The following is a 71152-nucleotide window of genomic DNA, read 5'->3' as shown; positions in this document are numbered from 1 at the left end:
CATGCTATGTGCTTCTGTTCATGTAAAGCAAGGTCACTCAGATCACATGTCAGGGAGGGTGATGAGCCTCAGACAAGGAGATCAGCCTCAGCTTGGGAGCGACTCCGGTGGTGCTAACACAAACAGTGCTTCAGCCACATCTCAGAGAGAGGCTGAGACTTTGCCACAGAGACAGAGGAGGAAGCTAGAGTGGTGCGCATCCATGCAAGGGCATGAAACTGCGTGGAGTGTTGATGGGAACGAGTGAGAGAGGGGCACTCTACCACGGCGACTGGATGTGTCCAGTTGGTAGTAGGAAGTCCCTGAGGAGACTAGGAAGCAGGAAGTAGGAAGCAGGAGAGCAGTGTGCCCTGGGTTGATGGTTTTCCAGCGAGGTTTGTGGCCACAGAGGAAACAGTAGGTTAAAAGGCATGGAAGCCTAGACAGCTTGAAAAAAGCTTCGTTTCTGTGTTGGTCTGGGTGGGAGAGGGGAAGGGCTAACGGTGGCGAGCTGTGGGAAGGGCAGAAGGACACAGGTCAAACGGGATGCTCTTGTAGGTAGAGAATAAAGTAGGAACAGAGTGTGAAGCAGCCCAGATGGAGGAGATGGTACTGTGCAAATAGAGTTTGCTTTTGCAATTTTCTCCCTTGGAGGAGAAAAAAATAACAGTTGAAGAAAGTGAAGAGAAGAAAAAGAAGGGGGGAAAAACAGGACTGGGCATGGATCTCAAACACGATACATATGTTAGTGTTACGTGGGAACCTAAACCAGCCTACACCTCCGTCTCTTAGGTAAAAATTCATTTCCAATTGGAGCGAACCATTGAAAAACACAGGTGTGAAACAATGGGCGCATGAATCTGTGTTGTCCAAAAGGTCCCAAAGGGATGTTTTCCTCAACGAGCAGCCTTCAGAGTAGCTCAGCCAGCACATTGCTGCTCCAGCAAGAATCTGTACCATTGTGACTATGTGATTTGCAATGAGGAAAAAAAAAAATCCTTGCTTATCTAATTCATGCATCTGAAGCTGCCTGGCCGGCAGGTGCTAAAGAGCGGTGAACAGATGTCTGTTTGATGCGCCAAAAGTCCTGCATGCGCTCTGAAAGCACACATGCACTGGCTCTCTACCAGAAGGGTGGGGAAGTACCCGGGAAGACGGCGAAGGCTTTGCACATGGGCCTTGGGGACATCTCTTCAAGTTTTGAAGCCCGTGTTGGTGACTACCCAGAGACTTGGCGTCCTGAAGGTATCTGCTTTGTCACCTACAAGCAAAATTAGGACCAGCTCAACGAGGGCTATTTTTTTCTCACACCCTTCATGTAGTGTATGGACATGTGGGTGTGGCTGCCCTTATCTATTACCCCCCATGTGGCTGCCATCACCAATGCCCCACCTATGGTGTATGAATGCGTGGTTTGGGGTGCTCCCATCAATACTGGCAGGTGTGGAGGTCAAAGGTTAAAATAGCTATGTCTTACCTCATTTACCTCTCTACTTTAATCTTTCTAGACAAGGTCTTTCACTGAACCCCAAGCTCACTATTTTGGCTGGAGCAGCCATCTACCAACTCCCATGATTGCCCTGTCTCTGCCCCCCACTGCTGGAGGTACAAGTGTGTACCACTGTTCCCATCCTTTATGTGGGCTCTGGAGATGTGAACTCAGATCCTCATGCTTGTATAGCAGTCCTTAACCCACTGAGCCAATTCCCCAGATTTCCCCAAAGGTTTCTTGGGGCTTCTGATGAGCCTGTGTGGCCTTGCTGGTGGATAGCCCTGCCCTTCAGACCCCTTCCCTCCAATCTGCCTCCCTTGGGCACTTCCCTGTTGCCATTTGGACTCCCTCTCAAATCTTTGCTGAACAAGACATGAGCACCATGGTTGACCCCAACACCTGCTGCCTGTCCCTCCAGAGGTGCCCAGATAGCGCTCTCCATTTGATCCATGACAGAGGGAGGAGACAGCCCATTTTGCTCCTGCTCCAAGACACTGGTGTTGATTGGCATGGTGGGTCATCAGTTAGATCATCAGTTAGATGGGATTTAGAATCACCATGGAAACAAACCCCGGGCATGTCTGTGAGGGTGCTTCTACAGTAGGTTCATTGAGGTGGGATGACCCACCTAAATGTGGATGGTACCAATCCCATGAGCTGGGCTCCCTGACTGCACGAAAAGGAGGAAGCTAGCAGAGCAAAAGGACCCATGTCTCTCTGAGTTTTGACTGTGGATACAAAGTACCAGCCACCTCAAGCCCACGCTATCATGCCTTGCCCACAATGCTATACTCAAACTGTATCCCCCCAAACCGTGAACCAAAATAAGCCCTTCCCTTTTTACGCTGTTTTTGTTATATGTTTTGTCCAGTATTTTGTTATCACAATGAGAAGAGTAACTAACACTCAGTTGGGAGTGTCAACAAGTTTACTGGGCCTGAGATTTCACTTTCCCGGGAAGGTGAAAAAGTTCAGTTGCTGACTTTTCTGGATGGTGGAAGAAGACGCCACGTCCTGGTTAGAGACAAAGGACTTCATTACAACCACAGCTTATCTTAGCAGCGAGTTGTCAGAAATCTCGAAGCCCGAGGGAAGAGCTCGCGCCAGGTCGGACGCCGCACGCCGTCAGCATGGGCAAAGGAGACCCCAACAAGCCGCGGGGCAAGATGTCCTCGAACGCCTTCTTCGTGCAGACCTGCCGGGAGGAGCACAAGAAGAAGCACCCCGACTCCTCGGTCAACTTCGCCGAGTTCTCGAAGAAGTGCTCCGAGAGATGGAAGACCATGTCTGCAAAGGAGAAGTCGAAGTTTGAAGATTTGGCCAAGAGCGACAAAGCTCGTTATGACAGGGAGATGAAGAATTACGTTCCTCCCAAAGGGGATAAGAAAGGGAAGAAAAAAGATCCCAATGCTCCGAAAAGACCACCGTCTGCCTTCTTCCTGTTTTGCTCTGAACGTCGCCCAGAGATCAAAAGTGAACACCCGGGCCTGTCTATTGGAGATACTGCAAAGAAGCTGGGTGAGATGTGGTCTGAACAATCTGCCAAAGATAAACAGCCGTATGAGCAGAAGGCGGCTGAACTAAAGGAGAAGTATGAAGAGGATATTGCTGCATACCGCGCCAAGGGTAAAAGTGAAGCAGGAAAGAAGGGTCCTGGTAGGCCAACAGGCTCAAAGAAGAAGAATGAACCAGAAGATGAGGAGGAGGAGGAGGAAGAAGAAGAGGAGGAAGATGAAGAGGAGGAAGATGAGGATGAAGAATAAGTGGCTGTCCTAAAATGTGTGGAGTGTTTGTGCTCAGGCAATTATTTTGCTAAGAATGTGAAATTCAAGTGCAGCTCAACATTAGCTTCAGTATAAAAACTGTACAGATTTTTCTATAGCTGATGAGATTCTTTGTAGAAAAATACTTGTTTTTTTTTTTTTAAAAAAAGGAGTTTGTAGCTTTTTCAGGGGCTACAAAGTACAGTTAGATTTAAAGCTTTTGATGTTGAATGTTCCTAAATATTTAATGGTTTCTTTAATTTCTTATGGTAGCAAAAAAACAAAACTTCATAGGAATTTGTATTACCAGTAAATTTTTTTAGGATGTTGAATTTTTTGTTTTTTTTTTTAAATTTGTAATAAAATAATGTATATTAATTGCAAAAAAAAAAAAAAAAAAAGAAAAGAAAAGAAATCTCGAAGTCCCAGGTTCTACATGGCGATGTGAAAGGGGCCAGTTGTTGCCTGAGAGGCAATAGGTGGCAGCAAAATGAGATAGAGCATCCTTCCAAGTTTAACTAGTCCTGATATCTCTCAGCAGCAACATGGGAAGAGTGTATCTAGTATAATGTGAAGAACAGACAATAACAATGGTGGTGGAGGCACAAACCTAGGATCTCTAAGGCTCTGGATTTAATACTCAATACCCCTCCCAGAAGAAGACAACCCCGAAATATAGCATGGAGACATACTTCAGAAGAATCTTGAAAAACAAATCAACCCCCTCCACCCCGCCTCAGCCTGCCCTTTCTTTCTCAGTTAATCCAAGGCTAGCTCCAAAGTGTAGCTCTGGGGTTTAAAAGCAAGCCACTCTTTGGGCAGTCAACAAGCATTTTCTGAGGGGTTTCCACTGTGTTTGGTACTAGGAGGACAAACCAAATATTTCTGCTTCGGTGTCAGAAAAGCTTAGGACCTAGCTGCTGAGCCATGTGACTCTTAGTTGCCTGAAGAACATGAACCACGCATGCAGTACTCAACTCATCCTTTCAAATGAGAGGTGTTTTCCACTGGGGACACATATGGGCCTTGCTATTGAGAACAGGAGGTAGAAACTGGATAGGAAATAAACAGTCCCTCCGGCCACTGGCTAAAAGCTGGAAATGTCTCTGGCACTGTTGGCGGTTCTGTCCTTGTTGAAGACCAAAGATGTCAGACATATTTAAGCCAAAATGTCTTAGGTTCTGCCCTGAGCAGAGGCCAGGGATTTCAAGAAGGAGGAAAATCCATGTTCTCTTATCTCTATTCCCCTAAATGAACACTCCTGACAGAAAACTACATGAAGAACGTGATTGAAGCAGAGAAGTCACATGGACACCTCATGGTTTGGCCAATGGGACTGACAAGTTTATCCTCCCCATACTTCACCCAAGTTTCTGGGCTGCTTTTATCTGTATTTATTTTTATTCTGTATGCATTTGTGGGTGTCCGATCTTAGAGTTACAGACAGTTGGGAGCTGCCATGTAGGTGCTAAGAATTGAACTCAGGTCGGCTGGCAGAGCAGTCAGTGCTTCTAACCGCTGAGCTCTCTCTCCAGCCCCCTCTGGGATGCTTGTACAACTAGCAGTTTTATGGTGTCCCATTACTGGGAATCCATTCCTGCAATACAGGACTCTGTCTTCTTTCTCTTACTCTCCCATCTATGAACCTTTAATAAAACTTTCTAAGCACATCCTTCTGTTTATGAAGTCCGTTGTTTGAATCTGAGACAAGAACCCAGAGACTTACCGACTCTGTGGAATTTTTAACCGCCACAGAGCTGTGAGCTGTGAACGTCCAACATGCTGAGTTAAATCCCACCCAAGGCAGAAGAGAATTCAGAGAATTCAAAGGCACTCCACTTTTCACAGACCACTATCATTTGTATATAGTTTGTTTCCCAAATCTATGTTATCAGAGATCAGCACCCTGTGTTAGAGTGTTGGGGGGTGGCAAAGTCTTCAAAAGGCAATTAAACCACAGAGCTTTGCTACCCACAGGGGTTACTGTAGCATCCCAAGGAGTGGGCTAGTTACCAGGAGAAGAGCCATTGTTACAGGACAGACCTGGCACCCTCTCACTTTGTTTGTTTGCCTGAAGGTAAGTTCTCCTTCCAGCTGGCTCCTTACTTTCCTGCCTTAGGGGGGGGGGGGGGGAAGCAGGGAAGGCAAGAAGGAGAGAAAGACTGACTTATAAACTACCTAGCCTCAATGTTGGTTATAACAACAGAAAAGTGGCCTAATACATGCCTGAAGACACAGTCTCATTCTAGACTCATGGTATGTGGCATGGAAGGAAGAATTTGCTTCATGGAACTTTTGTCCTCCTCAGAGAGGTGCTTCCAAGATTCGGCCCAGCAGCACTGATGGGTCCTAAAGCCTCCCATCTGGGCTGCAGAGAGCTTTCGTGGTGAAATTGGTTGAACCGTTTGGGTGGCTGTCTCGACCCTGTTGCTGTTCTCCACTGAGCTCTTTGGGAATAGTATGAATGCTTTTGTAGCTCAGAGAGGCATTTCTGCTTGAGCGTTCTTTCTCTTATTGCTCCCCAGATTCCTGGAAGAAGGTTAGAGCTCTTTCCATTGATCTGCTTCCTTGATTCTTTATCTGTAGGGAGGGTCTCACTAAGCTGCTCAGGATGACCTGGAACTTCTGTCCTGGTCCCCAGCTGCTTGTTGCTGGCATCACAGATGTGAGCCACCAAACCCAGCCTAGAGACAGCTTTAATCACTTCTTTCTCTCTCTCTCTCTCTCTCTCTCTCTCTCTCTCTCTCTCTTTTCAGACAGGGTTTCTCTGTAGCCTTGGCTGTCCTAGGCTCACTTTGTAGATCAGGCAGGCCCTGAACTCACAGAGATCCTCCTGCCTGTGCCTTCCTGGGTGCTGGGATCAAAGGTGTGTGTCACTACACCTAGCTTTGCTATAATCACTTCTTACCTGGGGCTGAGGGGACAAGATGACTTGAGACACAGACATGGACCCAAGGAAAATGGAACACTCATACAGATGCAAAGTTGTTTTTTTTTCTTTTTTTTTTAAACTTAGGTGAGATGCCTGGTTGTTCTAATCGTGTCTCAGTAAAATGTCTCCAGTTGGGTTTCTGGCAGCTACTGTGATCATCTCATGAGATTTTTATAAAAGTACACGGAAAGAAAATCTAAGACTATTTTAGAGTGTGTCCCCATCTGCTTTGGTCCCATAACTGTGTGAGAAGGGACAGTCTTTGGAATCTCTCTGAGGTGTGAAGACGCGTCACGATCCCTCTGCTTTTCATGCTTAGAATCTGCCAGCTCAGATGTTTGCTATTGTTCTATGGCCTGCTCCTAGAAATCCCAATTCTGGGACACTGCTTTCAGCGTTCAAGTGAGGAGAGGGTGGGCCTGGGAAGGGTTAGAAGCAGCATTTCTCAAAGGCTTCCCTGTGGCGACAAGTCTGGCTTGGAACTATCAGTGCTATAGCTTGGGTATGTTTTATCTTCTCCAAATTGCATGATAAAATTTAACCCCCGTTAAGAGCCCTGAAAAGGGAGGAGTATATGAAACTTCTAAAGAGGTGAGTGGCTATACTCACCTCATGATAGCTTTTAATTCTGTAAAGTCATAAACTTTAGAGCAGTTTGAGGGTTGCTGTTTTTTGGTTGGTAACTTCGTTGAGTGGTTTGGGAGCTTGGATTTCACAGACGACAAGACTATTGTTGCAATGTCAGAAAGTTGGACACATCTGAAAGCTCTTCAGATAGTGGCGATCTCAAAGCAAAGCCACTTGGACTGAGTCTCTGGGACACCTGTTGTGTTACCCACATAACGTTCTGCACCACCCCAGGACTCTGCTAGCAAAAAGCCATCACTGAATGGAGCTCCTCCTCTGTGGAGCACCGCCCTGAGCTAAAGTAACTCCTCTTTCTCTTTGTAACTGTCCCAAAGCTGAGGTATTGGGTTATAACAGAAAACAGAAGAGAGCCAAACACCTTAGTCTCAGAGCGTGGTTCAGCATTACCTAGGGGCTTGTTGGAAGCTCTAAATCTGCTCTCTTCCCAGAGGCCATGAGGGAGTCTCTCACACACAGAAGCTTGAGAAGCACCCCCGTCATGTCTACAAGCATGGGAAAAGGACTGGAGATAAAAACGGTGATTTTGCTGTCAGGTCAAGCTCCATGGAGAAGTTGGGATCTTAGAGAATGTAGAATTGTAGAGAGCAAACCTTTGCATTTCTCTAACCAAAAAAGAAGCTGAGGGAACAAGGGAAAGCCGGAGGAGTGCAGGGCTGGAGCAATGATAGTGTGCATCCCCCATTTTGCTGAGAGATGAAACACAAATTTGCTTGATTAATGTGCTGCTGTTTTCAGACATGGCTGCCTGCCTGGGTATCGAACAAAGGGCATGTTGGTTCACACTGCTCAAGGTTTTCACTCAACCAGGGAAACAGGCTACCTGGTGCCGAAGAAAGTGTAGCAATACCAGTTGGCTGGGGCTGGATTCAGACCTGGGTACAGTCCTTTTTCTTCCCTGTACTGAATGACTCTGGGAAGGTCAGATGGAGTCGGTGGGCATTTGTTCGCCTCTTCTGTGAAACATCAGAGGCTTTTGTCTCACCAGGTGCCAGTGTCTCACTCTGGAATAGACATTTGAAAATCCTCTCACTTGACCAGACTAGAAATGAAAATCAGAGATCTTAGTGCTACAGGAAGATTTTAAAAAGACTTTTTTTTGGCTCACACCTGTAATTCCAGCACTTGGGAGAGTGAGGCAAGGAGATTGCCTAGAGTTAAAGGTCAGCCTGGGCTACTGGGTAAGTTCCAAGCCAATCTGGAGTACAAAGTAGAACTCTGTTTCAAAATAATAACATAACCACTCTGGTGCCTTACCTGTAATATAGACGGAAAAGTGAAATAATAGTAGATTGTAGTGAAATGATATGCATTTGAATATGTAAACCCGAGCTGTAGAAATGGCTCAGAGGTGAAGAACACCACTGTTGTTCCTAAGGTCCTGAGTGTAATTCCCAGAAACCACATAACCACCTATAGTGAGATCTGGTGCCCTCTTCCGGTGTGTAGGCACACACGCAGGCAGACTGCTGTATAAATAATAAATAACTATAAAACAAACATATGTAAACACTTGGGCAGTTTGTTCGCCATGCCTTCTGTTTCAGTGTGCTAGTGTTTTGAACAACTGGGAACCCGCTGACCCCGGAGGGACCTCCTTGCACGGAGTCTGTCAGTTTCTGGGCATAGTATACCAGCTGCTGAGGAGCTAAGCAAGATTTTTTGTATGCAAAACACTCACACTTCAACCACCCCTAGACCACTCTGCATCTGTCCTGACCATCCAAGACCAGGGACCGTTCATCTGGTGACAGTCCCCCATGCCCCAGAGGCTGTTGACAGTATCCACACTAACAGACCCTGAACCTCTGCATCTTGCCTTTCCTGTTTCTTCCCATAGAAACCAAGTGAAGGTTCTGACCCGAAGTCCTTCCCTCCTTCTGTCTCATGAACTACCCTGTGACGTTGTGCCAACTCCCCCCCCCCTTTTTTTTTTATAGATTTCAGTAAGAAAGGCTCTTCCGATGGTGGTCATCTGATCTGATACCCTTACAGTAATCTCCATTTTTTAGTGTGTTTTATATATTTATTTGTAGTGTGTGTGTGTGTGTGTGTGTGTGTGTGTGTGTGTGTGTGTGTGTATACACACATGCATATATGTCTACATGAAAGTTGGAGGTGACATCAGTATCTCCTCAATTGCTTGCCATCTTGTATCTTTGAAACAGCGTCTCTTGCTGATTGGTCAGCAAAACCCAGGGATCTTCCACTCTCTACCTTCCCAGTGCTGGGGTTAGAGCTATCTCCCTCTGTGCCCACTCCCTGTCCACTCAGCTTTTATGTGGCTTCTGAGGATTGATCTCAGGTCCTCAGGCTTAAAGTGTGCAAACGCTTTACCCACCGACTACTCTTCTCAGCTCTAACGTATGTTTTTTGTTTGTTTTTGTTTTGTTTTGTTTTTAGGCAGGGTCTCACTGTGTAGTCTTGGCTGGCCTGGAACTCACAAAGATCTGCCTGCTAATGTCTCTGTAGTTTTGGGGATAAAGACATGCACATCTACCCAAGGCCCCTAAGATATGTTTAAAAAACAGCCAGAATTAAATCACACTATATAAGAAGATGGTTCTTGAGCCCATTTATAATCAACAACACCAGGGTTAAGAGAATTCAGCTGTTCAGGAGCCGTTTTCTAGGGAAAATGTCATCACTATTCTTGGATGTCAACTTGACTATATCTGGAATTAACTAAAACTCAAAATGGCTGGGCACACCTGTGAGCAACTTTTGCTTAATTAAATCATTTGAAGTGGCAATATCCACTTCTAATCCAGATCTTTGAAGTAGGAAGACACAACTGTAATTTAGATCTTTTTAGGTGGGAATATCCACCTCTAATCTGGGCCATACCTTCTGCTAACAAAGAAGAAGTAAGCTTTTCATCTTTGCCTACTTGCCCTCACCTTACTAGCAAATGCATTCCTTCACTGTCATTAAAACCTACTTCTTCAGGATACCGTGTATACTGAAGACCAGATGAGACAGCCAACGTTTTGGACTAAATAACTACTGGATTCTTGGACCTTCCATTCGTAGGCAGCAGTTGTTGGGTTAGTTGGACCACAGCTTATAAACTATTTTCAGTCCCTTTTCTATTATAGAGAGAAATTAATTCTATAAGTTCTGTTCCTCTAGAGAACCCTAATACAGAGACCAAGACCAAGGAAGTGAATGGACAACTGGGCAGAGGGATAAAACCCAGTATTTAATAACAGAGCCCAATGGTTTACATAAGATTGGGCGAAGAGAAAAATCCTTGAAAGACAAGATGCCAACATGAAAAATAGATTGTAGAAGGAATAAGCAGGTAGAGTGTTCTTGCAAACCAGTCAGGCCTTAAATCGGTGTGGTGTCAAAACTGTTGCTGGTTGTGACATGAGATATCACAGAAGCAGCATCTCTGATGCCATAGTCCCGTCACAGCTTGCCTCAGAGTGTCCTGCAGAAGGTTGGAAACCCTTCAGAACCTGGGTCAGTTCCTGGGTGTGTGATCTTTTTTGGTGTCCTCCAGTGACCTCGCTTCTACCAACACTTCCTCTGAAGAATGTCAAGATGTCCACGTAAATAAAACACTAACCTAGATAATCTGATTCTGAATAGCTAGGCTGCGCTGATGAAGTATCTCACTAGTGTTCTTCAAAGGGACTACCATGGCTGGTCCTGAAGACCACAGCCATGTCCTTTGTGACATGTTGAGGCACAATAGCGTAAGTGTAAGGAGATATGCCAATCAAGAGTGGGTTGCTGTAGTTGGTTGAGTGAGAAATGTCCCTCAATAGCCTTGGGTATTTAAGTACTTGGTCCCCATTTGGTGGTGTCCTTTGGGAGGTTTAGGTAGTACAGGCTTGCTGGAGGAAGTCCAACAGTGGGAGTGGGCTTTGAGATTAAAAGCCTCACACCATTTCCAGTTTGCCTCTCTGTCTACTGCTTGTAATTTAAGGTCTGAGCTCCCAGTCTTTCTGCTTCTGTTTGCTTACTGTCATGATTGCCAACCATGATGGATTCTTTTACAAAATTTCAATTCATTTATTTTTATGGGTGTTTTGCCTGCATTCATGTCTGTGTACCAGGTGCACCCGGGTGACCATGGAGGCCAGAAGAGAGTGTTGGAGCCCCTAGGACTGGAGTTACGAGTTGTAAGCTGCCATGTGGGTGCTAGGAATTGGGGGACTCTTAACCATTGAGCCATCTCTTCCACCCACCTCCTCTATGATGGGTTCATATCCCTTTGGAACTGGAACCCTAAATAAACTCTAATAAACTCTTTTGTCTATAAGTGGCCGTGGTCATGTTTTATGACAGCAGTGAAACACTTGCTTTTGAGAGTAAATTATAATCAACAAGTGAATACTTGAAATTATTTTCATATCTTAATAATACAGTTGAGCAGTCATTATAGTGTGCTGGACATTGGGCTGGAATAGCACCCAGTTTCAAAATAACAACACCAGACCACTCTGATGATTTAAAGTTGAAATATGTGAAAGTATATTTTAGCAAATAATCCATATTTGAATATGTAAATTATTGGACACTAGTTACCCATGTCTGCCAGTTTTTACAATCCTGGGCTTTGACAACTGGGTTCATATTGATCCAGGAGGGGCTGACCTTCACAGGATTGGTCAATTCCTGAGATAGTAAGCCAGCTGTTGATGAGCCTTTCAAGCCCCCTGGCTCTGACGTGGTGAGTGGATGCGAGGCTGGGGGACACCATTGGGATGAAAACATCTTTCAATCTCATCTCTACCACTTGTCAGCTGCACGGCTATGGTCTGTTCACAGTCTGTGCTAGTTTCATGATGAATAACCTTGGATACCAGTTAAAAAGAAGAGAAAATGCCACACGAAGGGCTCACTTAGTTCAATATCTGGCACTTAGTAAATAATGTAATAAATCATTACCAATTTAGACAGTAACTGAGCTGTATATGTTCAGACTTCCCACCAGAGGGTGCCAAACACCAGCCTGGAACATGAAAAGGTTTTTCTTTCTTTCTTTTCTTTTTATTAATTACAGTTTATTCACTTTGTATGCCCCCTGTACCTCCCTCCCTCCTCCCCTCCCAACCCCACCCTCTCTCTTCCCCACCTTTGTCCCTCTCCCTGTCCACTGAAAAGGGAGGTCCTCCTCCCCTTCCCTCTGATCCTAGTCTGTCAGGTCTCATCAGGACTGGCTGTATTGTCTTCTTCTGTGGCCTGGTAAGGCTGCTCCCCCCTTGGGGGGGGGGAGGTGATCAAAGAACAGGCCAATCAGTTCCTGTCAGAGACAGTCCCTGTTCCCATTACTATGGAGGCCACTTGGATACTGAACTGCTATGGGCTACATTTCTTAAACCACAGTTAGCAAAACACAAGCTTAACATCCTGAAGCAGTGATGTGCACAGAGGACTCCGCTGACTTATATCTCAGGCTTCTTCACCCTTATCCCACACCACAGCAAACAAACAAAAATCAGCTTCAAGGCTGCTCATTTAAATTAAAGTAATTCTGGGGTTGGAGAGATGGCTCGGTGTTTAAGAGTGCTCTTCCCAGAACCTCACACCACTCATAATAACTCCAGCTCTAGCTCACTCTACTCCTACTTCTACCTCTGGCATTCATAGGCATCTCTACGCGCAGAGATACACACATATGTGTAAATAAAAATAAATGTGAAGATACTAAAACAATTCTTACAGGTGTGTAGTCAGCAAACATTTGTGCAGTTGGCCATTGCTCTAAAGCAGTGGTGATAAATGACAGAGCTACAGGTACCGCCTCCTCCACAGCAGGCAGCCAAGAATGTCAAACATGGTATTTGGCTGTGGGAAGCCACTTCCCTCTAACAACTGGCACATCTGAGATCTTCTAAACAATGCCAACACTCCATGACAAGTCTTTTGATCTTGAAAGTTCTAAACGATTTCTGCATTTTAGAATTGCACTTAGCTGATATATGAGCTTTAATTTGGCACATTTTCTTGTCTGTTAATTGGCTGCGGTCACTCTGAAAATCAAGAGTAAGAACTGCCAGTTGCTCAGAAGGTCCTACCCCCATGAGCTCAGAGGCACCTGTTTTCTTTCTAGTCCAGGTTCAGGAATAGTTTACATTTGGGGTTTGCTCCCTTATCAAACTGACTCTAGCTTTTGTGTTTAAATAGCAGGTTAGAAATAAGCTGTGATAACACACTGAAGGTAAAGATGAATAAAGAACGTAAAGATGAGATGGCTGGGTGGCAAGGAGAACTTGCTGCTCATTTCTGTTCACAAATGCCATGATCATATGTATAAAGAAGCCTAAAAACCCACTAACAGCAATAGCAAAGTTCTTGCTTACCGCATATGAAACGATACACTAGGACTGTAATCCCAGCACCCGGGGAGGCAGAGGCAGACAGATCTATGTGAGTTCAAGGCCAGCCTGGCCTACAAAGTGAGTCCAGAACAGCCAAGGATACACAGAGAAATCCTGTCTTGAAAAACCAACAAAACAAATATGGATTAGTGCTCTAGAAACACCATACACACACACACACACACACACACACACACACACACAGTTAAGATCACATAAAAGTATATAATGCTATAGTTCTTCATACTAAGTAACACTTTCAAAAGTCTTTTCATTTGCGATTCTTCTTTTCCAAGGAGAAAAATGATCAGACATTTTAGTGTATAGAAGACTTACTACCGTAAGTATTTAGCTATCAGTCCTGGGGTTGAGAGTATAGCTGGGTCACGCTTAACATGTACAAGGCTCTGGGTTTGTCCACCACTACCACCACAACACAAAATAAAATTCCCAGACAGGTATCATTCTATTACAGTTTGCAATTTTGCTCGTTCAGACGAATTCCCTGTTTCATTTCTCTCAGCTGTGGAGTTTTTCAGACGGCAGTGCCGACCGCTTAGCACATTCTGTTTGGCATATATCTCTTAAATCTTTTCTGGTTTTGTGGTGTCTTCAGGATTCTTTGTCTTATTCATTAATGTTCTTTGTAACTTCTAGAAACCATCAAATCAGAAGCTGTACTGAATTTGAAAGACTTTCCGGCTGTGTTTGCTAATTCCCCGGGGAGATCAGATCGCCTGTCTGTTATCTGTGCCTTTCTGGACCATTGCCTCAGTTCTGCCAGGGCTGTAATTAGTCTCCACGTCTGCTATTACATGGGTTGGCTTGTGGTTAGAGGTTTCACAGATTAACACAAACTTTTTTTTTAAGTCAAAGGGTTCTTAATTAGTTTAAAAATAGCTCTCAACTCAGCTCATGAGCAGCGGTTTATGGATTGTACAATGTGTTCTTGTACTAAGGGTGACATTCAGATGGGGAAACGAGGTTGACGAGGGGCCATCTGTGGAAGAGCAACTTGAGAAAAGGAATGGCTGGGTCCATACCTTTTTCTGTTTCTATTGCTAGTGGTATAAGGGGTAGGATTCCCATGGCTTGGGGTCAGGGGAGGAGTGCTAGAGAAGGGGTGGGGAGGAGCAAAAGTTCTGCATATGACTTAAAGCAATCACAGAACATGATGTGTTTTCACACCTTTAGATTCAAGTGCCTTCAAAAAGGCATCATTTTCACAGCATCAAATGTGCCTATGAAGGTCACAACAAGCTTAGGTGAACCACACACTAGTCCCGTATTTCTACTTATATTAAGCATCACTTCTACCATACACGATTGCATAAAAGTTTTCTTTGGCAAAAACGCTTCCATTGAACTAGAATTGGAACTAGGATGCAGCTCAGTTGACGAAGTTCTTGCTGAACATGTATGAAGACCTGGGTTTGTGCTCCAGAAACTGAGTGTGGTGGCATTACAGAAATACTGCCATAGAAGAGTTGTGAAATGGCCCCATCCCTTCTAATTGTTTTTAAATAGTTTGTGAAAAGTTGACATTAATTCTTTCTAAAAATATTAGCTATAATTGAACAAAATCTATCCAGCCCTGGACTTTTAATAATTCCTAATTTAATCTCTTGTGTCAGGTGTATCCAGATTGCTTATTCTGTCTTGGGCCATTTTCAGTAATTTATGTCTCTCTAGGAATTTATTCTTTCCAGCTAACTTGCCTAATTTACCAGTAGAGAGTTGTTCCGAGCTTGAACTCACAGCGTCCTGAGAGCTGGATATCTTTCCTGGCTACATGCTAAGTTTGATACACCTACTCTTAAAATGAAAGTTTTGGAAAATTTTCATGCTACATAAGAGCTGAAGGAGCAGTGCAATAAACATTTTAAGCCTTTTACCAGATCAAATGCCAATAATTTGTTTGCTCCTTTACCATGTAGTTGTTTATATTGCAGACATAAATGTTTGTGTATGCATTTTAAGAAACAGCTAGAAGTAAACCACAGACCCTGAGATGGCTTGTCTTTAACTATTCCACTGGAGAAAAGGGAAAGTATTTCAAGTAATTTGTAACATTATATCTAATGTTAGAAGATCAACTCAGTAATATCATGCGGTATGCAATCTGTGATCATACTTCCCCAAATGTCTCTTGTAGCTATCTTCTATCAATAAATGTAGCTGTATCTGTCTGTTTACCCATCGGTCTGGTCTGTCTGTCCATCCGTCCATCCATACATCCATACATCCGTCTAAGTAGCCCACACTGTCTTCAACCTGCTGTTCCGGCCTCTCCCTCTCCCGAGTATTAGGATTACAGGCATGTACTATGCTTTAGTTGAGCTTCTATTGCTATGATAAAATACCATGACCAACAACAGCTTAGGGAGGAAAAAGTTTATTGGGCTTACATTTCCATATTACAGTCCATCATTGAAGTATATCCGTGTCCAGCTTCAAGGCAGGAATCTGGTGGCAAGAATATAAGCAGAAGCATGGAGGATTGCTGCTTCCTGGCTTGCTCACTTTGCTTTCTTATATACCACAGGACTACCCACACAGTGATGTCACTATCTAGGTGTCACTATCTGGTCTCTTCCACATCAATCATCAATCATGGAAATGGCCCACAGGCTTGCCTGCAGGCCACTCTTACAAAGGCATTTTTCTCAATTAAGATTCCCTCTTCTCTGATAATTCTACCAGGTGTTGACTGGGAAAAAAATCACCCAAATACAAACAAACAAAAAACAGGATATAACTCCACATCCAGAACTTTTTGTAGTGCTTCAAGTTATATGTCTTTAATTCACTTGTTTTTAGATGGTGTCTTTGTACATTGCCTAGGCTAGCCTTGAACACTTACCTTCAAGAAATCCTCCTGCCTCAGCTCCCCAAGTTCTGGCCCTGTAGATGTGAACTGTAACACAGAATTATTCCTTTGCTTTCACTTTTGTTTTCCTCAGTATTGAATTTTTAGTAGAGTCTAAGCTGATCGTTGGAGAATACCCCACCTCATGGAGATACCCAATGGGGTCTTTATGCTTAGATTCTACTTCATCATTTGCCATAGTATCATGTCAAGGGCCCAGGAAGTCTGAGCATTGTCCTGTTATGTGGAGAGATCATCAGGTATGTCCATTTGAAGTTTTATTTCCCTTTATAATATCTTAGTCATAATGAGATGATATTTATAGACCCATCAGGAAAAAGGGCAGATAGAGGAAAGGATGGTGAAGGGGGAGAAAAGCAAGTGAAGGAGAGTTGGCTGCAAGAGGTGGCACGTATGTTAAACACATATGTTGAACACACATATGTGTGTGGGAAGAAGGCAGGTGGAGTAAGGAAGCATTTTTCAGAAAACAGACTGATGTAGTTTCACTAAGACTGGACATTGTCCCTGGTTCAAGTTCAGCGGAAGTATGTGACCCCAACACTAACCATAGAATTAGCATTGTTGACATTCCCACCTAGTTAATTTTCTTACTTTTAAATTAGGCTTTTATTTTAGATGTGTCTATTTATTGTAATTATATCCAATTTAAGTAATTACATATTCTTAGTTCATTGCATTATGGCCACAAGCAGAAAAGGCACTTTGCCAAAATAATGTCTCAACTCTCCTGATGTTTTCCTCACTCTTCTATTTAAATACCAGTGTGTCGGAGGATGTAGGATTTATCTACACACGTTACATGTTACATGTTTCCAACTTGTTACAGGGCTGCAGTGTATGTTCTTAGTCATGGCTCCTATGGACAGATGGTGTATGTCGTCATGAAATTGGGTGGGCTTTTGTGGCCGTATAAAGCAGTGAAGGTATAGTAGTTTAGATGACAGCAATTTGTCATATAATCCCATCTATCTTGGTAACCTGGCCAAGGTAAGTGCAGTTTATTTTTATTCCAACCGTAATTACTAACATTAGCTCTCGTATCATTTAGCACATAGAAAATGTTTACATATCCACATATCTATGGATTACACAATGTATATAAGTTAAAGAGGCTGCAGCAGAGTTCCAGAGGTTTCAGAAGAGGGCTGAGAGAGACTCTTTATTCATAAGACAATGGAACAGACCAGCGCCAGGAGGGAGCTTCTGCAGTCAAGGTTTTTGAGTGAAGTTGCAGGGTTTGACTGTAAAGTAAGGGGCCGAACTGGGGCAAGAGCCTCAAACAGCAGGTCAGGTCCAGGTCCAGATCCAGGTGGGTAAACATGTGGACAGGCAGGCAGTGGATTAGGCCACACCAATAGCAGGGGATGTAACAGAGCCAAAGCTTCAGGGACAGTCATGGAGTCCACTCCTTGCTTGTCTTTGACCCATACCAGGTATCCGATGACAGGTTAGTGTGGGACCATTATAACAGAGTGTTACATGTTATGGGGTCCAGGTGAGGGAGATATACTCTTTCCTTGGTCTGGCGTGTCTAATAAATTCTTGGGCCTGGTTTCTCTGGTACAATTTTAATACACTTATGTGCCCTTTCGGTCCCAATTCATTCCCAATAAACTTATAGTGTTTCTTCGTTTTTATTCCCAGGAACAAGCCACTTGTCAGTCTGTACTGACTGAGGGGGGGAACCTGGCACATGTGCAGTTGCTGGATCCACCCAGAGGCTGAAGTCATCCTTCTCCCTCAAAACGGAGTCAAAAGTTGCTTGTAAAATAAGCTCCCTGGGGCAAGGCACAGTGTAAAAAACCCTTGGAAAACCCAACATGGAGTAGCTCAGAGTGGGGAAAACCTGGTCTCCACATAAGACAGGGGTCATCTCATAGCTGACTACCTCTTAAAGGTCTTTATCTCCACATGTAGTCACATATAGAGGTATAGAAGTATATTAATGATCAGCAGTATATGAATGGGGAAGTATAAAATTCAGCCCATAACACCAGCCTTGTGAAGTAGCAATACATGTAAAACATTTAACATGTTCAGTAATGTGGAGTGTTATTTCCACGTGGTGCTGTAGAGTTCACAGAATGTGGTGCCCTTAGTCACAGGGGAAACAGGAAGACAGTGACATCTGACAAAGGATCCGAAGAATGACAAGTGCTAAGAGGTCAGGAGGACAAGACAGGGGCTGAGGAAATGGTTCAGGGCTTAAGAGCATTTTGTGTTCTTGCAGAGGACCCGGGTTCAGCACCCACATGGCAGCTTTCACTGTTGCTCTACTTTCAGAAGATTTGGTGCCTTCTTCTGAATTCCACAGGCACTGCACACGCATGGTGCACATACATGCATGCAGGTAAAAAACTCAGACAGATAAAAATATATTAAGTAAGTTTTTTTTAAAAAGAGGTCAGGATATTGGGAGATGAGGATATACTTGGCAGAAAGAATACATAGATTTATTAGACATTCACAAATCATTTAGGGGGCTTGTTAACTTAGAGATTCTGATTGAGCTTTGGAACACCTACCGAAGTTTTCAGGGAATATCAGTGATGCTTGTTCATGTGGTTCCTGTCCCTTACATTTAGTAGCAAGGTTCTGGCTAGTGCCAAACCTCGGGGGGAAACTCCAAACTTTCTAAAACTGACAGGTGTGAAAATCGAAGGTCAGTAAGGAATGACCACCTTCTTCTTCTTCTTCTTCTTCTTCTTCTTCTTCTTCTTCTTCTTCTTCTTCTTCTTCTTCTTCTTCTTCTTCTTCTTCGTGTTTTGAGACAGTTTATCTGTGTAGCTCTGGCTGTCCTAGAACTTGCTCTGTGGGGTGTGTACCACCACCGCCTGGCAGAAATGAAGACTTCTTGAAAGGGAATGAGTAGAAGAGAGGAGATCTGATATGCTGACGGGTGCCTAAAGAGCTGTCACAAAGGGACTTGGGTTAAGTGCAGGGAAATATTAATAATAAAACTCTCCTGATTTTCAAAAGCCCAGGTTCAGATGGATTCACTGCTGAATTCTACCAGAGCGTTAAAGAGCCAACACTAATGCTTCTCAAACTGTCCCATGGAATAGAAAAGTGAGGAACAGTACTAGACTCATCATACAAATACAGTACTGCCCTGATAGCAAAACCAGCCAAATACACACACAAAATGAAAATCATAGACTAATCTTTCTGGTGAACATGGATGCAAAAATTCTCAATAAAATACTGGTTAGCTGAATTCAACCTCATATAAAAGCAATCATCCATCGAGATGGCTTCATTCCAAATACATAAGGGTGGTGCAAATTAACAAATGAAGCACATCACATAACCTGATTCAAGGACAGAAATCAATGATGACATCAGCAGATGCAGAAAAGGGCTCTGACAAAGTCTGCCATCCCTTCATGATAAGAACTCTGGGGAAATTACAAATCAACAAAAAATATTTCAATAAATTAAAGGCATATTCTAACATTATAGTGAAACTCAAAGCATTTCCCCTAAAATAGAGAATGAATCAGAGATGGAAGGTGAGGGGGCTGGGTGAGACAAGGGAAACCTATGCAGGCATGGGAGAGGGGATCCTCTGGGACAAGATGGTGACCTGGAACAGGGTAGGATCCTTGGAGGATATGAGGGTAGCTCTAGCTGAGACTCCTAGCCACAGGGGATATGGAGACTGAAGTGGCCACCTCCTATAGCCAGCCAGGACTTCCAGTGGAGGGAGGGGACGCCAACCCACCAACAAAACTTTTGACCCAAATTTACCCTGCCTACAAGATGTATAGGGATAAAGATGGAACAGTGGTTGAGGGATAGCCAACCAATGGCTGGCCCAACCTGAGACTTACCCAATGGGAGAGAGACAACCTCTGACAATATTAATGATACTCTGCTATGCTTCCAGACAGGAGCCTTGCATAACTGTCCTCTGAGAGGCTCCACCCAACAGGGAATGGAAACAGAGGCTGAGACCCATTGCCAAACATTAGGCAGAGCTTGAGGGATTATGTGGAGGAGTGAAAAGAATGATAGGACTCAGAGGGGTCAAGAACTCCACAAGAAGACCTATAGAGTCAACTAACCTAGGCCCATGCAGGCTCACAGAGTCTGAACCACCAACCAAGGAGCATGCATGGACCAGACCTAGGCCCCCTACACATAAGTAACTGGTAGACAGTTTAGTCTTCATGAGGGTTCCCTAGCAAGTAGAGCAGAGGCTGTCACTGACAAGGACTCTGTTGCCTGCTTTTGGATCACTTTCCCCTAGCTAGGCTGCCTTGTCTGGCCTCAGTGGAAGAGGACATGCTTAGTCCTTATATGTCTTGATGTGCTGGGGAGTTTCCTTTTCTGAGGAGAAGGGATGGGGGAAAGATGGGAAGAGGGTAGAAGGATAGGGCTGAGAGGAAAGAATAAAGGGAGTAGGATTGGGATGTAAAGTGAATAAATAAGTAAACAAATAAATAAATAAACAAACAAACAAGAAAAATGAACCAAGGGTTTCTATTTTCTCCACTCTGATTCAACATAGTAATTGAAATCTTAGCTAGAAAACAAGATGGGAGAGAGAAACAAATAGGTTATCAGAAGGGAAGGAGCTATGAAAGTATCTCTATTTATAGATAGTTGATTCTATGTGTAGGAGACCTTAAAGATTCCACAAGAAAAGTCTTAGAACTAATAGGTGTTTCCAGAGAAATAGCAGCACCAAATGCCAAAGTACAAATCTCCGTTGTCTTCCTATATGTCTGTAAGTGAATCCGCCGAGACCAGGAAAGCAAGCTCATGCACAGCAGCTCCAGAAAACTAAATGTAAACCAAATAAATGAAAGTCTCTGTTAAAGTTTGGAAACACTGAAGAATCTGAAGAAGACCCTAGAAGATAGAAAGATCTCCCATGCTCAGGGATAGCCACATGGAGAAAATTAAATTGGATCACTCTGCACAAAAAATCATTTCAAAATAGAACATTGGCCTCTATGTAAGATCTAAAACTGGAAATGCTAGAGGAAGAAAAAGGTACTTGTGAAGATATAGCTGTAGGCAGGTCTTACTGGATTGGACTTTAATAACAAGGAAGTAATCTGAAGAACTGACAACGACAGATGGGATTATGTGAACCTAAAAGGTTTCTTCACAGCAAATGAAACAGCAGCAGCACAGAGAAGAAACAGCTTGCTGAATGGGAGAGAAATCTTTGCTACTATATATCTGGTAGAAGACTAATATATAGAATACAGAACTTAAGAAACAAGCTACCAAACAAACACCCAAGCAATCCAAACAATAAATGGACTAATAAAATGATGAAGAGCAAATGGCCAATAGATATATGCAAATGTGTTAAACATCCTCAGTCATTAGGGAAATGCAAATTAAATAAACATTGAGATTCCATCTCATTGCAGTCAGAATGGCTATCATTAAGAAAACAACAGATGCAGGCTCAGGAGATAGCTCAGTCAGTAAATTGCCTTCCATGAAAGCGTGAGGACCTGAGTTTGATCCCCCCAAACCCATGTAAAAAGACCCTAGTCGATAGAAAGAATGTAGAGCAGGTGAGATAGTTTAGCCAGCAGTAAAGGTGCTGGCATCAAGCTTGATCATCTGAGTTTGATTCCCAGAACCCACCCAAGTAAGAGAACCAACTCCTACAAATTGTTCTCTAATCTCTACATGCACAATTTACATAAACACACACACACACACACAAACAAACAAACCACCTTGGGCACAGCAGCACATACTGAAAGATCCCCGGAGGGTATCTTCCGTCAGAGAGACCCCCTCCCAAGGATCAACGAGGCCATTCGGATGCAAACAGCAAGAGGCTTTTATTTTGATACTCGGGTACCCGGGGCGAAAAGTCATTCGGAAGACTTCCGCGCCCCCTAGATGGGAAGCTGGGGTTTTTATAGGGTTTTAGAGGCAGAAGCACTGGTACAGAAACGAGAGGGCATGGTTACAGGGGGCTGATTGGTACGTTTACACGAGACCACAATTTGCGTCAAAGTTTGGCAGGGGCACCAAGATTTCAGGAACTGGGTGGTCGGGGGGGTAGGATGACCCCTTGACGTGGCCCGCCACCTGTTATTTTGTTTTTCCCTATCTTAGCTGAAACAGTCTCACAGATATCTATGAGAGTGATTAACACAAACTGTTTTTAGTATGACTGGGGCAGCCTGACCACAGATATCCCAAGTGGGTGACACAGCTAGGATTTTTCAGTAATTTTCCAGTTTCTCATCTGGCCTTCAGAGTTTTACAAAACAGTGGTGTCTCACAAAATGGCATTAGCTATGTTTAACTTAGTGTGAGGCTGGGGTCTTTCAATACCTATAATCCCAGTGGTAGGAAGGAAGAGACAGGAGGATCTTGGGGCATGTTAGCCAGCCAGTCTTGTTGAGTTAGTTATCTCCAAGGTGAACCAGATACCTCATCTCAAAAAAAAAAAAAAAAAGGTAGAAATCAAGGAAGACACCCAGTTTTGACCTCTGTCTTCCACATGTAAGTGCGCGCGCACGCACACACACACACACACACTCCAAATGTTTTTGAAGACAGAGAAGAAAAGTCCTTTTACACTGCTGATGTAAATGAAACAAAGCACAATGGAAAACAGTATGAGGGCATCTCAAAAACTAAAAATAAGATCATCAAGATGGTTCAGTAGGTAAGGATTCTTGCTGACAAGGCCTGATGACTTGAGGTCAGTCCCAAGAACTTTCAGTGTGGAAGGAGGAAATCACTGTATAAGTTGTCCTCTAAGCCTCCTGTGTCATGGCACACAACAAATCAATCTAAAAAAATTAACTGAAAAAAAGAAACCCTAACAATAGAATTACCACAGGACCCAACTAAGCCAATCTTGGCTATATACCCAAAGGGCTTTCAATCAACATACCACATCAATGATTATTGTAGCACTGTTCACAGTAGCTGAGTTATGGATCAGCCACAACTGTCTGTCAACAAATGAATGGATAAAAAAATAAATAAAAGTGACACTCAATGCAGTTTTAGTCAGATGTACATAAGAAGTTAATGTTTTCAGGTAAGCAGATGGATTTTTGATCCTGTTAGGGAAACAAATCAGACTCTGAAAGACAAATACTACGGTTTTTTTTTTTTTCAATAGTTCCAAGAATAACCTTTTGCTGAGTACACAGCCATACCGTTTTAATCTCAAGAATAGAGATAGTAATAGCACCTGAAAGGCCATGAAGAAATTAAAAATTTAATTTTATTTAAAAATATTTACTTTAAAAAATTTACTTTATGTGTAAGAGTATCTTACCTGGATGAATGTAGTGCCCTTTGTTTTTGCTCAGTGCCTTCAGATGCCAGAAGAGGGCACTGTATTCTCTGGAACTGGAGTTAAGGATGATTTTAAGCTACCATGTAGGTTCTGAGAACTGAACCTGGATCCTCTGGAACAATAGTGACTACTCTTAATCTCGGATGCATCTCTCCAGTGCCCCTTCACATTTTAATTAATTTTTGTGGTGTGTGTGTGTGTGTGTGTGTGTGTGTGTGTGTGTGTGTGTATTCCGTATGTGTATATGCAGGTGTGTATGACTGTTTTGGCTGTTGGAGTTTGGAGGTCAACATCAGGTGTGTTTCTTGATTCCCTCCACCTTGAGACAGTGTCTTGCATTGGTTGGTCCAGAGTTTGCGTTTTCTGCTGTGTTGGTTGGCCTGTGAAACCCCAGGATCTTCTTGTTTCTGTCCTCCTACCCTGGCACCAGGGTTTTAGACCCAGGTTTCTGATTTTTGTGTGTGTTCTGGGGATTTGAACTTAGGTCTTCAACACTTGCTCTTTACCTGGTGATTTAAATAAGAATGGCCCCGTAGGTTCATATAGTTGAATGTTTAGGGAGTGGCACTATTTGAAAGGATTAGGAGATGCGACCTTGTTGGAGGAAGTATGTCACTGGAGATGGGCTCTGGGGTTTCAAATGCTCAAGTCAGTCCAGTGGCTCTCTTTTCCTGCTGCCTGCAGATCCAGATGTAGAACTCTCAGCTCCTTCTCCAGCACTATGTCTGCCTGCATACTGTTTTGAGCCACCATGCTGATAATGGACTAAACCTCTGAAACTGTAAGCCAGTCCCCATTAAATGCTTTCCTTTATAAGAACTGCTGTGGTCATAGTGTCTCTTCAAAGCAATAGAACACTGACTAAGATACCCATTGAGCTATCTTTATAGTCCTTGAATAAATTCTTTGTATACACAATAAATTCTATTATCTTCTTGGCCTATCAGAATCCTCTGAGACCCTTATTTCTTGGCTGTTTGGACAGTTAATATTTGACTACATCATTGGGCTGTTTTAATAGAATAGACGCATATCCCATTGCCTTTGAATTCTACCGCCACCTACTGCTTATGAAAGGAAGTGCTCTTCACTGTTTTCTCATGCTTTTTTCTTCAACTACCGAATTTTGGTTTTCTCAGTGCTCATGAACTTTCTGTGCTTTGAGCTCAAATCAGTCAACATAATTTCCTAATAGTTTCTAGTATCCCATTATACAACTCAGAAGACACTGAATTTTTTTTTTCTCCTGGGAAAACAATTAATCGAACAACAATAAAACACTTATTTATGGCTTTATAGAGCATGAAACACTTTTTAACTTTGATATAAAGTTTTCATAATTAATTTTCAAGAAAACCAGAAGGACCATAGAATCCCTGGAGATTTTCTATCTTCTAACATATACTAACTTGAACACTAAGTTTGTCCTTGGACACCTTCAATTCAAGGAGCCTTCCTCACCCTTCAAGGCTCCACTTTCATGTTTTCTCTGTAAAACTCTTCGTTATTTTTCAGACTGGAAATAATTCTCCAACCCACAATTGGTGGTTATTGTAATGAGCCACGTAAGGAAGGAACATGAAAAATTCAGCCTGAAAAATAGCTTCACAATACTTTCCCTTAGCCTTCATTGCTGTTTTTTGTTTGTTTGTTTGTTTTTTGTTTTTTGCAAATAAACTGGAATCTCAGGAGTGATTTAAGAAGGGAAGGTTTTAGAAAGGACAAGAACAAAAGCAGGGACTATTGCTGTGCAATCTGGTCAGGTTCACTTTGCTTACTCTGAAGTAAGCTAACTCACTGTTCTTAGACATTGCATTGTGAGAATTTCCAAGGCTAATAAAGTAGAAGCAGGCCAGGACTCAAACATAATTCTGGGTTAAACTGACATTTTATCCCAGAATAAGAATTATGTTTGAGTTCTGGCCTGCTTCTACTAAGTAAGTTCCATAGTAATGGGAACAGGGACTGCCTCTGACATGAACTGATTGCCTGCTCTTTGATCACCTCCCCCTGAGGGGGAAGCAGCCTTACCAGGCCACAGAAGATGACAATGCAGCCACTCCTGATGAGATCTGATAGACTAGGATCAGAAGGAAGGAGAGGAAGACCTCCCTTATCAGTGGACTTGGGGAGGGGCATGCATGGAGAAGGAGAAGGAAAGGTGGGATTAGGAGGGGAGGAGGGCAGGGTTTATGGGGGATACAAAATGAATAAAGTGTAAGTAATAAAAAAAAAAGTCACCTTGTAAGAAAAGTGGCAATTCATCTCAAGATAAACGTCATGAAAACCAAGGCCATTTCTGGTCACAGAAAACTGTCTAGACATAATATAAACTATTTCTTGTTAAAGAAAACAATACTTGGGGCTGGAGAGATGGCTCAGTGGTTAAGAGCGCTGTCTGCTCTTCCAAAGGACCTGGGTTCAATTCCCAGTACCCACATGGCAGCTCACAACTGTCTGCAACGCCAATTTCAAGGGATCTGACACCATCACACTAAATACACATAAAATTTAAAAAAAAAGAAAACAATACTTGTAGCAATTAAAATAGAACATTGTAAAAAATGCATGAATTGGGATTGGGAGTGGAGGAAGGAAAGGTTTATGGGGGGATACAAAGTGAATAAAGTGTAATTAATAAAAATTAAAATAAAATAAAAAAGGAAAAATGTCAGTTTTAAGAGGAGAAAGTTAGGAAGCAAGAAGAGGTGAATTACATGAGCAAAACTCTGTGATTGTTGTGTCTGTGAGCAGTTCACCTTGACTGAACTTAGAACTGGGAGGCTATAAGGTGATGGCCAATACACCAAGGTCTTGGATTTCACAGAGGTCCAGGTCAGATTAGTGAGCAATCTCTGAAATCACTAGAGTTCTTTCATAGGGTGAGAATTAATTGGTTCCTCTTTTCAACAAGGCTTTTCTTGTTTAAAGTCATGGCGCTAAGAGTCTGAAGCATAGCCCGTGTCCCTTCCAGACACCCGGAGGCGTCTTCTGGATCACAATCACTTCTTCCATCCTACACCTGACATCCTTTCGTGACCAGTCCATGAGAAGAGCCACCAGTTACAGCAAACGCCCAGAATAGCCCTTGAAGGACACCACTCGAGCGGAGGGCGGTAAGTCAACGACGTCTTCTCGTCCAGTATTCTCCGATAATTCCTAGCATTCGGAGGACAAGGACTCGGCCGGTAGATGAAAGAGCGTTTTTTGTGTTCTTTGCAGGAACACAAAGTCACTGTTTCTGGCTGTGTTTCACCGGATCTAACAACGGACCAACTTCCGGTCCTGCCAATATGTCTTCCGAGTCTTGAGTATCTGTATTTCTGCCCGGAGTTACTGCTGGGTGCGTCAGCCAGTAGGTACTTCCGCCAGAAGTCCCTAGCGGCTAGGGCTCCGATGCTGCCGCGACGCCGGGTCCTTCTCCTCTGCAGCTTGCCGGTCCGTGGTCGGTGGCAGCGGAGACTGCGGGATCTGCCGCGAAGCCTTCTCTGCGGCTGAAGTCCCAGCCAGTGGTGAGGAAGAGACTCAGGGGAGCGGCCAGGGCGGTGCCCGCAGGCCTTGACGCACCCGCCCAACCGGGCGGGGCTCGACCTCCCGGCCCGCCCAGCTGGGGCATTGGGTCTGCGGATTAACCGCCTGGCCCCTGCGGGAGTCGGCATCCACCCCCGAGCTGCGGCCGCTCGGGGAACATGGAGTTCGCGGAGCTGATTAAGACCCCACGAGTGGACAATGTGGTGCTGCACCGGCCTTTCTACCCTGCTGTGGAAGGGACCCTGTGTCTGACGGGCCACCACCTGATCCTGTCCTCCCGGCAGGACAACACGGAGGAGCTCTGGCTCCTTCATTCAAATATCGACGCCATTGACAAACGGTGAGCGCTCGCCACACCCAGGGCCGTGGGGAGCCGGAACCGACGCTTCCAGGTGTTTTGCTGTCATCCTCGCCTAGCTAGCAGAATGAACCTTCTGTGGCCTACATCTGAAGGCCGTTTGCACTGGGTACCTAGCTTTTGCTTTACCCGGTTAAGGGCTCAGGGTCGCAGTGGTCTTTTTGAATACCATTTGGGTGTATTTTCAGTGTTCTCTTTAAAATTTCTTCTTCAATCACATTCCTTGAATGTACCTCGTTATTTCTCGAATCATTATTGGTTGTCAATCTCACTTCACGAAGTTGTGATTGAATACAGTTGAAAGCCTTCCCCTCCCCTTTTAAAAATAGACATGCTCACCCTTTGCAGCCTAGGCCAGTCTTGAACTCCCGACTCAACAGCCTCAGCCTCCCAAGTAAATGCTGGAATTACAGTTGTGTGTATGGGCCACCATGCCTGGCTGTAGTACTCAACTGAGTACATTGTCGTTCTTTTTCCATTTAAACATTTTATTCTCTCCCCCAAAGAAAAACATGTTTAAAGTTCAGTGGTGTACACCTGTAATAGCACTGAGAAAGCCGAGGCAGGTGGGTGATAAGTTTGATATTTGCTTGGCTCAATCTAGGGAAGACTAAGTTCAGTTTATCATATTTCATCTTATTTGTTTTCTGGGTTGCTAACTTCCCACTGAGGGTACTCATCAGTCCTCAACATTATTCAGGTTTTCTGGTGAGAAGAAAAGGACTGCCCCTTGAGGGAAGTATGAACTAAGTCATCTTTGTTTATTTTTTCACTCCCATCATTTTAATGTTTTATCTTTACTTGTGTGTAGATGTGTGTATCTCTGTGTGAGGACGTACACATGAGTGCAGGTGCCCCAAAGTTGAATCTCACGGAGTTGGAGTTACAGAAAGTTGTGAAGCACTCCGTGTGACTTCTGGGGATTTTGGGGAGGACCAGAAAGTGCTTGCTCTTGACTGCTGAGCCTTCTCTCCAGCCTCCCATTCTGTACTCCTTACCTGTGAAAGAGAGTGTCTCCGAGTCAAACAGTTGTGTATGCTTTCATCTGCACTTCAATTTTCCGTCGCCTCAGTATCCCTGTGAGCCCTGTGTACTGTAGGCAGGAGAAGGCAAAATTGATTATCTATTCACTGTGAAGTATGTGGGAGTAACAACTCTCTCTATTGCTTCACTGCATACTTTGGAGGTTAAGATGTCTACAGAGTGGCACCTTAAAACAATGTGACGTGGTAGCGTTTCCAGCAGTTTGGGTGAAGCAGTGGTAGGTCGCCCACCCACACCATCAGCGGGCTACTAGACTCCTTCCTTCATCTTTAGTGCGCGGATGTAGGCAGTGGTCTCCCACACCTGCATGAGAAAGGTTAAATCCCTGGCTGGCTGTGTTCTGGCTCTGATCTGTTGTCCTATCTGGTGTTCCTCCCATTCACATGATGTGTAATTTCTTACAGATTTGTGGGCTCCCTAGGTACCGTCATCATCAAGTGTAAAGATTTCCGAATTATTCAGTTGGATATCCCTGGAATGGAGGAATGTTTAAATATAGCAAGTTCCATTGAGGTGAGTATTTTGCAGGCAAAACTCTGAGGGGAAAAGGGTTATATTCTTATTTTGTATAGCCCTTGTCACATGAGAATAATGGGACTTACCGTACTTATTTCCCTTTTCATGTCACATTACATGGAATTCTTAATTGCATCAATTGCTTAGAAGTTCTTGGAATTTCATGTAAATTTCTTGATAGAATTTCTTTGAATTCATATTGGCAAATAACAGAAGTTATTTTATTTGAGTATGTATGAATTCTTGTTTAGAAAAAAAAAAACCCCAAGGATCATCTTTATTGTAGTGATAGTTTCCATGATGAAGGCATTTAGTGAACTATTCTGTTTCAGTGGGTTTCTTGACAAGAACATCCTTTGTGGAGTTCTAAGCCAGTGGAACAAATGCAGTTAGATGGCTTGTAGACACTTTACAGTAAATGGGTATGATCTTCCTGAGCGTTACATGGTGTTGGAAGAGATGCCACAGCCCCGAACTTCGTAATACTGCGATTGTTGTGATAGTGCTTTTCTATCAGTGTTCGGCCTGTGGTGAAGTACCGCACCTCTTGAAGTTAGTCTCCTGCCCTTAAGGGGTGTTGGGAGGTTACATTGGTGGGTATATGTAGAATGCTTAGCATAATACTTGGTAAATGGTAGCTGTCGTTGGAGAGCCCTTCTGTGAGACTTTGTGGTAGAAATAGCCACATCACATAAAGTTCACTGTCTTAACCATTTCTCAGCTTACCCTTGAGCTGTGTGTCCAAAGTATATTCACAGTATTATGTAGCAGAGTAAAGCAAGGGATTATCAACAACAGTTGTCATCTGTGGCTTTAGTACATCTGAAGGATGTATTTGTTTTCACCAGTTCAGGTTCTGGCCACACATAGAAACTTTGCTTGGATAGTTTAAGGTCTCAGTTGAAAGCCTCATACTCCTTTTTTTTCTTCTGACTAATTTGGTATACACCCCAATTTTAAATTGCCTTTAAATCACTGTCACTAAATTATGTCAGTTATATCAACTAACTCTGTATTTAAAGTAATTTCTAGGTAAAAAAAAAGCTGATTTTTTTTTTCTTTCTGTGTAACTGGCTTATTTGGACTTTATTTAAAAAAAAAAAAAAGCGGTTTAGCTGTTAAAAGGAGAGAAAGCCTTAAATCAATGATTTGAACCAAAACAAGAAGTAGAGGATCAGGCGATGTGTTGTTAAAGAAATGACATGCAAACCTTTCTGCTTTTGCTAAATTTGAACCAATGAGAGAGAGAGAGAGAGAGTTGAATAGTCTGCCATATGTAGTTGTCACTTGGAAGTATGATCTTGACTTGGCTGTACGCCCCAACGTGAATGAGAAAGCAAGCTGAGATAATGTTCCACTGCTTGAACAAAGGAATGTCTCAGGCTCCCCTTGGTTGGGTATAACTAGGGTAGCATAAAGACAGGACAGTGCCTAGCCCATTGGCAGATCTCTTTAGGAAGGAGGAAGTGAGTGTGAACACAGTTTCTACACCTGTGTGTCTCGTAAGAACTCAGTTTTGTCCTATACTGTGCACTGTGGTTGTCCTGTTAGATGACATATCTCCGTAAAGACTCCTACTGAGCCTGAGAAGTTTCCTCCATTGAAGAAGGCAAAGGGAGGCCATGTGACAGCCACTGTGTAGCCGGGCTTCGGAGCATGAGGCTTCTGAGGCTTGGCAGCTGGCCAGAGTTGAGCATTCCTTTTTATAGTGCCAAGCAGGCATGATTTGATTTACAATGTTCAGTTAGTTCCTGGAGTTTCAGCTGAGACTTACTAACCCAGACCTCCTTGTTCGTCAGTGCCCAGAATTTTTTAAAACATTTTTATTGCACTTTGTTAAGTTGTGTCAGGAAGTGTTACTTCACCAGGCACAGACTGTCCTGTTGTCCCATTCAGGCAGCGCTTGTTGAAGGTTGGTGTCTTGTTAGATGCTGACGTGTGGGTGCTAGCTGCAGACAGACTGTAGCTCTATGTAGAGATACAGCATTGAAGATCTGCATTGGGTTCTATCATTACCAGGTCCTATGTGCTGACTGCTGCTTTGTTAGAATGCTTTCAATTGTAGAATCATTTTCTTTCTGTCCTCTAGGCATTATCCACTCTGGACTCAGTCACCCTGATGTACCCTTTCTTCTACCGACCCATGTTTGAGGTGATCGAAGATGGCTGGCACTCCTTCCTTCCTGAGCAAGAATTTGAGCTCTACTCTTCTGCTGTGAGTCCACATTTGACATTGTGGGTCATAAGAACTAATACAATACTTTATTTCACTTGTGAAAACGATACTTTCCCTTTGGAGACTAGTGAGGTGGGGCTGGGTTAGTCATGCCTATATAGAGAGTGTGCACTGGCTGTTGGATCAGCCTCTTTCATTCTGGGCTGGTCACTTTGTCCATGTGTTGGTATAATTGCTGTAGCTGGCAACACTTTTCCTTCCAATAGATTAACATAGTCCTGGAGTTTTTAAAATTTTGCAAATTACATTTATAAGTATTGTTTCTTATAAATTTTTTTCATTATTTTTTATTACAATTTATTCACTTTTATCTCAGCTGTAGTCCCTCCCTCATTTCTTTCTGGTGCCACCCTCCCCCCTTCCATGTCCCTCCTCTAGTCGATGGACGGATAGGGCAGGTCCTCTTTCCCTAATATCTAACCCTAGCTTATCAGGTCTCATCAGGACTGTCTGGATCCTCTTTCTCTGTAGCCTGGTAAGGGTGCGCCCCACAGGGGGAGGCGATCAAGGAGCCAGGCACTGAGTCCATATCAGAGACAGCCCCTGTTCCCCTTACTAGGCAAACCACATGAAGACTGAGCATAAGTATTGTTTTAAAAAATAAAAATAAAACATTGTTTTGCTTAAAGCTCCCTGGCAGACTATGAGTTAATTAATAGGTGTCCCCTGAGTAACAACTTAATATCTAATAGGTTTGAGCCACTCTTGAAGAATACACTGAACCCACAGTGTACCTAAGATGGCACTGGAGAACCACCTCCCTAGTGTGCTGCTGTGAGTTAACACCTGGCCTAGTCTCTAAGCCAGCTTGCTAGAACTAGGTTTTGTTTCTTGATTGTTTGACTTCTTTCTTCTATCATACTTCTATAAATGGTCACTTGGAAATCAAGAAGTAGGGATTAGGGGGCCATGGGATTTGAAGAATGAAGATGTCCATGGTATCAGAGGGAAGAAGGAAGGGAGGTTTATGGTCTTGTGTGGTAAATACCATTGACTGTGATAAAAATATAGTTTTGCCTAGAGCTTGTTTGAGAGAGATGTATTAAAGGTGAAAAGTTGGCAGGAATCATACTGCATGTTATGAAAAGCATGGGGTATGAGGGAGCCAAAGACTCCTGGAGAAAGTGTCTAAAATGAGAAGGGAGGCAGGGTTGGAATCTGCTGAGAAATAGGATTAGCAGTTTATAAGAAGACTCCTTCAGGTGTGAGGAGGAAGCAGGCTGATGTCTGTTGCTCCTAGTTTACTGCTCCTCCTGGGCTAGGAAGTAAGCAAGAGTGTATGCTTTACAGTGTCGGGAACCATGAGGTGTTTATTCCTATTCAGTATTCCTGGCACATGACCAGTAAGTGGTAAGGATTTGTTAAGTGAATAAAAGAATGTAAGAATGAGTGTATTTATAGAATGGGACAAAGGGTGGCAGGATCATGTGTCTATCATTAGAAAACCTTTGTGAAGGACAGGCATGTATCTTGCTCTGCAGTCTTTGGAAGGCTGGGGTTTTTGTTTGTTTGTTTAAGCTTGTTTTGTTTGCCAACCACAAAATCCTCTAATCATAGTATTAACCACTTCTGCTTATCAGTTATGGCCCGCATGCCTCATACAATGTGATATTACAGAACAGAATATTTAAAATAGCTCTAAAGGGACCTCATTAGTCTCATTTGTTGCTTTGTCTAGAGGTCAGCGTGATTGTGGCATCGATAGTACAGAGCAGCCCACACTCTGATGGAAGCCCATATTCCTCTGGGGGAAAGCCAGAGGGAGGAACCTAAGGTGATCAGTGATGCAGGAGCACAATGAGGAACCCTGGGAAGGCATAGGCCTGAAAAGGGGAACCTTGAGGTTGTGTGCAACCCCAGTCTCTGGCTGACTTGCATCCAGGCTGAGAACAGAATGAACACGATGCTGAGCCACCATGTGCCACAAAGCTAGCCAAGGTCTAAATGCCTGCTAAAAACACATTACCCCTGCACCAAGCATATCTGCATTCTCAGGTCTGTGATGCAACCATAACTGAGTCAGAAATGTCACACATTCTCTGGAAGAAAAAGTAGGCACTCACGCCGAAATGACCCAGATATTTGAAGGATTTTAAAGCAGTTGTTAAAACTGTTTGAGAAAGTGACCACAAGGTGGAAACCATACAGTAATCTAGTGGGGGCTGGAGAGATGGCTCTGTGGTGAAGAGCACTTGCTACTTTTCCAGAGGATCTGAGTTGGGTTCGAGCATCCACATGGGGCAGCTTGCAACTATCATTAACCCCAGCTCCAGGAAATCCCATGCCTCTTCTGGCCTCCACAGGCACCTGCACACACGCTACACACAGGCACATGTGTGCACACAAACACTCGCTCACAGTGTATGTAAACAAAACAAAAACTTCTGTAAAGAAAGTAATTAAAATTTGTATGAATTTGATCTTGTAAATACAAGTTTCTGTTAAGTTTCACATTTAACTCAATTTTCTATTTGTGTAAGTCAGGGTGGATATGTTGAACCAACTTGGATTTATAGGTACATTTTAAATTTGCACATTATTATTTTGTTTTTTACATTTGAAATATAAAATGCAGTCTCTTACATTCTACATATAATTTTCAGTTCTGCTATTTGATGTGCTTCCAAGACTTAGAAGCTGACTTAGAAATGATCTCATGGTACAGGAGGGCTTTCCAGGAGTGTATCCTTGTTGTCTTAAGACAACCAATTTGGTTGCATTATTTATTTCAGAATAGTAGACAGCAAAGGACTTGCTGTATCTATCATTTTTACTCCAGCAGAGCATTCTGGGATGACAGTCTGTCAGTACTGTGTTAAGATGACTTATCCTAGCAGTACCCAGAAAGAGGCGACTGGGCTGATCTTGGCCACCATAACCACAGATAGGCATGGTGTATTTAACTAAGGGACAACAACTGTCTTTAAATCTTTGCAATGTTGTCTCGTGAGATGGAGAGCTTCAGCCATGCTGTCTGAATCATGGTTAAACTGATAGAGGAGCTTCAGCTACAATAGGTGTTGTCCTGGCATGGGGCGGAAGTTTCCAGGGACAGTGGTCACCCTCCATGCCACAAGCTGTGGAGCTGGCCTGAAAAGTGGAGGTTACCCCCTACAGGACTTGAGTGTGAGCTACATGTCCAGATTGCCTGCTAAATGGCTTCGGTGGAAATCGCCTCTGAAGCCTTTAAACCTTAGATGCTTTCTGACACCAAGATGCACGCTCAGCTTTGAAGTGCTGTGTGTTTTTCAGACCAGTGAATGGAGACTGAGCTATGTCAATAAGGAATTTGCCATCTGTCCTTCCTACCCACCAACCGTCATTGTGCCCAAGTCCATCGATGATGAAGCTCTTCGGAAGGTGGCAGCCTTTCGACATGGGGGTCGCTTCCCAGTACTGAGCTATTACCATAAAAAGAACGGCATGGTGAGTGGGGGAGGCTGCTGCCCTGCTGACAGGCGTGGGTGGGGTGGGCGGGATCTTTTGCTTAGGAATGTTCCTTTTCTATGTGGCTTTGGGCTGAGTCATTGGCCAGATTGTTCCCACTAGTACATCCCTTGTGAAAAGTGCAAGGTGCCAGGAGTGAGGTGCTTTCCTAGGCAGGGTGTACTGAGTTCTGTCAGTACCGCTCAGCTTTAGAAAGGTTGGATCTATCTTCAGACACAGTGCGAAGGAAAGCGTGCTTATTTAATGCTTGTTGCAATGTTTTTAAGACAGAAGAGTGGTATTTCTCTTCCTAGAGCCCTGCTGAGATGTTTATTGTAATTATCCTTAGCATGTTTCCCTGTGAAAGGTCAGTTAGCAGACACTGATTCACAAAAGAGAGAAGAATGACATGTGTCATTTACTCATACTTTAGGAAATCAGGAAGTTGGGGATTCCAGAGACCAGTGACATCTTGGGTCCCTGAGCTCTGACTGGGACAGCCAGGGAATGAAGAAAGAACAGATGCACTTACAGAAAATCTGGGATCGGGTAGGCTGTCTGTAGTCTGATGGAGTGCTACCGGCCTTGCTACAGCCTGGAACCTCAGCTTGCTTGTTATGTACGGGAGGAGTTATAGAAGACAGTGTTTGTCTGTGTAGCCTTGGCTGTCCTGGACTTGCTTTGTAGACCAGGTTGGCTTTGAACTCACAGAGATCTGCCTGCCTCTCTCTCCCAAGTGCTGGGAATAAAGGCATGTGCCACCATGTCTGGCATTTTCTCTTCTTTTGCTTTTCATTAAAATTTTCTTCTCATTCTGCAGCCTATATTAAATTAGATAGTTACAGCCATCTTCCATTGTTCTTTCTCCTGGGACTATGAAAGAGGGGATCAATGTGACAAAGAGTTTTACTTTTTTGCTATTTTGTCAGGAGGGCACCTGTCCTGTTAGCAATGGTCTTGCTCTTCGATGTTTATTATACAATGTTTTAACAACTGACATTAAATGTAGTTTTGTGTCCCCTGGTAGCATCACTCTAAAATAATTGTTGTTTATTCTGAGTCAAACAGAATAAACAGTAGTGTCTGCTCTGGGTGACAGGTTTCCTGAGCCCTTGCAGTCCCAAATGAACGAAAGGTACAAGTGATGCATGTAACAGCTAAATTGGTGAGAGCCTTGAACGGGTGGGTGCAGCAGAACAGGGAAAGTTCTTCTGCAGGTTTACAGATGTTACAGCTTCAGCTTCAGAGCCTACAGTGATCAAGATTGGCCATAACTGATGGGGGCGTTCTGCAAGGTCTTCCTTGTAGTCACCAGAATACTGGGTCAGATACAGGGACATGCAGTTGTTGTAGAGAAACAACTTAAATGGAGAAAAAGTGTGCTCTGGCTCACAGATGTAGTGTTTCAGTCCCCATCCTGCTGGCTCCACTGTTTTGGGCTTGAGAGGTAGAACACCATGGTGGTGGGAGCATGGGGAGAAAGAGGCTCTTGACCCCAGCAGAGAGAGAGAGGAAGAAGGGGCCAGGGATATCCCCTAAACACACCCCAGTGACCTGTTTACTCCAGGCCCCACCTCCTAAAGTTTCCTCTTCCTCTCAAAAACTTAACCAGTAACTGGCTGCAGGTCATGTTGCGCTATCTGAGAGTGCTCAGAGCATTTAATGATGGTTTTCCCGAGAACACCAACCTATTCCCCAGAAAGAGGTTAGTTCAACAGGTACTAATTTCTTGAGAAAAGCTTAGAATGCAAACCTTTCAAAATACATAGATGATAGTTTTGGAGACAGGTAGTCTCAGAATATGAGAAGGGTGGGACAGTAGAGGATAAGGCAGCTTTCAGAACATTGAATATGATTCCTCAAACAAGGACATATATAAACTTTTTATTTTGTGTTTTTCTTCATAATTCTTGCCAATGCCTGCCAACTCCATGTATATGGAATTAAAGTTTACTCTTTCCTCCAAGATTCGGTAATGTTATTCTGTCAGATAAAGTGATAAAGATACAAAGAGGGAAAGAATATGGATTTTATCCTGTGTTTAAGTGTAAGGCCATGGGACTAAGAACTGGAAGGCAGAATTATCAAAGAGAGAGGCATGGACTCTGGGCGGGGGGTAGTGAAGGTGGTGAGCAGTTGGTTGGAGGACAGAGGAAGATATATGCACGTAGCGGGCTGGGTTTGTTCTATAGATAAGCCTCTGTGGTCACAGCCCTATTGTGGTTTTCTGTTGGGTGTTAGACCCAGTGTCTGTCTGAAGGCTGGATGGGCAGAGTGAACATCAGACAGAAGGTTCTGCCTGCTTCCTCTGTTGCTAGCGTAGACAGATGGATGCTTCTCTTTCTAAAGGGGATGCTCATTGGAGCCGTGTCTGAGTCCACAGAGGTCTGCAGTTTATTTGAGGTGTGGGAGATTTTACTCTCCCACAGAGGCTCAGTTCCTGGCTCTTAGGCACTTATCATCTTCATTATGGGGCCTGATCTACTGCCCACAGTTCATGGACTCAGTGAAGTACAGGGCTCGGTTGTTACAAGGTGATAGGTGAGTTTACTATGTTTGAGCTATTGGGAAAATAGTTGTATTAAAGTACAAGGCTTATCTTTATTTTTACAGTTATTAACTGTTGTTAATACACGCAGGGTGTTGTGTATGGCACACTCATCAGAGCCCATGGCAGAGTGCCACAGATTGTTTTTGAGAGAGTGAGTCACGATCCAGCTCCTCCTCAGAAACTTCAGCTATCCGCTATTGAATTGTTGCCACGTGTGCTTGCAGGTGATCATGAGAAGTGGTCAGCCTCTAACTGGCACAAATGGGAGAAGGTGCAAGGAAGACGAGAAGCTGATAAATGCCACCCTCAGGGCAGGAAAGCGTGGCTACCTCATTGACACCAGATCATTAAATGTGGCCCAGCAAGCCAGAGCCAAAGGAGGTGGCTTTGAACAGGAAGCTCATTATCCCCAGTGGAGACGGATTCACAAGTCCATTGAGAGGTAAAGAGTAAGAGTCATGGGAGCTCCCTGTAGGCTGATGGCGAGGGTGATCTTGTGGCTGTTCAGATATCACAGCCACTCCACATAATTGAGGGAGAACAATTTATTGTGGCATTCCCTGCCCCATCTGCTTTACTAAGATTTAGTGGACAAAACATGTATCTTTGTCAATACAGTCTGCCCTTACCTCAAAGGGAGTCAAAGTGAGTTTATTCTTGAGCCAAATACAGTGACTCTGGCCCAGAAACACAGATTCGGGTTGCCACAAATAACATGTTCCTATGTGGAAGTGGCTTCATGAAGTTTTCATAGTTGCAGGATGAAAGCCATAAGGCATCTTCCAGTACATTGGTGGGAACATCGGGTAGGTGGGATACAGCAAATGGGGGAGCTCTCTGCTGACAGGTCTCAGTGCTGTCTGGCAACAGTCTTTACTTCAATGCTAGTAGTTAGCCAAGTTAATGCCTTCCAAAGTTTTACCAGTGGTGGAAAGGTTAGGTCAGGCACCGAGATGGGCAGTGGTGGCTACTAAAGGGACAAGAGATAATCAAATGTAATTTGATTCTGAATCTGCAGCTCAGTCAGCCTTGTGGTCTTTAAAATAGGTATGGCTGTTTTCTGCAAGCTGTAGTTCCCACTACTGCAATTTGAATTCAGCTGCAGATTGCAAAATAATGAAGCAACATATCCATAATCTCACTTACTTGTCTGTTGCAAGAATATTTGTGTCTTCCTGTCAGAAGTTTTCAGTGGTGCTGTAACTGTGTTCTGTAGAACCAGCCTCTTGGGTCCATAGCTTGCAACATTCTAAAAGAAAAAGCAGAACTGGTGAAGAAGAATGGTTTTTAAGCCAGAAGAGAAAGGAAATAAGGTTCCTAATTCATTCTGCCATGGCTGTGGCAGTCTTAGGACTTTGGGAAAGTCATGAGACAAAAACCATAGATTTAACTGTCAGTGATAAATCCTTTCCTGGGAGAGGGTGACTAGGCTGCCTCCATTCTTGGCATGGTGGAGTGTGCTCTGCAGGCCCAGGTGAGTTGTAGCATTGTCTGTTTCAGGCGGAGTGCTATTAGAACTTTGTAGGGGTGGTATAGCGTCTGTAGATTTATTTGGGTAGGAGGGTACCCTGTTTTCCCAGTCATGAACATGAGATCTCTTTCCAGTAATTCTAGGTCTACACAAATTTCTTGAGCATTTTATAGCTTTTAGTGTACAGATCTTTCACAGTCTTGAATAAATTTGCTCCCAAGGAATTTTTTGTCGTTGTTGTTGTTGCTCCTGTGAATGAGAGTTTCTCCTTCTTTTTACTTAGTTCACTGCTAGGAAATATTCCTGACTGGGACCAGGGAGACAGCTCAATCAGTTAAAATGCTTACAGCATGAAGGCCGGAGCTCACATCTCCAGTGCCCACATAAAAGGCCAGATGTGGTGGTGTGTTCCTGTAATCCCTGTGCTGGGATAGTGGAGATAGAAGGATCCCAGAATTGGCCAGCCAGTACAGCTGAGTCATCAAGCTCTAGGTTCCGTGTCTCAAAACCTCTAGTCATATACTCATGTACATGTGCCTCTGCATACTCAGAAACACACACACACACACACACACACACACACACACACACACACACTCTCACACTTATACACTCATACATATCCCTCCTCACTTACATATGTTGGTCTTGCACTAATCTGAATTTTTTTCTAACAGATTTTTTTTTTTTTTTTGCTGGAGTTTTTAGAATGTTTTTATTTATAAGATACTTTTGTTTGTTTAACCACGATGAAAACAGGAATTCTTGTCTTGTTACTGATTTTCAAGGAGATACTTTGATCTTTCCCAGTTGAGTATGATATTTGCTGTGGGTTTGTCACATGTGGCTTTTACTGTGTTCAAGGGCATTCTTTCCATGGATAATGGGTTGAGTCTGTATCAGGAAAGGGTGCTGACTTTTGTCTAATGCTTTTCCCATATCTGTTGAGATCCTTGTTTTTCTATCCTGTGCTTTGTCGCATGTATTGGTTTGAGTTGTATGCTTGTGTATAAAGGTTGAGGTCCTGGGTGGTATGACTTTCAGTGTGCTACTGAGTTCTGTGCACTAGTGCCTTGATGGTTTTTACATCTGTGTTCACCATGGATATTGGCCAGTGATCTTCTCTTATTTGTTCTTATCAGGCCTTGATATTAGAATTGGGCTAATAGGTAAATCCATAGTACTCACTCCAAGCTTTCTGAAGACTGAGCAGGACTTAAATTTAGTTCTTTAAGTGTTTGGTAGCTTGTGAAACCTTCAGGACTGTGGCTTTTCTTTAATGGAAGATTTTTACTTTTTTGTTACTGATTCAGGTTTTTTGTTTTGTTTTGTTAACTCATGGAGCTGTTCACATTTTTTGTTTCTTCATGATTCTGTCTTGGTTCTGTTTTGTCAGGATTGCACTCATTTGTTTAGGGTATTCAGTTTGTTGTATAATTGCTCATAGAAGTCCAAAATTCTTCCTTTTTTCTTTTTCCTTTTGAGGCAGGATCTCACTATGTCGCCCTGGCTGGCTTGGAATTCACTATGTAGACCAAGCTAGTCTCAAACTCACAGAAATCTACCTGCCCTTGTCTCTAGAGTGCCTGAATTAAAGGTAGGCCGTGCCACCATGCATATCCTATGATCCTTCCTACTCCTGTGGTATAGCTTGCAGTGTCTCCTCTTGCATTTTTCATTAGATTTACTTGAATTTGTTCTCTTTTTTATTTAGTTTAGCTAAAGAGTTTTCAATTTTAGCCTATTCACGTTTTGGAGTGTGTGTGTGTGTGTGTAGCAGTTGAACACAAGGCTTGGGTATATTAAGCAAATGAGCTCCACCCCAGCCTCCAGCCTTCGTTGAATTTTGTAAGATAAGCAAAAACTCTCATGTTGAATAAGCACAGATGAGCCTTACTAGATAGCAATCTTTTAAAATTCAGCCCTGGGTTCTCACAGTGTGTCAACTGTTGCCAGACTAGCAGAACAGATTTGCTACATATAATTATATCTTCCTACTTACAAGGTTTAGAGGTTTACTCTCTCTTGTACCCACCTGCTTCCTCCTTGTGTTCCCCTCCACCTGCTTGCTTCTCCTTAAAGGAGGGCTTTCCAAGTTTTCAGGGGGTGCCATGTTGGGGGGAGGGGCTTGGAGCTAGGATGAATAGGATTTGTGCTGGTCTTGCATGTCACTGTGGAGACCTGGATGTGTAATCTAGAGCATTCAGCAGCTACATAGAGGGTAGGGGGTGTAAGTTGCCCTGAATCTTGGGATCAGGTGGTCACAGAGTGCAGTGCCCTGGCCTCTGCCCTCTCAGCTGTGTAGACTGGGCCTCCTCTGATCAGCAGGAACAGTTTGCCATGAGACATTGAAGCATCTTTGCAGTGGTGCTAAAAGTCTTTTCAGCCCTTACTCCTCAATTTGCTTCAGGACAGTCAGTGAAAGTGAACTGCTCTGCCACTAAATGTGCCAGAGACAGATTTAGGTTTGTTTTCTTTGTCATTCTGTTTTATCTATCTGTCTTTCTTTCTGTAACTTTTTCTTTCTTGTTTTAAAAGATACCATGTTCTTCAGGAAAGCTTAATCAAACTTGTGGAAGCATGTAACGAACAAACCCACAACATGGACCGATGGCTCAGCAAGCTGGAGGCCTCCAACTGGCTGACACACATCAAGGAGATCCTGACCACTGCCTGCCTGGCGGCCCAGTGCATTGACAGGTAGCGTGTGCTTGGCCTCCCTGGATGGGACTCACCCTCACGACACACTTACACAGACATGTGTGTATAGAGCACATGAAAGTGATCCCACTTCGCAGCTTCCAGGGGGCTTTATCAGACTCTGTGTGAGGGAGCCTGCCCGCAGTTACTGGTGAGGATGTACAGGTCTGATAGTGAGTGGGCCAGTCTGTTGAGTGACTGTGACCAGGGTACATGTCTGACTCCGAGGACACAGTTTTTAAGTACCACAGCTCTACTTTTTGTGTGAAATCCCTAAGCTATGAATGCACAACGAGAAAGAATGAAAGGAAGTTTTCTCCACAATATCAGTAGAATAATGCTGTCACATAGTATTATTGGCCTTCCTCCTGTGCCAGATTTCTCGTTCTAAAGCACTTGGTCTGGGTCGTTACTCTAGCCTTAGCCAGGAAGTCCTGATGGTGGTTGTGCAGTTTGCCAAGTAATTTCAGTATTTACTCAGTTAAAGGCTCCTAACACTTGAGACTCCAGGCAGAAAATGAACAGAGCAGGAGGAGTGTATAAATTGTTGCAAAACCATAGAGCTTTTTAAAGGAGGGGATTCCAACTGAAACCATGCACGTGTGTGTGTGTGTGTGTGTGTGTGTGTGTGTGTGTGTGTGTGGTGTGTGTGGTGTGTGTGTGTTCAAGCATTGTCAAGGCCTCCCTGGGTGGCACTTTGAAATGTTAAGGTGTCTGCTGCTTCCAAAGTCTTCCGAATGACCCCTTGTGTCTTGAGTACAGCAGCTTTTCTCTTCAGTGCCTCATGTACTCCAGGCTAGCCTAGAACTTCCTTTGTAGCTGAGGGTGACCTTAAATTTCTCATCCTCCTTTGCTTCCACCTAGGAAGTACTGCAACTACACCAACAACTGGGTGTAGAGTGTACCACCACACCCAGTTTATGTGCCACGGAGGGTAGGATCAGGGCCTCCTGTATGCTAGCAAACACTTCCAGCTGAGCCACACCCCAGCCTGGGTTCATCTTCCTGTCTATCTGTTCAGCAGTAGTAGCAGAACAGTGAGAGGAGGGAGCCCCGGGAGCAGCTGCCTCCCCTCCCAAAGGGCTGGGTTTTTACTATGTGTGGGTTCCCTTTTCTGATATCCTGGGATGTACACCTCCATTAAAAATTGGGTTTATTAAGTGATTGCTCAAAATTCAGAAATCAGTCTTAAATTAGGTTCAGAATAAACAGCACTCACAGTTATCAGGTACACATTCAGTAGGTACAAAAGCTACAAAGTGTCTCTTCATACTCTTTAGCATAATTACTAGATTTTATTCTCAGAAAAGGGTTATATAACCCATGTCTTAGTTAGGGTTCCATTGCTGTGAAGAGACACCATGACCACTGCAACTCTTATAAAGGAAAACATTTAATTGGGGCTGGCTTGCAGTTCAGACTTTTAGTCCATTATCATCATGGCAGCGTCCAAGCAGGCATGGTGCTGGAGAAGAGCTGAGCGTTCTACACCTTTGTCCACAGGTAGCGGGAAGAGAGACTGAGACACACTGTGCAGACTTGAGCATCTTAGAATTTAAAGCCCCTCCCCAGTGATCCACTTCCTACAACAAGGCCATTTCTCCTAGTAGTGCCGCTCCCTGGGACCAAGCACTCAAACACATGTGTCCATGGGGGCCGTTCCTATTCAGACCACCGCAGCCTATCATTGGGGGAGTCTGTTGTCTGCATAGTAAAAGCTCCAGTACAACCCACAGACAAGTACACCGGTATCACAAAATGTATAGGACTAAGTAGATTATAAGTTTATCACTTCATGGAATATTGTATAGCCTTACTATAACAGCTCTAAACATGGCATAAAACATAGGTAATGATTATAATAAATGTGAAAACAGTAGGAAATTTTGTAATTACTATGTAATAAGTGTGCGCATGGGAAAATAATTGGCAATAGATCCTAAACGTGAAATGTCCTTTTCCCAAAAGTTTTTTAAGATGAGTTCAATAAAAAGAGTGGGAGAAGGAAGAGTGTGTAGTCCTTATTTCTTTAGGATTATGGAGTCCCAGCACCTGGTAACTCTCATGGGCAGTGGTGTCCTTGCCGGGATTTATGGGATGACAGTAGTATGTTTTTTGCTTTTCCCCACTTCTTTGAATCTCAGAGTGTGGTTTTAGTACCTGTCTTTTGGGTCCGCTACAGTTAGCAAAGGCTGATAGGGGAAAGGCTGAATTCAAAGCTGGAAAGTAATTTTAGTGTGGTTATTGGCTTGACGGGAACAGTTTTGCTCAGCCACTGAAGCAGTGAAGGCAAGTGCTTGCTGTGGCAGCAGCGGTGTGTGGTCTTGGAAAGGGTTATGCATTTAGCTGAAAAAGGGTTGCTGTACGAAGTTTGTGATTTGTTGTAGTCTCCCCATGAGAACTTCTCATCTGTCCAGTGTCTCATTTAAACTTCATGTCTTACAGACAGCACAGGCAGGATACTGGAACACTCTAGTCATGAAATGCTATTATTAAGGAGTTGCCCCTCTGTGCTCTGGGTTTTCCTCTCAGGGAAGGAGCATCAGTATTGATTCATGGGACAGAAGGAACTGATTCCACCCTGCAGGTGACTTCTCTGGCCCAGATCATCCTAGAACCAAGAAGCAGAACCATCCGAGGCTTTGAGGCCCTGATTGAGAGAGAGTGGCTGCAGGTGAGAAAGCTGGATAAGAGTGGGGCTACCAATCACTGAGATCGAAGACCAGTTTGTGGTGCTAACATTATGAATGAAATTTTGATTATTTAAAGTTTTTAAGTTATATGTTTAATTTTCTGTGGGCCAGTGAATCTGCCTTCACCCAAGTAGGTGTTTAGAATCATTAGTGGCTTTCAGTTTCTCCATCTCCTGTGTTGTTTGTTGAACTGTGCATGGAAGCAGGTGATCCACCATGAAGCCATAGCCGCACCCCAGCATTTCTTTGCTCTTATGGTTTGCTTAGCACTTCCTTTCCTTACGGCTATGCAGAATAAACATCTCTAATGTGAAACCCCAATGCTCTAAAATGCCGACCTCTTGACCTCCTGTGATTACTGCAGCAGAAGAGCAGGCGGAGAACAAAGCTGCACAGAATCACCCTCAGGCTTTATGGATAAAGCGTATGCTATGAGACTTAAGTTCCATCCCCAAATATCTCATGTGCTCATGTGTATTTTTCAAACTATGAAAAATCCTGGAGCCCAGAGCACTTTTGGTTCCTATTAGTCAAGGGATACTCAGTTTGTTCTTTGTTACCAACAAGGAAAATAGAAAGAATGTAAACATTTTAGTCATGCTTTTAAAATTTTTTATTTATGGTTTTTATATCTTTTTCTCCCTACTCCACCACAGTCCCTTCCAATACCCCAACACCAGGTAGAAGAGAGAGAGGGTTAGTGGGAGAGGGGACACAGTTCCCTTAGCTGCTTCCCGCTGGTTAGGGTCGGTAAGTTCCTTGGAGCCAGTCCAATCCTCATTTCAGGAGTTCTGCAACTTCTTGTCTCACAACAGCAACCAGGAGCAGCCTTGTTCTTTCTCTGAGCTCCTCACTTTCTGGGCCCTGGCATTTATTCTCTCTCCAGAGTTCTATCTGCAGCTGGCAAAGAGCTCCTCTCAGAGCCTGCACAAAGCAAATAGTCTGCTGCTGTGGACCATCTGAATCAGTTCCATATCCCATACCTGGGACCAAAACAAAAACATGTTTATATCCACAACAAAACATAGGTTTCCTGGAAGCTGAGTCTTGATACAGATAAACTGGGAGGCGTGAAGGTGGGACTGTGACCATGAGACAGGACTTCAGCGCATTCTGCCTTTTGTCCATCCTGCTCCAGCTACACACTCCCTTAGGAGCTAGTTAAATGTCATCACTTTCATGATGTACTTGAGACCTAAGTCTCCTTTCACTCACAAAGTTGATTCATTCCCTTCGTGTCCTGTCTTTGTGGTTAGAGACTCTTATCCTGATAATGTATTTCTCCCTAGCTGCTGTGTAATGTCAGCATAATGCCATGTAATGATGACTAACAGACAAGCCTTGGACTGTGGTTAAAATCAAGTCTGAGGATTTTATAACTCCGTCGTTACTTAAGCATCACCTTGTATTTGATGTCTGAAGGACATTTGCAGTCCCTGTGTTTATATCCTCACTACACAGCTTCGATAAGGGTTTGGAAATTGTAATTTTTTCTTAATTGTTTTAAGCCAAAAAATCACCTAGACAGGAGCTGCCTCCTGTTTTATGGTATTCCAGTAAATAGAAATGCCACTGTGACTGCGTGAACTGGTGTTCTTGGGTGTGCCATAATGTGGTCAGGGCAGGACCCTCACATTTCTGTCTTTTCCACCAGGCTGGGCACCCATTCCAACAGCGCTGTGCACAGTCAGCCTATTGCAACAGCAAGCAGAAGTGGGAAGCGCCCGTGTTTCTTCTCTTCTTGGACTGTGTGTGGCAGATCCTCCGGCAGTTCCCTTGCTCCTTTGAATTTAATGAGCATTTCCTTATCTTACTCTTTGAGCATGCTTATGCCTCCCAGTTTGGAACTTTCCTGGGCAACAATGAAAGTGAAAGGTAGGTGAGCTCATACCAGGTCACTTCCTGAAAGAGGCTAGGATTTCGATGTGTGTGGATACTGTTGATAAAAAGGTGGAATCTGCAGTTAATGAAATTACACAAAGTACAAACGCCCTATGAGCCAAATGTGTGCTAAGTGAGAGGGACCCCTAACCAAAACTTTCTGCTGCTGGATTAAAAGTAGTTGATGCACTGCTTGAAAGCCTGGAGCAGAATTGACAGCCGTTTTCATGTTAATGTCTTGATGTATGATGACAGTTTCATGTTTGGGAGACAGCTTATCATACGACCAGGCATGGCCTCATCCACCTCTTTGGGTTAGGAGACTAAGATCCAGAGAAAAGTAGGTGATTGTTCAGAGATATGCAGCTAGTAAGACATCAGAAGTATGACCTGGGGGCTGGAGATGGCTCAGCAGTTAAGAGCTCATACAGCTTTTACAGAAGACCCAAATTGTATTCATGGCACTCTCATTGGGCGGTTCACAACTCCCATGACTCCAACTCCCAGGGATCCAGTGCCTTCTGAGGGCAATTGAATCCATGGGCATACATATATATACACACACACACACTTAAACACACACACACACACATATATATATATATACTTCAACAGATGTACACTCAAAAAATGAATCTTTTTACAATTATAATTTCAGTACAGGTCTTCTGGCTCCCGTTTTACCTGGGAACTGTCCCCAGGCCCTGAGTGACAGTGCTGTACCATGACCCAGCCACTGCTGGGTTACAGAAGGTTTAGGAATTTCACCAAATCTATTCATCTTAAAGTATTTTGTTTGTCTACCAAGAGTTATTTTCTGTCGCACGGAGCGTAGCAGTAGTTATGAGAGCACTGAAGGGTGGTTGTTAGCCATTAACTACTATAATGGTGACTTTCTTTCTTGAGCAGATGTAAGTTGAAGTTACAGCAGAAAACGATGTCTTTATGGTCATGGGTCAATCGGCCCAGCGAGCTGAGTAAATTCACCAATCCACTCTTTGAAGCCAACAACCTGGTCATCTGGCCTTCTGTAGCTCCGCAGAGTCTCCAGCTGTGGGAAGGTAACTCCCCAGTGTGTGCAGAGATTCACCCATTCCTGCTGTGCCCTGAGCTTGCCTGGTGTCCCATTCCACAGCAGCTGGTTTTTGAACTCACAGATTGTTGTAAGGGTGTTAATGTTTTCTCAGTGTGGGCATGGCAGCTGAGTAGCATGCAGAGATTAACAGGGGTAGATGGCTGGGACGTGAACAAATTACAAGTTCCTCAGGGAAGGTTTCTGTCTGTTTCATTTCTTAAGCATCATTACAGTTAAGTGGGTGTAAAATAATGTCACACAGTCATTCCAGTAGGTTCTGTAAATCAGCACAAAATATCGTCAGTGGGAGCTGCAGGTACCAGGCTTCATGTGGAATAGCATTTTGTAATGCATTTCTAAGTGTGTTCTAAAAGAGGCCCTTCCATGTGCAACTTTTCAGGCCACTGACACTGATCTCCTTAAATAGCAAAGCTTGTTTTTTAAAAATGACCATGCTGGGCCCTAGTGGCCCACGCCTTTAATCCCAGCACTTGGGAGGCAGAGGCAGGCGGATCTCTGTGAGTGTGAGGCCAGCCTGGTCTACATAGTGATTCCAGGACAGCCAGGGCTACCTATACACAGAGAAACTCTTATTTTGAAAAACAAACAAACAAGACAAATGTCACATACAGTATATTAGGTGTTTATTTCCCCGGGACAGTGGACCTAGTGGTCAGTCACTTTGAGGCCAGCAGCGTGGGTACAGAAAAGCTGTTTGATAAGCTCACCTATGCCACTGCACGCCAGCTCCTTCTAATGTGTGTGCTGTCAGGGTAGCTCGTGTATAGAAGTGATTTGCCCACCGTGTGACGCTCTCTCTGTCTGGTTGCCTCTTGTTCCTCTTGGCATGTCTGCCGAATACATCCTTTTCCTCAGGCTAGGCACCTCCTCACTTAGAATTCGGGGAAGCTAAATGCCTCCGTCAATGTCTAGGTTCCCCGAGCAGGCCCCTGTGCCTTGAATCTGTGAAGGAGTTTGGCTGCCTGCAGCAGAGCCTCTCTGCTTACTCTGGATTGTTACAGAGAGCCACAGGTCACGCACGCACTCACGCACATGCCTGTTTGTGCACATATGAACACACACATAAGTACACATCTAAATAAAATGTAATAAAATTGTTTACTGTTTCTGAGGCAGTTTACTTAAAAGCCACCGTCATGCTCAATCACTGAAATTAGAGGCCAGCTCTTTGAGACAAATGCCCAGTCTGGAGGTGGGTGGAAGTTGAGAGAGGAAGTGGCAGAGGGGGAGCAACCACTGTGTGTCTACATCACGGGAGGAATTAACAGTGACTTCTAGTTGACAAGTAGCCGGTGTAGTTGTGGGGTAGAAACAGCAACACGAGCCAGCTTTCTCCAAGCATTTGGCTTCTGTGTCTGTGGATTCCACATGCACAGCCAGGACCATCTGTGGATTAGAAATTTCAAAAAGTTTGACCTGCGGTAGGCTCATTTCTTGTTCATATTCTCTAAGGAGTACAATGCCATGAGTGTTTACGGTGTTCACACTGAGTAGGACAGACATCCTGAGATGCTTGTGTGCATAGGTTAGAAGCAAACACTGTCATTTGATGTAAAAGATTCATCATTCAAGAACAGGAAACCTGGGGTTGATTCTGGAAGCAATCACCTGAGGTGACTGCCCTTTCAGGCCACAGTGGGCCAGTGGTTGTTGTCTGAGGAGACGAGCAGTTGCCTGTGGAGATGGAAGATGAATGCTGGTGTGGAGTGTGTGAACCACGAGAGTGATGCTTATGTAACAACCTGTGCCTCTGCTGTTACTTTTGCCATCACTGTTCCCAGGAGAATGGTCCCACTCACTCAGGCCATCTTACAGACCAAAATAGGAGTCAGCGATTGTAAAAATTGGTGACTCATATAATGAAAGTGGAAGTTTTGTGGCACTGTAAGGTACCAGCTTATTTTCATGAGCATGTGGCAGGTGTTTCTGGTTGATAACCAGTGAACCAGTCCATGACAACTTCACTTCTTAGCTGCTGTGTGGATTCTTTGAGTAACTGAAGAATCTGTGGTTTGAAGTATCATGAGGCACAGGGTGGCCAGATATGGTGGTGCATGCTTGGAATCCTAGCCACTCAGAGACTGAGACAAGAGGATCCTAAGTTTCAGGCTAGCTTGGGCCATTTAGTGAGACCTGTTTCTCAAAACCTGGAATTGCTGTAGCTCCATAGTAGAGCATTTGCCTAGCATGCGCAAGGTCCTGGGTTCAGGCCCCAGTGCTGCAAAAGAAAAATCTAAACAAATATAACGAGCTGTGGGGAAATGTATAGTAGTGCACGGAGTTACCAGTGACATATACTGCTGCTCTGAACCCTCTACTTTCGTTTTTCTTTCCCAATTCTATAGGAATCTTCCTACGTTGGAGCAGATCCTCTAAGTATCTGGATGAAGCATATGAGGAAATGGTTAACATCATTGAATACAACAAGGAGTTACAAGCCAAAGTCAATGTCCTGAGGAGGCAGTTGGCCGAATTGGAAACAGAGGATGGGCTACGAGAGAGTCCTTGAAAGATCTCCCACCTGTCCTGAGGACCTGTCTAGGCCCGAGTCTGTCTCTCCCTCTGTTTGCCCTTCAGTCCATGTACACGGTCACCTTGAACTTGGCTATAGGCGTGGGATCCCTGTAACGTTAAGGCCTTCTCAGCACTGCCAGGTTGAAGTCACTCCAGCACACACTGATATGGCCGGTTAGGCCCTTTGTTTTGGAAGCAGGAGCCTATGCCCTAGGCTGTCCTCTGTCACCACTTTCTAAACAGTGGTCCAGACTAGTTAAGAATCCGTCTACAGCATGGGCCAGCTTAGTTGCATTCAAGTATAAATGTGTTTTCAAAAGAGACATGGTTGAGAAGCCAGAATTGTATGTTTTCACATGTCATCCTGCCTCTATCCTCCACCCTCAGGTATAAAATGATCGTTCTTTTTTAAAACGATTTTGGATTAACAAAGCCTGTTTTGTCAAGAAGGAAAATCACGATAGTTATTTGTGATAAATCTTTGTACAAGGGTAACAGGTGATAATTTCATTAAGAAAAGGTAAATTTACAAGGAGACACTAAAAGTATGTGCCATCGAGAATTGAAGCAGTAATTCCTTCCTGTAGCCATCTGCTACTGTTGCATTGGTTTGTCAGGTTTATGACCATACATACAAAATGTGCTTTCAGTGATGGGAGTGAATGAAGCCATCGCTTGCATAGAACTCACTGTTTAGAACTATACAACACATACAGCACCCGTAAGGGCTGAGTTCTTACTGCACTGGTTGGTGGCTGCCCCTGTGTGACTTGATTTACTTTTCAATATTCTCAGAGTTGACTTGTGCCACAGTAAGACCTACATGTCAGCGTGAGCCATTTGTTAGTCCATCTTGTCTGCCAGCTTGTTCTTTCTGTGTTAGGCAGACTGGATTGCCCTGGAGGAGGAACCTAGGAAAGTGACCCAGCTGCTTGAATCCTTGCTGTGTCAGAAGCAGCATAATTGCTGTGTTCAGCTCTGAGTGCTGCATCTTTGCATGTCTGTGGCTTGGTGCTTCCCAGGTGTCTGTTTCATGGCAGTTGCCAAGTGCTTGCTGTTGCAAATGCCGTCATTTCTAGAAGAGGATAGTTGCAGAGTAACTTTAAAGCCATGTCAACGTCATCTGTATATAGTCGTTTCTCTGTACCCTTCTCTGAGCTTTGAAAGTAGAACTGCTGGGGGTGATACCTCTCTAATCCCAGCATTTGGAAGGCTGGAGCAGGAGGATTTTTATGTTTGAGGCCATCCTGAGCTATATAATGGCTAGCCTGACCCAGTGAGACTGTTGAGAAGACAGATCCTGATCCTTGGGCCCTGCAGAAGCGTTGGAAAATGGCCACTGCCTTCAACCTCTAGTTGCCCCACCTCGTCTTCTTTCTCCTTCCAGTGAACTGTGGCAGAAGGTCAGGCCCGGATCAGCAGTCCCCATTCTGTTGGTGGCTTTGCCCACTGCCACCTCTAAGCTCAGCTCTATTCTTGGCCTACTCCAACTCACCGAGGAGTGGAGCACAAGCAAGACTGTCTGCTGCAGGCCTGTTTTGTGTGAATTGACCATCTCAGTTTAGGAAAAGAAATTGCCTGAACTTTGGGGCACTGCCCAGTCCCCAGCCCTGTCACTCCGCCACTGCCCAACATGTTTTCTCTTATTTATTTTATTTCTGTCTCAGCTGCATGTGAAGGGGTCCTCTACTTCTCGGTTGATAAATCCATAAGGAAAACCATCTGGAGGTGTTTTCCTTTGTGGTTTTTTAAAAAGCGATTTCCTTAAGGCTTCTGTGCACAGAAACATGGGGACTTTGTTATACTTGGTCAGGGAGAGCTCTGCTGCACAGCCGTTGCACCCATCTTGACAAACACTCCCTGTACAATCCAGAGTCATAACTGCTGTTCCTGTACCTTTGCCGTTCTTCTATTCCCTTGAAAACAGCCATCACTACTGTTTTTGACAAGCTTGCATTTTAGTATTGATTTATAAATAGGGATTATCCAAATACCAGCTTTAAAAGCAAACCTTAGTATCAGTCTCCTTTCCAAGGGCCATTTAATAATGCAAACATTTATTTCCCTAATCTCAAGAACTCAGTCAAGCACAGGTGTGTAATCACTGTGAGTTGGGGGTTTTATGGAGTAACACTGTCCTTACCCTTCTCTTTGGTACAGTGAATACAGACTGCAGCTACACCCGGGAAACTGGTTCAGTGTGATGCTGAGTCGTTTGAATGACCGTGGCCCTAAATCCTCTAGTGAAGAGGATGGAGGCATAGTTCACCAGTGAGGCCATGTAGCAGCCAGTAGCAATCAAGTGACACCTCAAGTTCTCGTGTGGCACTGTCTCTGGCTACATCTGGGGTCAGCTGATAGTATAGGCCACAGACTCTGCTAAACTCTCAGCGGCCATTGCCCTCCGTCAGCAGTGCAAGTATACTTGAGTTTCAATCCATACGTTTTTGAAAACCGGAAAAGCAGAGTTACTTGATCATCTGAGAAACTGGAAACTTCTTTGTTGGCAAGACTTTACAGTGACATCAGTAATTTTTATTGTATGCAGTGAAAAGAAAAGCAGAAATAATAAAATGTATTAGTCTTAACACATTTTAAGGAAAAATTAGACTGTCAAAAGGCACAAATTAAGTGTGATCTTTTCAACAAATCTGGGAAGATGGTAGCAGATGGTCACTGAAAATTCCATATCCAGAGTCTATAAAAAGTCTCTGAATCTAAGGCCTGGCATCGGGTATTACTGCTGTGCTTCATTTTGAAAGGTGGGGCTTAGTGAAATTTTAGCCTTTGATTTGGTCAGGATTTGGTTTGTGTTACATGAAGTCAGTATCACAGGAAAGATTTGACCAGAACCTAACCTCCTGGTGTGAAAACTGGAGCAGAACATTTGTCCTCACCTAATTCTTAGAGACCTGGGCCACTGGAGGGGTCTGGTTTGGAGTGGAGCTGTTGAGTTTGCTTCTAGGTTTCCATCTGAAGCTGAGGCTTAGGCCCTGTCCACTCAGATGCCAGTGACAACTGCATGAAAGTGGGGAGCACCTGCCTCAGAAAAGCTCTTCCTGGGCAGGAAATGGACAGGGTTAGGGTAGTCCCACTCCCCACCACCCCAAACCTCCACCTGATTCTGGGAGCTTTGGCCTTCACCAACAGATGGTGTCGTTGGGCTTGTCTGGATCAGGTTGTAGCCTAGGTTTTCACTGAGCCTCAAGATGGCTTCTTCAGTGTCAGCGTGAAGAAATGTCCCCTCCACAACTGGGACGTTAAGCCACTACCAGAGTGTCTCGAGTTTTTCATCATCCTAACAGAGAATGTGAAGAGACTGGTTTCTCCATTCATACTCATTGGCAAATGGTACAATGTGCAAATTTTCCTTTCTACTGGAAGCTTCCAAGTTTTTATTTCTTCTAATCAATTTGCTTCTGCTTTTACTCTCATAATCTACTGTCCACAGCAGCTTCTTCTTTTTTTTTTTTTTTTTTTTTTGAGCAGCCACCCCAGAGGAAGCCCGAGATTGTAGGACTAGCTTGTAAACCCCTGAACTCATCTGACTTAATATGAACAGCCCTGCAGGTGCGCAGATTTTGCACATAGTGTGTCTCCTGCGGGGACACGCCTTGCGGAGCTGACTTTTGGAGCCTTCCTCTCGAGCCTGTAAGTCCAAGGAGTCTGTGTGGCTTGTCATAAGATGGCGTCGTGCAGCATTCCTGCATCTGCTGTGCCCAGGCGCTGGCCATTTCACTTTTAAATAGCACATCTCGGGAAAGGCGGGGATATTCCCACAAGTGCACCCAGAACCCTGTTGCTTAGTCCTTAGAGATTTGCTAGGTTTACACTAAAGATAATTGTACTTGCACAACTTTGCCTAATTTAGAAACAGAATATGTATTTCTTCAATGGCTGAGCGCTCTGTATGTGAATGTGACTTTGGATCGAAGTGCACTGTCACTCATGTGTTACACAATAAAGTTGCACTGTACAGCAAGCGGGTTTGAAGTGTATGCGCTGCTGAAACTTGAGAGTGCTGTACGGAGTAGTTTTTATATTGTAAGCCTGTCTGTGCACACGCGTGTGCGCACACACATACACTCTTAGGGAAAATTCGAAGCCTTGGTGAGTCTGCACAATATTTTGTTTCTGCCTGTACCATTCACTTAGCAATGAGTTGATTTATGCCATCGAACTGGAGCCAGTAACCCTGAGTCGGGTTGTCACTTGATATAGCACGCTGAGAAACAGCCTGTTGAGTGTGGTACTGCTCAGGGTACGGTGTTTTCGCGTCATGTTCTCCCTCTGCCTCACAGGGCTGTTACATTGATGCTGACCTTAAATTTCTAAACAATAGTGATGTCACATGCTGCTATGTGGAATACGCATTTCCCACCTCTGAGATACTTGTGAGGGCTCCGGGTTGTGTTTCAGCTGACATTCCTGTGTCTCTCTTCGTAGTCATAGTAGTAGTAGCATTTGGTAGGGGTGTTTTGTCTACACTTATGTCAATGCACCACATGCAGTTCTCAAAGAGGCAGGAGGGAGCATGAGCGCCCCCAGAACTGGGGTTACAGACAGTTGCAAGCTGCCACCTGGGCGCTGGGAATAGAACCCAGGTACCTGGAAGAGCAGCCAGTGCTTGGTTAATGCTGAGTCATCTCTTCGTGTGTGTGTGTGTGTGTGTGTGTGTGTGTGTGTGTGTATTTTTTTTTTTTTAAATTAAGATCTGTGAAACAGTACTGTGATCTCTTCCACACTGTTCTTCATTCAGGAGCGACATTCCTGCAATTTTTTTTTTTTTGAGACAGGTTTTCTCTGTGTAGCCTTGGCTGTCCTAGTCTGCCTCTGGAAACCAGGCTGGCCTCGAACTCACAGAGATCTGCCACTGCCTCTGCCTCTGCCTCAGTGCTGTGGTTATAGGCGTGCACCAACGCACTTGGCTCATTCCTGAATTTTCTGTCACAAGCTCTGTGTGTGTCATTACTACCATTATTTTGCCAAAGTATATGCAAGTAAGCCTCAGATATAATTTCCCATAAACAGGCATTTTCCATTTAAGATTGTGTAGCATAGATACTAATGACTGATTGTGTATATTAACGTGTAATTACAGATAAGTCATTGGATGAAATGAATGTCAGGTATTAAATGTAGGAGACGTGATGAGATGAGAAAATCACCCCATAATTGGTTTAGGTAACATCATGGTAAACACTAACAAGTTTGTGGGCACAGAATATTGTGTGTGTGTGTGTGTGTGTGTGTGAGAGAGAGAGAGAGTCTGGGACTCTATGTGTGTGTGCCCGCGTGCCTGAATTCCACCTGATTTGTCTTCTTCAGTCATTCTCCACCTTAGTTTTTGAGACAGTCTCTCACAGAACCTGGCTCAGCCATTTGGCTACACCATCTGACCAGTAAGCGCCAGTGATCCATCTCTGTCACACCAATACTGGGAATACATGTGTGCGCTACTATGCTTGGCTCAAAGAATGAGCCGTCAGTAACAACAACAAACACCAGAGAAGACTGAGAATCTGATTTTCATTATGATCAAATAGCCCATATAATACAAAGAAATAAGAAATCAATTACTATTCACAAGAACATAATAAACTGAAAATAACAGGAGGAAGTCCCAACATTGGGTTTATGAAACAAGTAAACAGCTTTCTTAAATGTGTTTACGTTAAAGGAAATCACTGACAGGGTACTAAACAATTCTTTAGCAAAATGGAAATTCTAGAAAGAAAATGGAAATCTTGGATCTGAAAACTACACTGAAATGAAACAGTTAGTGAAAATGTTTAGAGATATTTTTGATCCAGCAGAAGAAAGGATCAGCAGAGGTAAAGAACAAGTTATCCAATGTGTGGAGCAGAGAGAAAGAGAATATGAGTGGGCCCATGGGGCTGCATCAAGTAGACAGCTTATGGATAATGGGAGTCCCAGCAAGGAGCAGAAGAGTTAGAAAGAAGGTCTGAACATGCATTATATTTAAAGAGAGGCATAAGTACAAAATCAAGAAGCCTAACAGCCTCCAAACCTGTGACCAAGACCCATTATACTGAAGCCATGAAGTCACACACACACCAGGAAAACTTATTACTAGTCTTCAGTGAGAAATTACCATCTAGTTTCTCATCAAAAGCCACAGAGCCCACAGGTCAAGTATATGATAATTGAGATGCATATATCTGTCCAAAATAAGGGAGAAATCCAGATATTCCTAGATAAAGGGAAACCTGTTACCAATGGGCGGTCCCTACAGAAATACTAAAGTGAATCATCTGGAAAGTATCAAGGAATGCATGAGAATGATTATTTGAACCCATATGGAGAATTTTAAAAAAAAGTCTTAAGTGTATGTGATTACAAGCGCAAATATAAAAATCATTGCTACTGTGATTTTAATTTGTAAATAATTATTTAAATATGTGAGTGAAAGCAAGATTATTAATCTATATTAAGGAGTTGATTACCACCAGGTGTGGCCTTTGAAGAACACTCACAGGATGAAATAAAAGGGTAAAAGAAAACTTGAGTGTGGGTGGGAAAACGTTTATCTTTGATAGGAGTAAAGGAGAGGGTAAGTAGAGAAATCAGAACAATTGCAGTTTGGACTGTGACTTCACATGTTTGCAAAAATAAAGAAATGCATTAACGTTTAATGTATTATGTTTAAAGACTTGAGAAAGTGAAAAACAGAGAAACCTAGGAATGGAGCTTCTATGCTGTTGAGGTTAGTGTTTCCTAAGCTATTGAACATTCTTTCAAATGGTGTTTGTTTATAGCTCCAGATTACTGTTTGTTTCTTATTGCTGTGATAAGATGGCCTGGCAAAACAAACCTAAGGGAGAAAGAGTTTATTGTATCTCACAGTTCAAGGAACAATCCACAATCCATTGTGACAGGAAGGTCAGGGCAGCAGCAGCTTGAACAGCTGGCCATATCGTATCCACATCCGGGAAACGCAGAGGCACCGCCACCTGCAGCTTGGCTGTCTCTTCCATCTGTACAGTCCAGGACACACTGACACCTGAACACATGTTCTGGGAATGGCCCTGTGCACAATTAAGATGGGTCTTTTTCATTCAATTAACATAACCAAAATAGTCTCCTCAGGCCGGCTCAGAGGCTGGCCTCATCTAAGCACTGGCATACTTTTTATATACTTTATTGGTTTCTTATGTCTCTACCTCCCTTCTCCACTAGTTATCCCTCCTAATACCTTCCAACACCCCAACACTAGGCAGGAGAGAAAGAAGGTTAGTGAGGAGAAGGGACATAAGTCTCTTTACTACTTCCAACTGGTTAGGGTCGTCAGGTCCTTTGGGACAATACCAATCTCGGTCATCAGGATATCTAGCAATCCAGCAAGCCAGCAACAGCAAACACAGCAGAAGGATGAACCAGCAACAGCAAGGGGAGCTGCAGCCTTCTTTCTTGGAGCTCTCTCCCGGCTCTGGTATTTCTAACCCTCAAAATTCCACTAACTCCAGCTGTAAAGACCACACCCCTCTCTAAGCCCCTACAAGACAATTATCAGCTGTGGATACACTAAGGCAGCCCCATATCCCACACTTGGGATTAAAACAAAAACATATTTACATAATATAATTGAGGGGGGTTGTTTTGGGTTTTGGGGTTTGTTTGTTTGTTTGTTTTTTATCTTGTTTTGTTTTTTGGTTTTTTGCAACAGGGTTTCTCCATGTAGCCTTGACTGTCCTGGACTCACTTTGTAGACCAGGCTGGTCTCGCATAACTGAGTTTTTAAAGAAACCGAAACTTCCACTACATCTAGGTGATCCCTCAACAGTTGTGCCCAGAGGCTTGCCCCCTAGGTGACTTCAGATTCTGTTACATTGACAGCCTTGATCATCGTAGTTACCATGGTCTCATTGTAATCAGGAAATACCAAAAACAGTAGGAAATGAGAAGGGAATAAAAAATATATCACTAGAAAAAACAAGACACCCAACATCTCAGCATGGAAGATAGCAAGAGAGGAAATGGTAGGAAAAAGTCACAAAATAACTCTGAAAACAAGTTGCAGGTAGAACTCTTTCCCTATTAGCAATTTAAATGTAGCTTCCTGGAATTTTTTTGGCTTTTGGACACATTGCCAGATCTTTGCTTTAACCAGCGCTATGGAGAAAAAAAAAATCTGTGTGTGTATCTGTGTCCAAGTACCCCCTCCTTTCTCTTTCTCATTGGGTTAAGTCCCACACTAATGCACTCATCTTAACTGCACCTGTCCCTCAGTATCCTAGGGGAACTGGTTCCAGTACTCCTGGCATAAACCAAGTCCTGTGTATCCTTCGTGACTGAGGGTTTCACAGTATTTACCTTTAAACTTATGACAAAAGTTTAACTTCAAACTCATAACTTGGGGTTATGATGGAAAATCTGTGCTTAGAGAATCTTAAACCGTGTCGAACAACCCAGTTCTGGGATATAAACAAACACATGGTTGGTCACCATCTTTTTTAAAAAAAAATTTTTATATTAATTACAGTGTATTCACTTTGTATCCCAGCTGTAGCTTCCTCCCTCATTCCTTCCCAATCCCACCTTCTCTCCCTCATCTCCTCTCATGCCCCTCTCCAAGTCTACTGATAGGGGAGGTCCTCCTCCCCTTCCATCTGACCCTAGCTTATCAGGTCTCATCAGGACTAATTGCATTTTCCTCCTCAGTGGCCTGGCAAGGCTACCTGCCCTCCTCATGGGGAGGTGATCAAACAGCCAGCCACTGTGCTCATGTCAAAGACAGTCCCTCACTAGGGAACCCACTTGGATACTGAGCTGCCATGGGCCACATCTGTGCAGGGGTTCCAGGTTATCTCCATGCATGGTCCTTGGTTGGAGCATCAGTCTCAGAAAAGATCCCCTGGGTCCAGATTTTCTGGTTCTGTTGCTCTCCCTGTGGAACTCCTGTCCCCTCCAGGTCCCTCCATCTCCCTCTTCCTTCATAAGATTCCCTGCTCTGCCCAAAGTTTGGCTATGAGCCTCAGCATCTTCTTTGATACACTGCTGGGTAGAGTCTTTCAGAGGCCCTCTGTGGTAGGCTCCTGTCCTGTTTTTTGTTTTCTCCCTCTTCTGATATCCATCCCATTTGCCTTTCTGAGTGAGAATTGGTCATTTTACCCTGGGTCCTCCTTCGTGCTTAGCTTCTTTAGGTGAACAGATTTTAGTATGATTATCCTATATTATATGTCTAATGTTCACCTATAAGTGAGTATATACCATGTGTGTCTTTCTGCTTCTGGGATACCTCACTCAGGATGATCTTTTCTAGATCCTACCATTTGCCTGCAAATTTCATGATTTCCTTAAGTTGCTGAGTAGTGTTCCATTGTGTAAATGTACCAAAATTTTTGTATCCATTCCTCAGTTAAGGGGCATCTGGGTTGTTTCCAGGTTATGGCTATTACGAACAAAGCTGCTATGAACATGGTTGAGCAAATGTCCTTGTTGTGTACTTGAGCATATTTTGGATTTCACCCATCAGAATGGCTAAGATCAAAACCTCAAGAGACAACACATGCTAGAGAGGATGTGGAGAAAGGGGAACCCCCTCCTCCACTGCTGGTGGGAATGTAAACTGTACAACCTCTTTGGAAATCAATCTGCTGCTTTCTCAGACAATTAGAAACAGAGCTTCCTCAAGATCCAGCTATACCATTCCTGGGCATATATCTAAAAGATGCTCAGGTTGGTCACCATCTTAACTATGAGATAAAAAAGGTGGAGTCATAACTTTACCAGTCATCTTAATTAAGGGCAGGCACGTGGCTGGCAGCCATCTCAGAGGGCATTCTTATTTGGACTTGTCTTGTGGCTGTGATGAGCACCATGACCAAAAGCAAGTGGGGGAAGAAAGTATATTACATTTTACAGCACATAGTTCAGTGGTTCTCAGCCTTCCTAATGCTGTGGCCCTTTAATATAGGTCCTCATGTCGTGGTGATAAACACATAAGGTTGTTTGGTTGCTACTTCATAATCGTAATTTTGCTACTGTCAAGAATCATAATGTAAATAGCTGATATCTGATATTCGACCCCCAAAAGGTGGAGAACCTGCATGTTGAGAAGCTCTGTTATAATCCATCGTGAAGGGAAGCTAGGACAGGAACTGAGGCGGAGACCATGGTGGAACGCTGCTTCCTGGCTTGCTTCCCTGGGCTCACTTAGCCTTCATTCTTACCCTTCTCAGGCCCACCTGCCCAAGCCGGGTCCTGCCACATCAATCATTAATCAAGCCAATGCTCCTCACACTTATCTTCAGGCCAATTTGATGGAGGCAATTTCTCAGGTGAGGTTCCCTCTTCCCAGATAGGTCTAGCTTGTGTCAAGTTGACAAAAAACTAACCAGCACAGAGTTGGCGGAAGCTAGGGGTCGTGTTTGTACATTCCAAAAGCATTTACCTAGTAGTCACAGGCCGTTAGGTCACACGGAGGGACGGGTAATAAATGGCCATCCAGAGATAATTTTGGCTCCTGGCCTCTAATTGGCTTTCCATCGTCAGTTAATAAGTCAATCAGCCTTGGGGAATATTTAACACTGGTGCTGCCTCTCTGTCTCTCTCCAGCCGTTCCTGGGAAATTCACCTCATATCCCCGAGTCCAACTTCCAGGTAATGGCTTGAGAGATAGCTCAGTGGCTAAAGATGTTTGACAGCCTGAGTTCAATCCCCGGGACCTCCTCAAGTTGTCCTCCAGCCCCTACATGCAAGCAGTGGCTGATGCCTGCCTTATCTCCTGTAATTAAGTGTAAAATACTTTTGCTTGGGCAGGGCAGCTACAATATTGAACCACCAAAAGAGATACACCCATATCTGGGCTTTTCCAGTTCCAGATGGAAGCCCATCAGGAACTTGGTCAGGCGTGCGCGCTGGGGTCTGGGTGGAGGCTGGCACTCAGAATTTCTAAGTCCTTACTTTCCAGACAATGCCCCATCCTGCTTCGCCCTTGTCTTGAAAGCTACTTCACACTGGTGTTCCCAGACGGGAACAAGAAACGACTGAGTGCTTGGCTCTTGCCGGCTGTGCTACATCTCCAGACAGGAGTTGGCAGCAGATCTTTCCAGCTGAGGCTTGCAAGTCCCGAATTTAACCCCTGTTAAACCAGTTGCGGAGAGGGAGTGACCGCGTCCTGGTGCTGGCTCCAGGGCAGCTCTGTCCCAGGTGTGGGTTTGGCTCACAGGCATCCCGGGGTGGAGGTTAGGTGGGGCGCGCGGGGGGGGGGGGGGGGGGCTTCCTCGGCGGGGCGGGTCCTCTCCAGAGGATAAAAGGCCGAACCAAACTCCTGACTCCGCACGTGCTGCTGCTCCTTTCTCCTGCGCTGTATCGTCAGCATCCAGTCATCCACGTCTTCAGGTCAGTGCCCGGGAACTGAATTCCCTTTCGGGGCTCCGGACGACCAGCAACCCCGGGCTGGGTTGGGGGCCCGAGTGACTGAAGGGCGCTGCTGCTTCGCGGACCCGGGAGGCGAGAGGTGGGTGTCCTCCTAGCCCGGAGTGGTAAGCCGCCTCCCGCTCCCTTGCTCTTAGCAGTGCTCTGTCTCTCAGGAATAGAAGTGGGCACGTGGTTCCCAGAAAACTGGTTTGTCCAGTAATCTGGGGTGCGATCTCTGAGAAGGGAGGCTTGGGAGGGCCCCCACACCCTTTTCACCAGGGGGCAGGCGGAGGCCCAGCTGTCCCAGGTTTCTCCTGAGGTTTCCCAACCTCAGCAGGTGACAGCGGGACAGGGGTGGGTCCAAAATCCCTTGGAGATTACTCCTGAAGCTTTTCTGCTTTCAGTAATCACTATGTAAATTCCAGACTTTCCCGATTTATGTATATTTTTAAAATGACATGGATGGGGTTAACATGGACAGATGCCTTTTCCTAGGTTGTCTGCTTATATTAAAGCCTCTCAATATGGTGACACTGTTGTCCAATTTCTGAGGATAAGGAGACTACCCAAGCTCAGCAAGAGCCTGATGGTGCACCACCTGGCTCTTATCCCCAGGAGGAGGTGTCATTGAACCTGCCACTTTCTTTGACTTTTTTTTTTTTTTTGGAGTGGGGTTATAGAGACACAGTGTTTCTCTGTGTAGCCTTGACTGACCTGGAAGGCCAGACTGGCCTTCGACTCACAGACCTGCCTGCCTCTGCCTCCGGAGTGCTGGGTTTAAATTCATGCGCCACCACGAGTCTGCTTGATCATCTATTTCTTTAAAAAAATATTTATCCCCCGTTCTTCCTCATGTGTGTGGGTATGTGCCTGCTGAGGTACTTGTGTAGAGATCAGATGACAATTTCTGGGAGCTACCTCTTTCCTTCCATCCTGTGGATTCTGGGGATTGAGTCAGGTTTGGGAGTTAGAAGATGGCTCACCTCCTTTGCTCTTCTATGTCCACCTTACCTTGGACATTTGATCCTGCAAAATGGAAACAGATTTCCGTTTGAGGGAGGATTGTCAGGTTAAATATGAATTCTGGAAAGCAGGTAGTTCACAAGGCTCGGCAGTTAACTGGAAGTGCCTGGCTTTTCCATGGCCCTTAAGGTGAAATCGGTACAGCTGAAAGCGTATACTGCCTTGACATGTTGTTCCTTACTGGTTAGGGAAGGCCCACAATTGTGTGTGAACCCAGTGGGGGTGAGGTGGGTGTGGCGGGCAGTACCGGTTAACGTGGGGAGAGGACACTAGTGTGAGGATGCTGCCAATGGACAGGTTTCTGGGCACAGGGTAGAACTCTGCTTTGCAGAATTAAAGACAAGGCAGAAACTTTTCTCTTTGGTAAGGTATACTATAGGGATTGGAGTCTGCCTGGTGCCCTGGCTGGGTGGTGGTGGTGTCTGAGTCTGGGAGCTCCTTAAACTCTTTTGTTTGACTGTGGTTACAGGCAGCTAACAATAGATTTACCATATTAAGCTTTTTTTTTTTTTTTTTTTTTTTTTTAATTAGTAATGTGGGACTGGAGAGAGGGCTCAGAGATTTAGGGCACTGACTGATCTTCCAGAGGTCCTGGGTTCAATTCCCAGTACCCACATGGTAGCCCACAACTGTCTATATAATGGGATCTGGTGTGCAGTCATGCATGCAGACAAAGCATCCATATTGATAAAATATACAAGCAAATACATCTTTAAAGGGCAGTAGCAGAGTTGTGAGTCGTTTGTGTCCGAGGATGTCCCCGTAGCTTCTGCTCTCCATGCACACGCTGGCAGTGCTGCTGGAGCTGCCCTCTGGAGACGCAAACGCTGTCTCTGACTGCACCTCCTCTCACCTGAGTCCTTTCTCAAGGAAGCCTGGGCGACAGCAGCACCTGTGAGACCTTTGCACCCAAGCGCAAATACATACAAATCCTGCTGAGCGAAGAGCCCATCTCCACGCCCCAGGTCACTGGTGCCGTCCCCACTCAGCGGGCGTTCCTGAGGGAAAAGAAAGTTTCTGTTGCTTGCTGTGGAGAATGCATTGTCCTCTCTTTGTCATGCTTTGCAGTTAGAGTCTGCAAAGTGCTTGGGAGAGAGTCCACAGTCTACTGTTTGACTTTAACAAAGAGGGACGAAGAAGCCCTGCTCTGTGTAAATTTGCTTTCTGGTGGGACAAAAGCTGTTCTCAGAGTGTGGTCTGGGGAACCCTGGAGATCCCTGAGACCTTTTATTTTATTTTTAATTATACTTTATTTACTTTGTATCCTCCCTCTAGTTCCCTCCCTCCTCCCCTCCCAATTCCTCCCTTCCTCCCCTTTCTCCACACATGCCCCTCCCCATGTCCACTGGTAGGGGAGGGTTTCTTTTTCTTCCTTCTGATCCTAGTCTATTAGGTCTCATCAGGAGTGGCTGCTTTGTCTTCCACGGTGGCCTGGTAAGGCTGCTTCCCCCTCAGGGGGAGGTAATCAAAGAGCAGGCCAATCAGTTCATGTTAGAACTGTTCCCATTACTATGGAACCCACTTGGACACTGAACTGCCATGGGCTACATCTGTGTAGGGGTTCTAGGTTATCTCCATGCGTGGTACTTGGTTGGAGTATGAGTCTCTGGAAAGACCCCTGTGTTCAAATTTTTTGGTTCTGTTGCTGTCCTTGTGGAGCTCCTGTCCTTTCTAGATCTTACTATTTCCCACTTACTTCATAAGATTCCATGCACTCTGCCCAACAGTTGGCCATAAGTCTCAGCATCTGCTTTGATAGTCTGCAGGGCAGAGCCTTTCAGAGGCCCTTCTGTGGGAGGCTCCTAACTTGTTTCCTGTTTTCTTCTATAGACCACAAGGTCAAACTACTAGAGGAAGAATGCTATTTTCGTTTTCTCCCTGGTGCCTTAGGGGTTTCTCAGAAGATCTAGGACTAAGTTTGACCTCTGGTGGCTAATGAGAGGTACCCTTGAATATTCTGTTTCTAGAACTTTGCAAGGTTCTAGGGTTTGGGGTTAATTATGTGTTTCCAGAGATGAAAGTGGTTTGCTCTACTGTTCATTTTAAAGCCTGCTCTTATCTCCTGTGGCTTTGGATTCAAGTTTTCCTGCATCCACATAGAAAGGCATCAAAAGGCAGTGTACTTCACTGTGACTGGAAAACTGCTAAATGTTCGAGTGATGTCAAATTATGTTTAAATTTAATAATACTGTAATACAAGGATATATATTTATATATATATTTTGCTAAAGAATGAATTATTGGCCTGTCAGGGGATAACAGAAAACTTGACCTTCAGCCCACAGTTGGCAGTGCTATCTGTGCCTGTGAGTGCAGGAAAGGGTGACCAGGAACGTCACCCCTGAGCTGGTTCCTTGACTTATGAAGGGGAATTTTTCCAGAGAGATGGGCACAACTGAGTAAGGGAGCTGAAAGTGTTCCTCAGCTTTCTGCCGCCCCATAGATCTTCTAACACAGTGATGTCAGGAGCATAATTTCAACACAAGCTACTTAGGGTCCCCTGAGAAGGGTGACTTGAATGGCTTAACTAGCTAATTCAAATTCATTACAAGTCCCAAATTACTGTAGATTTTTCAGACTAGCTGTTGCAGCATCAGGCTGGACAGGTTACCAGACTGAGCATCAAGCTGGACGAATTACCAAATCACATTGTCATGAAGAGGCAGAGTCTCGCATGAGGGGAAAGCACCCTGCGGGGAACCATAGCTCTTCTACTCTCTGAAGGCGCGCTGACTGGTGGAGACCTAGATGCATACTGAGTTATGTGAGGAGTGTGTCTTCCCTCACAAGGGGACGAATTTGCAGTGGTGCTTGGATCCACGGTGCTGCTTGTGTGCTCACGAATCCATGTCACAACAGTCGCTGGAGAGACTTTTAGTAGATGGTTGGAAACCAAATAGTCCAAGTGTTGCCTTCCGACGTTCTGTGGAGCTGCGGTGAATGTGTGTTGATGATTCAGAGGAATTCAGGGCTGCTGGTGCCTTTGTCTCAGTTAAGGCCATTCAGCACACTGCCAGGGGTCATCATATTCCTGGTGGCCATATGCTGCCAATGAAAAGGCAGAATTGGGGAGCTGAGCGATGACTCAGCAGTTAAGACAGCTTGCTGTTCTTGCACCCACATGGCTGCTCGCAACGGCCTGTAACTCCAGTTCCAGGGGAGCTGATGCCCTCTTCGGGTCCTACTTTCACACACTTGGTAAACATATGCATACATACACTTAGGCACTGGCACAGGGACAGGCTCCAGCACACCCTATCCCAAACTAGTGAGTCTTTAAAAGAAACATTTGCAGGGCCAGGCATGTGCTGTAGCAGTTGCCTGACCGGTTCAAACAGAAGTAAAGTAACTGCTGTCTCTAGTCACTTTCACTGCTGCCGAAGAACCTTTGATTTTCTGAAGCCTTGGCTCCCAATTGAAGATTTTTCTATAGGACGCTGGATGGTGACTGGAGGCACCCACGAAGCTCCTGTCTTACTCTCAAATGTGATGCTGCCTTGTGGCAAAGCATTTGTGGGACTGGAGCATGAGCCGGGCCATCAACTCTTGCTGATGGAACGTTAGTTCGCTTGGAAGGACTGACAACATGGTTATCCGTACTCGAGAATTTGGCAGGTGGATTCTAAAAAATGAACAAAGTAGTCTTCTGCTGTAAAGGAACAAGTAAAGGTGCTCATCCCCAACACCCAGGCGTTCTGTGGCATTTGCCAGCGTGGCTTTGACATTGCTCAGTGACGTGTACTGACATTTACTTGAAAGGAGTTCATAACTCACCAAATGAACATTTTCCAAAAGTCCAGCACATGGAGCTAAAAATGGGGCTAAAAGATCATTCAAAAATGTTAGAGCTGGGTGTAGTGGTGCACGCCTTTAGGTGCCAGCAGAAGCAAGGAGGCAGAAGCAGGTGGATCAGTTTGAGTTCGAGGCCAGCTTGGTGTACACAGTGAGTTCCAAAGCAGCCACAGAGCTACATAGTAAGACCCTGCCTCACAATATCCCCCTCTACACTCACACACAATAATTTAGATAGGTAGATAGGCAGATAGGTAGGTAGGTAGATAGATAGAAGGCAGATAGGTAGATAGATAGATAGATAGATAGATAGATAGATAGATAGATAGACAGACATAAATGTAGCATGGTGTGGCCTAATGGCATGTCAGATACTCCGTGCAGCTAGCCTTTGAGGAGAAGTAAAGGAGAGAAGAGATGGCTTCGTTTTATTCGGTTTACTTGCCATGTACACATGAGGACCAATCTGATTCCATCTACAGAAACCACAAATCCTGATGTTGATTGTCCACACTTCCTGGTCCATGCTGGGGAGGAAGGTGAGTAGTGGGAAAAGAAGGATCCCTGAAATTCATTAGCTAGCTGGCCTAGCAAAATTGATGAGCTTCAGGCTCAGTGAGACTCCCTCTCAGAAATTAAAGGCTGAAAGAGGGATGGAGGAAAGAAACCCAACCTCAACCTCTGACCTCCACATATACAGATATGGGCATACTGGTCCTAACGAATATAGATAACATACACACAAAGTTAAGGGTTAGTTAACCCTTGAGCTTTAGAGAAGTATCAAAGGTGCACATCTAGAAACATCCACCTCTCCCACCACTTTGCTGCGTGAGTCTGCATTTTCTTGAGATACTTCAATGAAAACTCAAGACAGATTGAGTATGAGAATCCGCTGACCTCTGACAATAGCACTCTTCTTACTTACTACATGGTTTCTGTATTTGCTTTGGAAAACACAGTTTCTTTCATAAATGTGTGTATGTCACCATCATCAAAAGAATTACTAAAAATAAATACCTCGTTAAATAATTTTAGCAATATTTAATACAGAAAATAGACAGATGATGCTTTTCACATAAACTTTTCAGTCCACAGTTTTGTTTGTTTCCCAAGACTTGGAAGGGTTTCTCTGTACAGCCCTGGCTGTCCTAAAACTTGTAGACCAGGCTGGCCTTGAACAAAGAGATCTGCTTGCCTCTGTCTCTGGAGTGAAGGGATTAAAGATACCACACCTGGCTTTCAGTCCTCAACTGTTCAGAGTGAAAAGGAGGCTGGGTGTGGTAATAACACATCTTTAATCCCAGCTTTTGGGAGGCCAGCAGATCTCTGAGTCCCAGAACAGAATGAGCCCTGTCTCAAAAAAAAGGTGTAAAGGCATCTTGACATTGGAGGGCTGTTGTTTTGAGTCTAGTCATGTGCGCACAACAGTGGAGACACATGAAGAAAGCACTAGTAGGTAAGTTCATCGCTCACCCAGTCGGTTATAACATACCTTCTCTTCCTTCACCATATTATCTTATGGAGTTGCCTTTGTCTGTGTGGCCTACTGTGGAGCATAAATGGCTTTATGCAGCATGTGGCTGTGTCATGATGAAGTGGGCAGTAACAAGACAGCAGTCTTTACTTGGAAAAGCAGCACTGAGAGTAGGAGTTTACGTTGCTCTGACTTGGTATCTCCATGTTAAAGCTATCCCCACAATGGATCCTCAAGCTGGAGGGCAGGGTAGCAGGCACAATCATCCCAGAACAGAGCAGTTCTGCTAGCCCGTGGCATGGAGGGATGACCAGTGTCGACTATTAGTGGATTTTGTTGAGTCAGAACAGGTGTATGTTGTCCATGCTGCCAGGGTAAAACACTTGGCTTTTGGCTAAGAACTGATCAGTTGCCTCCTTGTGTTTTCCTTGTGGGGGTGATGAGGCCAACAGCATGAACCTGTTTTTTTCTTGGAGTTTGCTTTTTCTTGACCCTTTCAACTGATTCATTCTTTTGCTTTTGGAAATTGGAATTTGTCCTTGCATTTCAGTGCCCTGGGGGAATGCAGTGGTTTCACAGCCTCTGTCGCCTTTTGAACTTGTTGATAACCAACTCACAACTTCTTACCTGGTCTTGGCTGCAGGGAGGTTTTTTCCAATGGCATTCCTCTGAGGGTGGTTAAGGGAAGGCTCGGACTTTCCCTGGACACTGGACAGCACTGGTTACCTCTTTTCTGATGCTAACTGAAGCAGTGAAGCCAGTGATGAGCCCATGATGGGAAGGCTGTCTTCCAGGCTCATTTATGAGTCAGCAGGTATGAAGAGCCTCAGCAGCTCTGCAGAGTGTCCTCCTGCCCCAGCAGCCACAGGAATTCTAACCACCTTAACTTTTCATACAGAAAGAAAGAAAGAAAAAGATCCTCATCTTCCATGACTCATAAGGGCACAAAACGTTTTCTCAAGCTTTTATTGCCCACAGTCATGAAACATTATTTGGAATATCTCAACCTGTGTTCTTGGGTCATAGACACATTTGGAGAGAAACAATTTCATCATTACAGAACAAAATGTCCTAAATCAAAGCACTCTTTAAAAACCTACTGGGAAGGACAGGTAGGTGGGTTAGAGCAAAGAAGAGACATCTTTGCTATATTTTGGATACAACCTGATGACACTCTTAGCTTTAGGATTGGTGGAAGTTAGTGGTCTAATAAGTTGCCACACTATGAAAGGATTTACCTGATAAGTCGGTGTTAAGTTAGACATGGTGGTGGGCGACAGCTGGCAATTACAGAGACTAATGACAACCCAAGGTAAATTTAAGTTGGCTCTGTAACATCTCAGCTCTCCACTCTGCACTGTAAGTGTGGCTCCCTTGCCCTTCCCCCCCCCCCCCGGGAACTTCAGTTCACAGTGTGAACACAAATCATGTGTCTGAACCACTTAACTTCCCAAGACAAAGAAAGATTCCACTGTCAATTCCGCTGTCAACTGATAGTGAAGGTGGGGACAAGGAATAGGAGGGAATTAAATGTACTTTTGTGGTCTTAGAAACACTGAAAAAAAATGGCTCTTTGAAATGAGCCTTTCAAAGGATGTGGGAGTCAAACAAAGGCTGTTCACAGCTTACTAAATATTGCCAGGTCTTTTTCTTTAGCTATCTGCTTTTCTAGTCTGGTTCATTTCAAAGATAACATCTAAAGAGTTAGCACAGATTGCCAATGCTTGGCTGTTAAGCCTGGGACCTGCTTGTCCTCTCAGATGGCATATGCACAGGTTGATAGCAACTGTAGATTGCAAGCTCTCACTGGATCTGGTGGTTGGCTTGTTTTGGTTTTTGGTTTTGTTGGTTGTGCATCTGGTTTGGTTTCGGTGTTATGCCAGGTTAGGCTTTTTGTGAACATTTATCTCTTTGTCGCTGGGCCTGACTCAAAGCTGGCACTTGACTAGCTTCCTATGGGAAAACCAGCGGTTAAGTCTGCTGCATTTCAAAAATCACAAAAGAAGGCTTTGCTCCTGAACTGGCAATGATTTCAGGGGGCAGCCTGTTTCTATCCAGGGGTTGGATAGATATAAGGTCAGTGATGGACTCCATCCTTCCTGTCTTCCAGGGTATCAGAAGAGCAGATGTTGGTCTTTGGGATGCTGAAACAGGTGGTCCATGGGACAGCACAGAGCAGAGCCTCTGGCTGCTGGAGGTTTGTCTTGCCTGTGCGGTTTCTAGGCGGCTCCCCACATGGAATCCCAGCAGACGCCAGCTTCCACTCCACCTCGTTCTCCAAAGAAGAGCCTCCCCGGGTCTTGATCACAGGTTGGTCCCTCTCCTTCTCGTCGTTGGCATGAGCCTGGCGTCCTCTGCCCTGCTTCTTGTTGGCTAGGAGTGTGCTGTGCTGTCAGACCGCTAGCACCGGATTTAATGGCCGCACTGCAGAAAGTCCATGAGCGAGACCTACGATCACAAATATCTTTTCATTCGGGTGGCAATCCCTTTCTGATCAGACACAGGCTTTTTTTAAAAGTTCTGGGTTTGGATTCAAAGGGATTGTTCTTTTGAGGCAAGAGATTTATCGGAAGAATTATTAACACAGCAACTGGGAGACAACAGCATAGCAGGGGCTCTGAGGAGAGTGCAGACATAAACACCAGAGTGGGGGTCCCTTCCTACAGGTTTCAGAGGGTGGGAAAAGGTCTATGCCACGTAGTTGATGAGCAGCCTATAGCTCACACCTGCAACTTAGCTGTCTCTTAATTAGCTGTGAGGGTGAGGAAGACAGGAATCCAGAAAAATTAATTACTTTAGTTCTGAAACCAAGTTACTGTAGTTTTGCTACCATCTAGGGGCCTTGATGGAGTTTGTTTTCTCTGCTAGTTAAAGAATTAAAAGGCAGAAAACTGCTCAAGCTCAGCAGGTAGCAGCAGAAATCTCAAACAGTAGACAGAAGCAGCAGTTGAAGAAAGGCTTTTTTATGAGGAAACACACATGGAACAGGCACACAGAGAAAGGGACCCTCTGCAAAGTAGGGAGAATAACAGAAGGGAGACTTGGGAAGCCATAAATCTTGTTTTTTCTTGAGGGCAGGGGATTTTAAAGGCTCTGAAGAGTTTTCCTTCCCTAATTTAGGATTGGCCCACAACTGTGTGTAAACTGGCCTTGAACTTTCTGAGTCTGTCCTTGTTCAGGGGTCCTATTGACAGAAGAAAAGCCCACAAGGCCTTTGCCTGGGATCAGGAAGGTGAGGAAGAAGCCAGCCATTTTGAAAATTCACCACCTTTGTTACCTAGTCACAGTCTCTCTCCCTCTTTGCCTACCAGGGAGCCTGTCTAATGCCTAGTCTCTCAGTTTCAGTAATTAGCAGTTCAACTAAAATGGTGTGGTTCTGGCTGACATATTCAGTCTTCAGCTACCCTTACTCATAACTGTTGCTTATGTTTGCTTTCCCTAACAAAATCTTGTTTTCTGAAGGGACCTAGGTTCCTGGGGCCAAATAGCTGTCCTGGAACTTGATTTTTTTTTCCCATATCAGGTAATGGCAGCAAAACTTGAGTGGACAGGAAGTGTGCCAGGTCTAGAACACATCTTTCTCCTAGGCACATCTTTCCTTGGCCAGATTCCCCAGCCTAAGCCTAGAGTTGCCCATCACAAATTGTTTCTGCACTATTGTTTGCTGGAAATAAGATGGCTGTAAGCACTGTCCAAGCTCCTTGTTGCTGTTGAGCTCATCACCACCAGATCCACTCCTAGCTCCTCCTTCTCCAGAATATGCAGTACCTGGCCCCACCCCCTCTTCATTCCACACTCCGTGTTGTCCTCTCATTTGATTGACACATTTTATTTCTTCCTCCTCTACCATGTTTTCACTCCTTTCCTATCCTGCTCTTTGTGTGCTTCTTTCATTCGTTGTCTCCACTAGGAAAACATCTCTAAGGCCATGGGTTTTTGTCCTCTGTTAACTGGCAGAGAATCTCGCTGCTCTATCTTCATGCCAAAGTGTCTTGCCTGAAATTTACAGTTGTCCTCCTCTAAATGTGTTCCTAGCTCCCTTGCTCTGGCTTCCAAGTTTAGAAGCTAGTATCATTTATTTTTTAATGAATTCTCATTGTTTGTTTGTTTTTGAGGCAGGGT

At 44.3% G+C, this 71152-nt stretch overlaps 3 protein-coding genes across 4 annotated transcripts in view; all 3 read left to right on the top strand.

The window, feature by feature from the left end:
- Positions 1–2564: 2564 nt before the first annotated feature.
- On the top strand, positions 2565–3397 carry LOC129678858 (high mobility group protein B2-like). Its single transcript, XM_055609812.1, has one exon. The coding sequence runs from the start codon at positions 2602–2604 to the stop codon at positions 3232–3234; it is 633 nt and encodes a 210-aa protein (XP_055465787.1). The 5' UTR covers positions 2565–2601; the 3' UTR covers positions 3235–3397.
- A 23235-nt stretch (positions 3398–26632) lies between these two features.
- On the top strand, positions 26633–49773 carry Mtmr9 (myotubularin related protein 9). Its single transcript, XM_055609774.1, has 10 exons — positions 26633–27210; positions 28677–28785; positions 30878–31003; positions 34277–34450; positions 37226–37443; positions 41011–41172; positions 43705–43846; positions 45520–45740; positions 46656–46807; positions 49188–49773. The coding sequence occupies exons 1-10, from the start codon at positions 27029–27031 to the stop codon at positions 49349–49351; spliced, it is 1650 nt and encodes a 549-aa protein (XP_055465749.1). The 5' UTR covers positions 26633–27028; the 3' UTR covers positions 49352–49773.
- Positions 49774–60654: 10881 nt separating this feature from the next.
- Positions 60655–71152, top strand: part of LOC129678848 (L-threonine 3-dehydrogenase, mitochondrial) — a 15647-nt gene continuing 5149 nt past the window's right edge. The window contains exons 1-2 of one of the 2 annotated variants that reach the window (XM_055609797.1): positions 60655–60720; positions 69141–69340. In XM_055609797.1, the coding sequence (XP_055465772.1) occupies positions 69157–69340 (184 nt within the window). In that variant the 5' untranslated portion in view covers positions 60655–60720; positions 69141–69156. Of the gene's footprint in view, positions 60721–60742; positions 60839–69140; positions 69341–71152 lie in introns of those variants that run through there. The other variant, XM_055609798.1, reaches the window with a different exon arrangement.

This window comes from Psammomys obesus, unplaced genomic scaffold (genome assembly GCF_907164565.1).
Source record: "Psammomys obesus unplaced genomic scaffold, mPsaObe1.curated_primary_1811, whole genome shotgun sequence".
NCBI classification, from domain to species: Eukaryota; Metazoa; Chordata; class Mammalia; order Rodentia; family Muridae; genus Psammomys; species Psammomys obesus.
This window is presented reverse-complemented; position numbering and strand designations above follow the sequence as displayed.

Excerpts from the sequence above, each read along its gene's own strand:
- LOC129678858 (XM_055609812.1), top strand. The coding sequence starts at position 2,602 with ATGGGCAAAGGAGACCCCAACAAGCCGCGGGGCAAGATGTCCTCGAAC.
- Mtmr9 (XM_055609774.1), top strand. The coding sequence starts at position 27,029 with ATGGAGTTCGCGGAGCTGATTAAGACCCCACGAGTGGACAATGTGGTG. Across the intron at positions 27,211-28,676 it reads ATCGACGCCATTGACAAACG|ATTTGTGGGCTCCCTAGGTA; the intron begins GTGAGCGCTCGC and ends AATTTCTTACAG. Across the intron at positions 41,173-43,704 it reads GCGGCCCAGTGCATTGACAG|GGAAGGAGCATCAGTATTGA; the intron begins GTAGCGTGTGCT and ends TTTTCCTCTCAG.